Source organism: Protopterus annectens, chromosome 9.part0 (genome assembly GCF_019279795.1).
Source record: "Protopterus annectens isolate FY-2018-M chromosome 9.part0, PAN1.0, whole genome shotgun sequence".
Lineage (NCBI taxonomy): Eukaryota > Metazoa > Chordata > Ceratodontiformes > Protopteridae > Protopterus > Protopterus annectens.
The window spans coordinates 629,115,146-629,187,234 of record NC_056743.1 but is presented as its reverse complement, the minus strand read 5'-3'; the positions used below and the strand labels follow the sequence as shown (position 1 = coordinate 629,187,234).

General features: G+C 44.0%; 1 pseudogene; it reads left to right on the top strand.

The window, feature by feature from the left end:
• The first annotated feature begins 46,742 nt into the window (after nt 1-46,742).
• LOC122811383 lies at nt 46,743-48,659 on the top strand (annotated as a pseudogene).
• The last annotated feature ends 23,430 nt before the right edge of the window (nt 48,660-72,089 follow it).

Below are 72,089 nucleotides of genomic sequence, written 5' to 3'. Positions count from 1 at the left end.
CCTGGAAGAACAGGCATTCACCTGAGATTTTTCCTTTTGGGAAGTTACTCTAAATAAGATTTGGTCTGTCATCATTTATTTTTACATCCTTCTTTCACTTAATTGGCAAACTCGATCTGAGGTAATCTTCTCTAAGCATTATGAGAAAGGGATGTGCTCGAATGATTTAGAGTTCTCGAGCTATAGAAATGGCCAAGTCGGTTCCGAAGTATCAGAACTGAACTCACCAGTCTCACCAGTTGATGATAGATGAAGACAGACAACTCGGAACATTATGGTAAGACATAACTTCTTTTTTATACCAACATCCTGGAACAGTTGGTCCAGTCTTTTACTAGGTGTACAAACATCCTTAACCTTGTACTCATGAAAACGTGAGGCCGATGTTCCTAACTCAGTGTAGTATTTTCGCTTGTCAGATCTGACCATAAGGCAATATTACTTAAAATAAAACTTAAATCCGAGGATCCAGTGAAACCAAAACAATTTAGCGACTATTCCAAGGCTAACCACTCTCTACTAAGCAACAACTTAGCTAAATTCCAAGCACCCCGCAAACCCAGTAAACACCATAGCATACACTGAGCCTCATTACCAAATCTCTGCACAGCCATTTTGATAGCTGTCCAGAGTGAGCTGTGCCAGTTCGTATTAAGAATAAGACAAACTTAAAAGACAATCCACCTTGGTGGAATCACAACATCAATTGATTATACAACAAAATAAAAAAAATCTTGGCCAAGCTTAGGAAGAACAAAGCTATACATACTAAAAGCCACCTGGCCAATTTAAACAAGCATCTAAGAGGGTCAATTAATACTTCAAAGGCTGAATTTGAAGGAAGAAAATAGTTTCTCAGGCCAAGGACAACCACAAAGCTTTCTACAGCTATGTCCGTAACCTCAGAGGAAATGCACAACAATGCTCAGAACATATTGTAAATGGCATCGCTCACACTGAACCAGTGGCCATTGTCAATATTTTGGCTGACAGGTTCAGCTCAAATTTCTCCCCTACCTCCCCCTCAATAGTCCAAAGGAAATACTACATAACAGAATTCCCCGAAATATTACTAGAGAACATGTCATCAGTGCACTTTCCAAGGCCTAAAACACTGCAGTGATGGCCCCGATAACATCCTGGGATGTTTAATAAATAACACGAAATGTGACTTCTCTGGTCAACTTGAATCACCTTTCAAATGGAGACTTCAGTCAAGTTTTGTGCCCAAGGAATGGAAGGTGGCTACAGTCATTCCCATGCAAAAAGTAACTACAGGCCCATAAGTCTTACCAGTCTGATGTGTAAGGCCATGAAAAGAATCATCATGGATATGATAAATGAGGACGTAAGTAAACTGCAAACTCTGAACCTCTCACAGATCGACAATGTTAAAGGAAGGTCATGCCTATTAAATCTGGTCGAGTTTTTTGAGAGACTTACCAAAACATTAGCTGAAGGTAAGACTGTGGACACAGCTTACCTGGACCTGGCCAAGGCTTTTGATACAATACCCCTCTCAGGCATTATAGACAAACTTACTAATTTAGGTGTAAACCCTTTTTATCACCCACTGGATAGCCAGCTGGCTCACTGATAGGACTCAGGAGGTCAGAATAGGTGAGGTCACCTCTACCAAGAGGTCACTCACTATTGGAGTCCCCCAGGGCTCAGTACTGGGCCTGCTCCTTTTTGGCATCTATATCTCAGAAATGGAAGCAAATGCTGAAGGTTTATGGCTGTCTACGTTTGCAGATGATTGCAAGCTGAGGGTTATCATCAGCTCCCCTGCAGACACTAGCATTCTTCAAGAAGGTCTATCTTTGACTAACAAATGCTGCCAAAGCCATGGTCTTGAACTCAATGCTATGAAATGCATAATCATACCCTTTGGAAAGTCAACCATCGCGGCTAATTACCATGCTGATAATACACCCCTAAGAGTTGGGTCAGTGGTCAGAGATCTGGGTACCCACATAGACGTAGCCTTACCATTGACCAGTGTGGCCACAGTGGTGAGGAAATCCTTTTATGTTGCACAACTTATAAGTGAGGGCATGGCAAGTAAGTTCAAAGAGATCATTATCCCACTGTTCTCTGCTCTTATCATACCAGTCCTCGAGTGCATTGCTGATGTTCCACTCACCAGGCTAAACAAGGAGAAAGTTACTGTCAGCAGCCTGTGGGGTGCCAGGATCCACCACATAACGCACGCACTCAGGTCACTCCACAACAAGTACAAATATGGTGCGAATGACCTTTGATGTACCTCCCTGGACTACATGAAAAGAGCATGGAGGAGCTCTTCGATCTTGTAGCCCAGGCAGGTATGACCCTAGCCCTGAGTAGCATCCTGCCATCACCCAGAATGATACCATAGTACAAGGACAAAGTGATTGACTTCAACAATTGGCTAAGCTTCTGGTGTCATTCTAAGGGGATCCATTATCTGTCTGCCTGGAATGACATGATCGACAGACCACAATGCTTTGCCAGAGATGGCCTGCACCTGTCACCCTTAGGATTCCGGATACTGGCTAAGGCTCTTGCCACCCCTGTAGTTCTTTTTTATGCAAGGTTCAAATGAGAAATTTACCACCATAACAGGTACAAGCAAGCAAAATCTGAGGATAATGCTACTCAGTGCTAGAAGTCTAAACCTCAAAATGCACTCACTCGAGACACTCCTTAAAATGAAGATCGACATCTGTGCAGTGACAGAGACCTGGTTCAAGTTGCCAGAGAGCACCCCTGCATTACCAGGCTATAATTCATACCACACCTTTCTACCACCTAACCTGGACCGAAACACTAAAGGCGGAGGCTTGTCCATATTCATTAAGGATATCCACACCTCCAGGCTAGTTGCTCAGCATAATGCATCCGAGATTATCCAAGTGCAACTAACTCTGGGCAAGACCGCAATCTAAATTGTAGCTTGCTACAGATCCCTCACCATGCCCCAGGATTCCCACTCCTAATTTCTTGATACACTGGAAAATATTAGGGTACAACCTAACACCCTAATAATGGGCGATTTCAACTACCCCACCATTAACTGGGAAAACTACTCATGTACCAACTCTTTTGCTCAACGTTTTCTGGAATTCATAAATTCCAACGCATTGGATCAACTTATCCACACCCCCACCAGGGGCAGCAATGTCCTAGACCTAGTCATTACCAACATGAGAGACCATTGTTCCACACTAGAGGTCAATTCCTCGTTGGTCAGATCCGACCACAAGCTAATCACCCTAGACATCCACATCCCGCCGCCACCCCCCATTAGGGGCTTTACTAAGCAGACTCCAAATCTGACTTCAGACCAGTGACAAGTGGAGTACCACAGGGTTCAGTCCTGGTAATCTCCTGTTTGGTATCTACTTCTTTGAAGTACAGGCTAACACAGAAGGTCTTTGGCTAATGAAGTTCACAGATGACTGCAAACTAGGAGCCATAACCAAAACTCCTAATGCTGTGGACATCCTACAAAAGAGCCTCACCGAGACAGATGCCTGGTGTCAAAGCCATGGCCTCAAGCTCAATGCCAAAAAGTGCATTGTCATCCCTTTTGTTAAAAACTCTGTACCCATGAACTACCACATAGGCGGTACTCTACTTAACACCGAAAGTGTGATAAGAGACCTTGGGACTCAGGTGGACAGTAGTCTCTCCTTTAATAATCACATCGCCACAGTAATCAGGAAATCCTTCTATGTGGCACACCTCATCACAAAAGGTTTCTCATCCAGGAACAAAGAGGTTATTGTTCCCCTGCACTCATCACTCATTAGACCTGTTATAGAGTATAATGCCCCTTTTGGTATGTACCTCACAAGACATCTGCAACAACTGGAAAGGCCACAGAAATACCTCCCAAAGAGGATTACCGGCCTCAAACAGATGCCCTACGCAGACCATCTAAAAAAACTCCAGCTTTACTCCATCGCATATCGCCTACTCAGAGGCAATCTCTGCCTAACATACAAAGCAATGTCAAACCCAGAGCTGTTGGACATGCTCCACTTAAAGAAATCCAAATCCCTCCGAGCTACACACCTTAGGGACCTAAACCTTGTTACCATAATAAACAGAACATGCTGGAGAGATAGATTCCTGTCCCAGAGACTTCCCATACTCTGTAACAAACTACCTATCTATTTCAAACAAAGTTCCTCATTAGCACTCTTCAAGAAAAATCTTGATGGTTGGATGGGAAATAGGAAATTCACCCCAGGGATCACTTCTGTGGCTCTGCTCGACAGGGGCACAGGAAAATAATTTTCTTGGGTGCTGAAAGCCAGGGTAACTTTTTGGCTAGGCTTATATAGGCCCTAGGGCCAATAGCCTAGTACCTACCTTTGACCCTAAATGCCTGGCCCTCAATGCCCTGTTTGGATATAGGACATTATTATTCTTTCGAGAAAACTTGACTAGGCTTAGAAAGGTCCCCCAGGACATTATCCTAGTAACAATCTATGACTCTATGTGGGTTTCTGTTTCTCTGAGATGATTTCCAGACTGTGCCAGTGTTTTCAGTGGGAAAATACTGAGGTTTCCCAGTCCCTCAGAAATACTATATATGGTTACAAATGGAATTTCTAGAACACTCACCCATTCCTCCAGGCATGTCAGGATTGGAGAATATGTGTGTCACTGCAATTCTCTTTATTGTTTGCATGCCTTTAAATGCAGATTTATTATATAAAATTCCTCATTCTTTGAAGTTTGTATGCACTCATCTCAAACCTTTAATTAATTCCAATCCTACACTTTCTGACAAGGATGGGAAAATAATTGATAAGTATGAGGAAAAGTATATTATTCTGTCAGGCTCATAAGTTATGTATTTTGGCTAATTGTGAAATTGTAGTGAATGTTTTGTCTACAAGCTTTTACCAAGCATTTTCTGAAAAAAAAGTGACAGGAAGGGTTAAATAACCCCCCTTGCAATTGCTTTGCTGATAACTGCATTGCCCATGGCTTCTATCAGATGGCACAGATTTAACTGATTGTACAGAATCTCTATGACTTGTAAAAACCTCACCTTGTAAGTAAAACCTTTTTTATAACTGGGTCTTATGTTAGATCTTTACGAGATATTAGTGTGAGCAGCCAATGAACTGTCAAAAACTGTCTCACCAGTGTTATTGAATTCACATTTATGACAGGTTACTGGTAGCTCACTCTTTATTAAGTTCACATGCACACACTCCACCATTTGTAAGACTTCTGTGTCAGAACTCTGAATCCCCAAGCTCCAGACAGAGATTTTTTCACACCAAGTCTGTCATATTTACATGGCTTAGAATTTTTCATTTTAACCAGAATGAATGAAAATGACACTCTTTCCTCCCTTTCTAGACACAAATGGGTATTAAAGAAGTGTATTCAACCTGACATCAATAACCTATTATCTGATGTTGTCATTTTCATTCATTCCTCACCTTATGAGTCTTGGATCTGGCTCAGCCATATTTACTTAGACTCTCGTGCTTCTCCCCTTACCCATAATGCTTCAGAGCCCTGTAATACCTCAGGTGTCGTTTGCAGCTTCAGACTTGGATCACACTTTTGGGGTGTTATTTCTACAGTTTTGTGAGTTGAATTAGAAAATTGCAATATTTCCTTTATCTTTCTGTACTACATTTCACCCTTTCTCCCATTTCCTTTTACTGGGTTTCTCTCGATTAGGATTTCAAGTCCTTTTTTTCCTACCTGCTCCTTTTTTATGAGTACTCTCTTTACTATAGTTGGCAAACTTCTTTCTCTTTCCTCCTAATTTTTTTTCTTACTATTACTGGTATGTTTGTCTTTTTGTCCTTCTAATTTAAAAAAAAATCTTTATATCTTTTTTAACTGTGCTGGATATGGCTAAAAAGCCAACAGGTTTTAAGAAGTGCAGTTCCTGTGGGCATAAAGATATCCAATTCAGATGCCCACAGGCTGTGTTTATATTGTTTAGGAGCAGCCTACCTTGAAACCCCTTGTCAGATTGATGAGGGTTTCAATTCTCGGGCCTTAAGTGATTGTCGCAAAAAAACTGGTATTAAAGGGATTGCTGCCTGCATTTGCTTTTTCCCCTACCGCTTCTGTCTCAGGGGTTAAAACCCCTATTAAGAAACAGAAATCCTCTTTGGAGTCCAGGGAGCATAGAAATGCTCTCCTGCCCAGTCTCCAAAACCTGCTCCAGCCTCGGATCCACTAGCTAAACTACCTAAAAGATCAGATCCAACATTTGGGACACTCAAATCTCCTCGGTCTCAGAGCATTTGTTTTTCAGCAGAACCTATTTTCCCATGGCTCCGATCACCTTTCTTAATAGAGACTCCAAAGAGAATGTCACATCCCCCCTTCCACGTCATCCTTGATCAGGTTCTCCCTGAGACTTTCTAAGGCAGATGAGGATAGGATGATGAAGAAATTCCTCAGAGTTCAGATTCAGATTGGGGTACTACCAGCTCTATCTCCCATCAGATCTTAAGGCTTCCAACCTGTATATCAGCCATTTTTATCTGTTTCTCCTCTCCAGCCAGCAATTTCAGAGCCTTTGGATCCAGGTATTCCAACAGTTGACAAGTAGGGTCTGAAGACAGCTAGGTCTTCAACTTCATCCCTGATTCATTCAGCACTGATCCCTGGAGGGCAGAAAGAGTCTTGGAGCCGAAGCTTTGGTGCTGGATCCGGGAGGATGGTTTCAACTCCAGGGTTTTCAGAGCAATCACTTCCCCTCGGTGCTTAAGAGCTGTATAGCTCTTGTCTGACTCCTAAAGCAACAGCTTCTCCTGCTTCTTCTGCCTTTGAGGTGGTGTCTCTTCAGATCTCTTCATATTCTACCACCCTACCACCTTCGTCTCCAAGTTCTAAGCCTCATCGACCTATTCCGCAGGAGCAGCCGGCCCATTTGAGCTACCAGGCAGTTCCTGTGCAGGAACCTCCCCATCTTCCAAAACCTCTCCAGAGCATCCCATTGAAGAGGTCCCCTGGAAGAGATATTGCAAAAAGAGGCGTATAGATTCCCCTCAGAAATCTTTAACCAAAGACACTTATTGAGTGAAGGGAAGGGGTCCCCAAACTCTCTGCCAGAAGATGTCCCCTTTGGAGACATTTTAGAGATCCTTAGACAGAAAGGTGGATGGTCTTCCAATACCTCTTCCCAGGAGGAGTCAGTGTCCTATAAGCCTTTGGGTCCAGCCCATCTGTGTCTTGGGTCCCCCCCCCACTGATGACCTTGTAAGTCTCATCAAGGGTGGAAGGAACCTGATACTGTGGAACTCATCCCTTGATGACCAGACAAATTTCTTGCCCTACCTGAAGGCAAGCCTCATTGGAGTATGGGAGTTTTTGTGGATGCCATGGTTGTGGCGGTTGCCACTAAGAAAGAACTGGCGGATCAGAGTTCTTTTGTCCATCCTCCTACCAGAGAGCCCATGGTGATGGACAGGTTTGGAAAGTGTGTTTATGCCTTAGTGACCTTTGCTTTATGGTCACTTAATTGTTTGGCACATTTCACCAGACTGAGACTAGATTAAAGAACTTTCCAAGTCTCTTCCTAGGTCCCTGTTGGCAGAGGAGCATAAACAGCTATCTTTGCAGCTGGCTAACCTTCAGTCTGTTTCAGTGCATCCATGAGGTTAATCATTCATGCAGTGGAAGGTTCCTCATGGATGGGGGTTCAGGCATAGCCATTGGGAGACATCCCTGGATGTGCTTATGCGACTTTGTGGAGCCCTTCAAGTCTTCTTTCATCAATGCTCCCTTTGATAAATCTTTCTTGTTTGACCCTATAGTAGACATATTTTTCCATAGAGATCAAGGTGTAAAGAACATGTCTGCCATGGGAATCCATTTTTCTTCCCCAAAGAGATCACTTCACAGGAATCAGCACAGTTGTAAAAAGATGTGGTTCTGAAAGTCACAAGGTCCCTTCCAGGATTCACGAGGGGAAACTTCCCATAGAGGTGGGAGGGATTTGTAATGGAAGATACAACTCTTGTGGTAGAAGAGGCCCACAGAACCAAGGATTTTGAGATACCTTTTCAGATAAATTCTTCCAGCACTACTGATGGATTGCCTGACTGCTCTTCTCTGGAAGCAGTTGTGGGGGTGCTTCATTCTGCACTCAGAAGACTGGGCATCAATAACAAGAGATACCTGGGTGCAAAAAGGTATATCCATAGGCTATTTCATTCCTTTTTTGCAAACCCCACCATCCAAGCAGAAAAGGCTCCCCAATGTTCTACCCAGTCAGTTAGCAGCATTAGAAATTCAAAAGCTGCTAGATAAAAGAGTCATCCAAGAGGCCCCACCAGACCAGAGAGGATTCAGAATTTACTCAAGATTCATTTTAGTGCCAAAGAAAACAGGGGACCTGAGGCCTGTTCTGGATCTCAGCAATCTAAATCAATTTGTGAAGAACTCTAAGTTCTGCATGGTCACGGTTGAGTCCATTATACCTTTTCTACACAAGGACTATCGGATGTGCTTTATTGATCTCCAGGATGTCTACTATCACATCAAAATCAACAGACGCTCCCAGAGATTCCTGCACTTCTGGCTGGGGGCTAGTCATTACCACTTCAGAGTCCTGTCTTTGGTCTCACCACAGCCCCCAGGGTGTCCACCAAATGCATGGCAGTGGTAGCAGCTCACCTGAGACTGCTTGGATTCAGAGTGTTTCCTTAACTAGATGACTGGCTCCTCACTGCCCCAACCAGGCATCTCCTCGAGAAGGCATGGAGCTACTTACTCAAATTATGCCAGTCTTTAGGAATCACAGTCACTTATGCCAAGTCCCATCTACAACCTGTTCAAGTCTTGGAGTTTATAGGAGCCTGCCTGGACACCACCAATCAATTGGCCTTCATTCTTTCAAACAGAGTACAGTCCATAAGATTGCAGGAGTGACAGTTTCTTTCACACCCTTCTCCTCAGCAAAACTAGTTCTTCAGGCTTCAGAATCAGTGGTGACGGCTATTACCTTGGTCCCAGTGGCTCATTTCCACATGCGTGTTCTTCAGTGGATTCTAGCTGTACACAGGTCAATTATTCTACAGCCTGTATCCTATCTTATAAAGCTTTCTCAGGTTTGCAAGGATTCCCTGTGTTGGTAGGTACAGTCTAACAAGGTTTGTCAGGGATGCCCTTTCCTGTTTCCACACCTAGTAACCACAGTGACCAAGGATGCCTCTCAGTTGGGGTGGGGGAGCATTTCTTGGGACGGACAGTCCAAGGTATGTGGACCCCAGAAGAGACCAATATGCATATCAGTGTCCTGGAGATGGGTGCGGTCCTCCTAGTGTTGCAGACTTTTCAGGACTCTCTTCCTCCAGGATGATTGATATCTAGACAACATATCAGTTTGGTACATCAACAAACAAGGAGGAACTCAATCCTATCCCCTTTGTCAAGAGGCAGTGAGATTGTGGCAGTAGATGACCTCCTCCAACCACTTTCTTATGGCAATGGAATATACCTGGAAAATCCAAGGTGCTAGAAGACAAACTCAGCAGGTCCATTCTGATGCCTAATGAGTGGCCTCTCAATCAGTCAGTGGTGGAGAGGATCTTCTCTCTATGGGGTCAACCCTGCTGCGATCTGTTTACCTCTCCCAAAACAAATGCAGCAGGTTCTTTGCCCTGATCCCCCCAGGGGGAGTCAATGAGAGATGCAGTAGACCATGTTTGGCCATCTGGTCTCCTTTACACTTATCTCCACCTTACCTCTAATCCCCAAATTTCTTCAAAAATCACTTCAGTTTAAGATCAAGGTTATCCTCATTGCCCCCTTTTGGCCTCATCAGGTGTGGTTTCTCTTCCTGTTCTACATCCACTCTGTATTCGGGACCCCAGTCCATATCTAATTTCTCATCCCTCGGGAATGACATATCCGGACATTGCAGGTCTCAAGTTGACCACATGTTTTCTTCAATTCCATTAATGGTTAGACAGCCCAGGCTTTTGTCCCTGGTTCATCAGATACTGCTATCTTCCCGAAAAGACTTCACTAGAAAAGTTTTCAAGAGTAAATGGAAAAGATTTTTCTTATTGGGCCTACCAGAGAGATTTAGATCTTTTTACAGCACCTATTCCTGCTGTCCTAGATTTCAGTGCTTCAGTTTTTCAAGGGACTAGTTACTCCACTATCAAAGTTCAGTTAGCTGCCATTTCTAATTATCATACTGGCAATAATGCTCCCCCCAGCTTCTAATCTAAACTGTGCAAATCATTCCTTAAATGTACTTTTCTGCTTAGACCTCCAGTTAAGACCATACTCCACCTTGGGATATTTACGCTGTTACTGCAAGGTTCAACACCAACTCCTTTCGATGCCTTGGCCAGGTCTGATGTCAGTTTTCTCTAGTAGTCATTACTTCAGAGCACACGTTTTTGAACTCCAAGCACTCTCTTCAAAATTCCCTTAATTGGTTTTCCACAAACATAGAGTCACTTTGCACACTAATCCATTCTTTCTGCCCAAAGTAGCCTCAGAGACAAACATCCATTAAATCAATTTACCTGTGTTCTTCCCTAATTTTTCTAACAAAATTGAATACATGCTTCACCTCTTAGATATACATAGACAGCTCTGCTTTTATCTCCATTGAACTAAGTCTTTTAGAAAAACTGATTAGCTGTTCATCTCCTTTGCCCCAATAGGTTGGGAAAACAAGTCTCCAAAGTTACTTTGACAAAGTGGTTAACAGATTGTTTGTTTACAGTCAGCAAGGTCTGTCTTTGCCCAGACCTGCTAAGACTCACTTCACTAGATCCATGGCTTGTTAGTCTGCTTTGTGGTCCACAACTTATATTGATGAAATTTGTGCTGCAGCCACTTAATCCAATGCTCATACCTTTATTGCTCATTACAAGCTGGATTTGATCTCCAGAGGCAGAGCTGCATTTGGTTCTGCAGTACTCTGGAATATCCTTCCATTAGGGCCACTCAAGGATCTCATAGCTGAGGACTGTATTCCATATGTTGAGGAATGAATGAAAATGACAACATTAGATATAGAAGTTATGTACTCACCATAACTATTCATCTGTGTTGTCCATTTTCATTCTTCCTCAATTTCCACCCCACTTCCCCTGACCTTTCATCCATAAGTGACCTAATAGTGATATTGCAACTACTGTTCCAATCTAAGCCCCTATCTTTCCCTTCTTTTTGGGCTATAGTGAATCCTTATGTTTATGGGGCAGCAAACTTGATCTGAGGTATTACAGGGCTCTGTGCCATTGTGGGTAAAGGGAGGAGTTCAAGAGTCATATCCAGGAGTCTAAGTAAATAGACCGAGCCAGATCTGAGACATTGTAGAAGAATGAAAACGGAGAACACAGATGCATAGTTATGGCGAGTACATAATTTTTATTTCTCAAATATCTGTTTTATTGAAAATGTTTTTTTTTAACTTTTAAACAGATCAAAAATACATTACAACATAAAAAATGAAATCATAAAGTATAACACAGAAACTATGTACAACACAAAAAAATGATGTATAAATTTTATGAAAAAAGGGTTGAGATCTCTACCTAATAAAAAAATCTGTGAATTTATAAAAGTTCATTTTCAACTAAAGTAATGATAGTGATGAACCATATATTGATCATATCATGGAGTTAATAAAGCTGTATCACCACTTTAATAATGCTGTTTTCTGATAAAAAATGTAATAAAAATCTTTTTGTAAAGTTCTATAGAATCTGATTTCAAAAATCTATAGGTAGACAACCTTAGGCCAGGTTTCAGGAAAAAAAAAATCACTGCCCACTACTTGGGGAAAATCGTATTGCTCAACAGAGTAATGGTAATAATTTGAAATTCAGAGGCATGATAATATCACACGGAGCAGCAGCTCATTATCATACTGAAAATTCACAAAAACTGCTGGACAGGTTTTCATGTCTCTGAATCAATCACTGTGCTATCAGGCCTAACCATGCTAGTGTTTCTCCTTCCATCCAACAGGCACCTTCAAACATGGACCCACATAATGTTACCCATGCACACTTACACAACTGCAGTCATGCCCTATAGATACACACACACACACACACACACACACACACACACACACACACACACACACACACACACACACACACACACACACACACACACACAGCTCTGCAGTACTTGCCTCCTGTGGTGCTAATATTCCCCAATCCTTAAACCAAATGAATGGTGTAGGCTGTCAAAAAAGGATTCACTTTTCCACTTCCCTGCCTAAACAGCGAGGCGGAACTTACCATTGAATAACTCTACCATGCTGTTCAGTTAAATAACATTAGCCACACCCTTAGTCTGCCACTTTTGTTTGCAGCTTCACCACCAAGACCACTGTCAGCACTACAGGCTAGTGTTTTCATACCACTGTGAAGGTATTCACCAAAGTCTGTGGATGAGATCACTTCTAGCAGTCTTACTCTGCTTTTACTGCTGATTATATATCTCCAGGGTTCCCTATTACATGATCAAAACCTTAGGTTATCGAACACCTAAAGGTCGAACACTAAATGTCGAAGTCTGAAAATTGCAAGCAGCCATTTCCACACAGGTTCACACACACCGTTAATCGGATTTTGTTCTTTGCTGTAGAATGATCTCGGAGTTGGTATATTTAGTTAGGGGGGTGTGGGGGTGAAGCCCCCCACCTCATTTCTGTTTAAAACTTTTTTTTTTTTTTTTATTTGGCCAATGGCATTGTTTCCCTATGTGGAAATATTCATTTTCGATGTTAAGGGTTTGATATTTAGTGATCGACCATTAGGTGTTCGATAACCTAAGGTTTCGATCATGTAATATAGACCCATCTCCAGCAGGAGCTTTATGGTCTAACACCTCTATTTTAAGAAACACTCAGTACCTTTCAGAAAAAAATCATGTACAATACTTTAAGAGAAGTTAAGGAAAGTATTAAATTCTAAACGTATCCCTCTCAAGTCCTCTGCACTTTCTTGATCCAGGAAGGATGAAGTACTTTTGCACAATAACTAGTATGTGCTTACATTACCTCATTTGAGACATCCAGTAACTAGGAACAGTTGGGTTAGTTAGAGCACTTGGTATGCCATCTCTGTAGCCTCATAATAATCTCATAAAACCACATATTTCAAATAAAGACAGGGAGCTCCTGTAGAAAGTTGGCTAAATCACAGACAGCTGAATCAAATAAAGACTGTCATTGCAGCCCATACATTTCAAGTGCCCATGATAGCACATCACCAGTGAAAAGGAGAAAGGCACCAGCAAATATAGATGAAACCAGAATATAAATCTCAATATACTTAATGCCAGCAATGTCACTTGCATACTAGTGAGTTTAGTAGACGTTATTAATATACTCTCAAGATCCCAAATGTCTGTCCCGATTCTCATCTACATTATATTTGTCAGTAGAGATCCTGTGTATTCACTTTCATGCAAATACATTTTATTCAGCTGCTTTTACTGTATTTGTGTCTCTTCCCACTTTATTACTTTATTTTGCTTTTGCTGCTTGTTCTTAAAAGTGTTTAATTGCATTTATTCTGCTGCATTTATTACAGCTTATTAGTAGCTTGATTAAATTGTAATTGTTATTCTCGACTGTTAGTTTTGGTTTAAGGACTTGGGCTGCATGCCAGATGTTAAGTTGTCAATCTCGCCTTCATTCTTGCTGGATGGGTTCGGAGCCGATCCTCGGCTCTGACTCGGCACTTGCTAAGCTCGAGAGCTAATTTTACCAGCTCGAGGCAACCCTATATCCCATGATGCAAGGCGGAGACTAACCAGATCTCGTTTGCCGCTTCGCTAATGAGGTGCCTTCTTTTACCAGCTCCAGGTAAGTGAATAGATTTGAGACTTTCGTCTACCCCCCTTTAAATTTATATATATATATTTGTTTTTTGTTAACCTTAACGCTTACTTTAACCCTATTCTCGTTAGTGTTCCCTTTTTTTCGAGTTATTTATCCCCTTTCCCTAGCTTAGGCCTTCCCCTCCCTAAATTTTTTCCTGTCAGGGATTGTTTGTGTATGACTGTGTGTTATCCCTGTTTATTTTAAATTGTTGGATTGGGTGTTTTTGTGTGTGTGTTAGTGTATTGTGTTTCCTCGACACAGTTATGTCGAAGGACACTAAAGTCTCAGGCTTCAAGAAGTGTGACTCGTGCTGTCAGAAGATGTCTCTGACAGACGGTCACACTTCTTCTGTTTATTGCCTGGGACCTTTGCACCTGCAGGACTCTTGTGCTATCTGTCATGCCTTCAGCCCAAGAGTCCTGCAGGAGCGAAGAAATAAGTTGATATTAAGGGGCTTATTAAAGCCCGAGAGCTCCCCGACTAAGTCGGTGTCGGGGAAAACCTCGAAACCTGTTAAGCCTTCGGCTGAGAGTTCCAAGCTGTCGGCTTCTGGTTCACCCTCACCAGGGTCGAGATCGGCTCTGGCCGGAGCCGATCCTTCCACCTTAGCAGTCTCCGTATCGGCTCCATCCGGCGCCGATACTGCCCAATCTAGACGTTCAGTGTCGGCTCCGGCTGGAGCCGACGTATCTTTGGCTCCGTTGGCTCCATCGATCTCAAAAAAGAGATCTCGATCCCCTTCAGTAGAGTCCATACGTTCGGCTCCAAGATCACCCCTGCTCTCGGAGCGGAGCCATCGGAGCCGTTCTTCTCGGTCGTCCAGGCTGTCTGATCACGACCTCGAGAGAGTGGTGAGTAGACTATTAAAGTCTTAGGCATTGGCCCAAATACTCCATAGCCCATCTCAACAGACGGTAGCTATTTCACATCCACCAAACATTCCTCCTTCGAGTCTCTTACAGAGCTCGGAGCCAGAGCTCCTCGGAACCGTCACCGTTGTAGCTTCGGAGCCGATACCACCCCTTTCGGCTCCATCGTCCTCTGCTCCGATTTCCTCCTTGAGGCCTTCATTGGAGGGATCCGGGCGTCTGGTCTCTCTTGTCGGCTCCGAGGGGGCGAGTGGCATCGGACCCTTGTCCGACCCCATTCTCCCTCTCGGAGCTTCGGCGTTGGTGAGCTCGGCCCCGACATCTGCCTCAGAGCCTTCCCTCTCGGTGAGGCCTGGGGTTCCTATCTCTTCGGAGCGGGAACTTTCTGGTCTCTCTGACGGGGGAGCCTTCGAGGTGATGAGGAGTGTACTAGCCCCTGGGCGTAGTCAACGGACAGTTCCATCAGCTCCTCCCACTACAGTGCCTGCTGACGTCTCTTCCCACTCTCTTGCTCCCAGACCCAGAGATCCAACACCTCAGGTTTCCCCATTGGGAATATCTTCCTCTTCCGAGGCTTCTCCTGATCTGTCAGGTGAACCCCCGCGTAAGAGGACATGTAAGAGGAAACATCTAGACTCCCCTGAGTCTACTACATCTGATACTGACCTGGATTAGTTGGAGGGATCTCCAAGGTCCTCCTCTGAGGATGTCTCATTCTCAGACATCCTTGAACTCCTTAAGCAGAGGGGGAACTGGCCCTCCCTTAATCCTTCCAAGGACGAGTCAGTATACCTGGAGCCGTTCGGATCTTGACCCTCCACCTCCTGGGTGTCTCCGCCTTTCGACCCTCTTATGGAGGTAGTGGCTCGGAAGGCATGGATGGCTCCGGATTCGGTGGAACCTATCCCTAGGAGGCCTTCAAAATTCATTACAGCCCCACCAGATAGACAATATTTAACAAAGGGTGTCCCAGTTGATGCCATGGTGGTGGCTGCTGCCACCAAGAAGGAACTAGCTGATCCTTCAGTACCTGTCCATCCTTCTAACAAGGACTCTAGGACTATGGACAGGTACGGCAAGCGGATTTTTTCGTCAGCGACTTTTGCCATGAGATCGCTGAACTACTTATGCCACTTCACCCGCCTTCAAAGAGATGTTCTTAAAGAGTTGGGAGAAATTTTACAGGATCCGTCAGCTGCTGGGTTTCAGGATAAGATTAGCTCAGAGCTAGGAATCCTTAACTCCATTGTTAACTCCTCCATGCGGCTCATTTTTTATGCAGCCGATGGAGCGAGTAGGGCCGCAGGCACAGGAGTGGCTTTAAGGCGTCAGTCCTGGATGCGGCTTTGTAATTTTGCAGACCCCTTCAAGGCGTCCTTCACAAACTCCCCCTTTGATGGTTCGACCTTGTTCGGACCTCAAGTGAAAGACACTTTGACTAGATGCGAACAAGATGGCAAGACTCTTTCTGCCGTAGGAGTCCGTTTCTCCACCCCTTCAAGACCTTACCCCAAAGGATAGAAGGGAGGGAAAATGTGGTTCCGCAAATCTCAAGGAGTCACGCCTGACGAAGTCAGTTTACCCCCAGAGGCAGAGGGGGTAACAATAATAGACGCCGCCCTAGGGGCAGAGGGGGTCCGCAAAATCAGGGTAGCAGAGAGCCTCTTTCTGACAAACCCTTCCAGCATCCCTGAGATGTTGCCCAATTGTCCGCCTTCGGAGGCAGTTGGGGGAAAATTATCACTGTACCCAATAGCTTGGCTTTCCCTTTCTCAAGACAAATGGGTACAGTCGATTATATCCGAGGGTTACAAAATTCCCTTTATTCAAACCCCAATTCAACAAAAGGGAACACTTCCAGATGTTCCACCCGGTCTAAGGGAACTAGCAGTACTAGAAATATCAAAACTGCTAGTAAAAAGAGCCATCCAGCCAGTCCCAGTGGACCAAATAGGATCCGGAATCTACTCAAGGTTCTTTTTAGTTCCAAAAAAGACAAGGGACTTGAGACCAATATTAGATCTGAGCAAACTAAACAAGTTTGTAAAGAAATCAAGATTCCTGATGGTCACGCTTCAGTCCATTCTGCCCTTTCTGGGCAAGGACAATTGGATGTGCTTGATAGATCTTCAGGATGCGTACTATCACATAAAAATTCACAGATGATCCAGAAGATTCCTCCGCTTTCGGCTGGGGACCAGTCACTTCCAATTCAGAGCCCTGCCCTTTGGACTCACTACAGCCCCCAGTGTGTTCACCAAATGTATGGCAGTGGTTACGGCTCACCTGAGACATCAAGGATTCCAGGTGTTTCCATATCTAGATGACTGGCTCCTCACTGCCACCACCAGGCATCAGCTTCTCCAAGCCAGAGATTACACCATTCACATTTGCAGAGGGCTAGGAATTTCTATAAATTTCGAAAAATCTGCCTTGTCGCCTTGTCAATCTATTACTTTTATAGGCGCAAGATTGGACACCGTACAACTTTCAGCAAAGTTAACAGACCAAAGGATCTTGGACATTCAAAGACACGTCCAGGTGATTCTTCTCAGCAACAAAATTCAGGCCAGATTTGCTCTGAAGGTATTGGGTCTTATGGCGGCCACCATAACACTTCTTCCCCTTGCCCGCTTTTACATGCGTCTTCTACAATGGATGCTATTCACCCAATGGTCTTTTCAACAACTTCCCATGCGTCACGAGATCATAGTAACTCCAACTTGCAAAAGGCATCTGACTTGGTGGATATCGTCCCCTCAAGTCCATCAAGGCAGACCTTTTGTTCCTCTTGCCCCGGTTGCCACGGTTACATCGGACGCCTCCCTGATCGGGTGGGGGGGGCATTATCAGGGCAGAATGGTCCATGGCACTTGGCAACCTTTCAAGTACCATCTGCACATAAATGTCCTGGAGATGAGAGCGGTGCTTTTAACGTTGCAAGCCCTCAACGACTCTCTTCCCCTGGGAACTATTGCAATCCAAATGGACAATATGTCCGTAGTGTGGTATATAAACAAACAGGGTGGAACCAAGTCCTATCCACTGTGTCGAGAGGCTCTCAGACTTTGGCAATGGGCAATCTCTTCTCACCGGTTTCTGATAGCAACGCACATCCCCGGGAAATCCAACATCATAGCGGACAGATTGAGCAGAGCTATTCTCATGCCTCACGAGTGGTCTCTCAAACAATCAGTGACGGAAGAGATTTTTCAGAAGTGGGGCCTTCCTTGCTGCGACCTTTTCGCTACACCTCAAAACAGCAAATGCCCAGACTTCTTCTCTCTCTTCCCCCTTCCAGGCCATCCCCCCAGAGACGCTCTAACCCAAGATTGGCCCCGGGGACTTCTTTATGCTTTTCCCCCTTTTCCACTGATACCTCAGCTAATTCAGAAAGCAACCACTTTAGAGCCAAGTTGATTCTCATTGCCCCTTATTGGCCTCGACAGATATGGTTTCCGTTCCTACATCATTATCTCTTGGTACAGCCATGGCATCTGGACCCGGTTCCAGATCTTCTGACCCACCAGTCAGGTCAACTGCACCAATCCATTCCTTCTCTCAACCTCACTGCTTGGTTGCTCCACTTCCATCCTTAGCCAGGCTTCCTATGATTTCTAATCCCGTCCGGGATATCATAGTAGCTTCCCTAAAATCTTCCACCAGAAAGATTTACACTAGTAAATGGCGATGTTTCTCTTTCTGGGCAAAAGCTAGGAACATAGACCCCTATACTGCTCCAATTCATTCGGTATTGGACTTCTAGCTGAGATTTTTCATTCAGGATCCTCTTCTTCCACAGTGAAAGTTCAACTGGCAGCCATTTCAAATTTTCATATAGGCCTTTTGGACCACAACATTATGTCACATAAACTTTGCAAGGCATTCCTTCGAGGTATCTTTTTACTGAAACCTCCGATTAGAGACCCCCCACCACAGTGGGATCTAAATTTAATTTTAACATCCTTGATTCTTCCCCCTTTCGAACCTGCAGCTTGTTCTTTGAAACTGCTTTCTTGGAAGATACTTTTTCTAGTCGCCATTACTTCTGCCAGGAGAGTATCTGAGCTTCATGCTCTCTGCATTCGTCCTCCCTGTTTAACATTCCACAAAGATAGGGTATCTCTAAGGACTAATCCGTCTTTCTTACCAAAAGTGGCATCGCAGACGAATCTAAATCAATCCATTGATCTTCCAGTGTGTTTTTCCCGAATTATTCTGATAGAGCAGAACATAAGTTACATTGTCTTGATGTTCACTGCCAGCTCAGATATTATCTGGGCAAAACTAAAATTTTTAGGAAATCTGATCAGCTGTTTCTATCCTATGCAGAGAACAGGAAAGGCCTTCCAGTTTCCAAGGTAACTTTATCTAGATGGATGTCTTCTGGGATCACTTACATTTATCAGCTCAGAGGCAAAGAGTTGATTTCTAAGCCAAAAGCCCATTCTACCAGAGCTCTAGCTACAGCTACAGCTTTTCAAGCTAGACTTCCAATAGACACTATTTGTGCAGCAGCCACATGGGCCTCTCCTCATACCTTTGTTTCACATTACAAATTAGACTTGGCCTCCAGAGACAGAGTGAATTTTGGTTCCACCGTTCTCAAGAGTCTGTTCCATTGAGCCACCCAGGATAGAGGTGCTAGGGACGCGGTCCCATCCAGCAAGAATGAAGGCGAGATTGACAACTTAACATTTAGAAGTTATGTACCTACCATAACGTTCTATGTTAGTTGTCTTCTCTCACCTTCTTTCTTGCATCCTGCCCTCCATCCCCCTAGCCTGGTCAGACCGGGAAGATTATGCATCTTCTATTAAGAGGTTATTCCCTTTTTCTAGCTGTTCAACTTCTAGTGTCACACGATTAGGTTGATCCTTTCTAGAGGGTTATGATGTTATTTAGTATTGTTATTTTTCTTCCTCCTCTTCAGTTGGAAGAAAATATTACTATTTCTTTAGCTACCAAACGAGATCTGGGTAGTCTCCGCCTTGTATCATGGGATATAGGGTTGCCTCGAGCTGGTAAAATTAGCTCTCGAGCTTAGCAAGTGCCGAGTCAGAGCCGAGGATCGGCTCCGAACCCATCCAGCAAGAAAGAAGGCAAGAGAAGACAACTAACATGGTACGTTATGGTAGGTACATAACTTCTAATTATTTTACATTAAGAAGGTTTGTCTACATTCTTGTGGGAAGAGAGGGTAATATCTGCCCTTCTAAGTTGGGAATTGCTGGTTGAAGGCTTATTGCCTCTGTTATTCTGAAAGTGTCTAAGTTCTGGTTTAAGCACTTGGGCTCCAAACCAGTTATTTTTCATTAGGAAGGTTTGTGGTGTAGACTCTTGTGGCAGGAGAATGTGGTCTACACCCTCCTAAGCTGGGAATTGCTAGTGAAGGGTTATTGTGCCTTTTATTCTATGTGACTTGGCTCTGGTTTAAGCTGTTGGGTTCTAGACCAGTTATTTCACACTTGGAAAGTTTTTGATTTTCACTCTTGTGGGAGTATTCTTCTGAATTGCCACTTTATTTAAACATAATCAGAATAGCTGATAACCAACACACGGCAGCATATAAAACACAATATTTATTAAAAGTTGGTAAGCGCTTTCTCGACCGTAAAGGTCGTTTCATCAGACAATTATAAAACACATACAAAAAACATCTCAGTTTATAATCCACTAATTAAAATAATTAAATTCACCTGTACAGTCTTATAAAAATTTAAAGAGAAAGTGTAGATAATGCTTACATATCATTACTCTGATGCACATTCAACAACCCCACCCTCCATAGGAACTGAAGACAAACAATACATCATCACGTTAAAGCAGCCCTTAAAAGATGTAAACACACTTGCACTCCATGATATACCTTGCAACACTGTACATCGTACTAACATTCTAATAATTTCATAAGTCCCCTCAACTTCAGTGCTGGTTTAATGGGTAGCATCCCATTCAAACCATAAGCCCTGTCTGCCCTAAGTTTCAAAATCCAACATACCTCACTCTCCTCAGTTCTAGTCTCAATGTCACCTAACCTAGTCCCTGCATTGACCACCTCAATAACTAAAAAGGAAAATACGTGTGCATTACCCTTCTCTAAAACATGTTTAGCTAATGCACTGGAGGAATTACTTGTTCACATGTAATATATATGCTCCCTAATACACTCTCATAGCCTTCTATTCATCTTTCCCACATAGAAAGACGGACACCATTTACACTGCACTAGATGCATTAAAATTTTCTTATCACAATTTGCTCTAACATTAAATATGTACCTCTTCTGTGTGTCTGGATGTATAAAGGTCCCTTCAGTACTGGTATATTCACAATAACCACAACCATTACATGGGTATGTCCCTAATTCCCCACTGCAATCTAAATTCTTAGTTTCAGGGTAGCACAACATCCTTTTTAATGACTTGCGATTCTTAAAACAGAACCATGGGGCATCCCCAACCACCTTCTTAATCTTCTCATCCAGCATCAAGAGGGGCCAATGTGTCCTAAATAACTTAGTCACTTTCTCTACATCACTTGTATAAAAATGGGAAAATTCATACCATTATTTCCACCCTCCTTCTCAATAACAGATGGCTCAACCCTAGGAACAAAGTAAGGTTTAGCTCTACTATCTCTCAAAGCATCCACATGTCGCAACACCCCATCCACTTCTTCCAAGGAGTATCCCCTCTCCACAAAGGAAACCTGTAAATTATCCATACCTTTCTTGTAATTCCCATCTGAAACATTCAGCCTCGAGACTGTCATCCCTTGGCCTTTAATAACATTCTTAAAACCACGTTTTGGATGCATACTCCTTCTATGAAGTTAAGTATTCCTGTGACACTCTTTTCTATAAAGCCCTGTAGTGAATGATAAATCAGGGTGCCTCTTAATGAGCACATCAAGAAACTCAATTTCTGCATATGAATATTTGGATGAAAATCTCAGAAAATGTGTAGCCCCTTGCAGGAACTGAACAAATTCCTCCAACCTCCCTAGAGTGCCCTCCCATAGCAGGAAGACGTCGACAAACCGTCGATAAAACCTAACACCCTTTTGGTATAGATCAAATTTAAACACAATATCTAACTCCCACTGGGCTAGCACTACGGGTAGTTTTATATCTCATAACGTGCTTTATTTAAACTGGTTTTGTTTTTGCTGTTGTGACTGCGATTTTCTTTACTTTGAATTTCTAGTACTTCTGCATATTATAGCATAGGCTAGATTCAGGCTTGCTGAATCTAGACTCAATATAGACTGTTTGGTATCATTTGAACATTAAAATCAGCTGAAAAATAAGTATTTTTAAAGCCTGCATTGCACGTTTTACCTTCGTTAGGTCATGTGTCCATTGTCCAACGTGCATTACATCGAAAGGACAACAGCAAAAACCCGCAACACTGACTCACAGAGGTTCGAATGACTATAATGCAAATGCACTCTGCCATTCAAACACATGGACAAATGTCGAAAATGGTTTTCCATCAAAACATTTTCGACATTTGTCCTCAGAAGTGTTCCGTAATTTGCTCTGTTGAGTTGCACAAATGCAAGATCGCACATACCTTTCTCGACAAAATGAAGGTAAACCACATTGCTCTTTGAGAACAGTATTCTACTGAATTGCTGCTTTATTTAAACTGTTTTTTGCTGTTGTGACTGTGATTTTAAGCACTTTGAATTTCTAATACTTCTGCTTTTTATAGCATAGGCTAGATTTAGACTTGCTGAATCTAGACTGTTTGGTATCACTTGAGAACTAAAACCAGCTCTTCATGGAGATACTGAAAGATCTGAGACATCTGTTGCTTCCAACTAACTATACGTGCTTGTTTTTGCTCTTATATTGCACTTTTAATTTATATTTGCATTCTGCTGTCTGTTTGAATTGTCTGAACTGTATTTTGCTACATTTTACTGTATACTGTACTAGTTCAGCTGTAGCATTGCCCAGTTCCAGGTTTGCTGTTTCTGAGTCTGTTTTGTAACTTCTGAGTATCAAATTCAAACCATCTTTGTTGGAGAAGGCCCTTCTGCACCCTTGTGGAAGGAGAGTGCTGTCTGGGTCCCATCTAATCGAAGGTGATTGGACTAGAGCTCAGAGAGAGCATTGTTATTGGCTAGTTTAAGTTAAAAGGGTTATTTCTTGTTTAATTTAAGCCCTGCGTTTATGCTTGTTTGTGTGTAGTGCACCTTAGTCCACTGCTGCGTAGTGGCGGTTACCATTGGTGGTTATAGATGCAAACGTTTTGCTTGTTAAATTTTCCCTTAGCACTTTGTTTATGGTCCTCCATAGGTTTTTCGTGGCCCTGCTCTACTGTCAGGTGAACATTAAGCCTAGCCTCAGAGGTACCAGCACACCTCTCACCCACTAGCCATTCCTAAGTGCGACCTCTTTGTCTGACAATATAAATTTGCCTAATACTACGGACGGACAATTTCCCACAGTTTCTCCAGCCAGCTTAGTTGACATGGGCATCCAGAGGCAGTGTAGCAACTGCCTCATATTCACAGACAACCCTCTACTCCTAGTCCACACAAACTCAACATGTGAGAGATGCAACTATATTAAGAATCTTGAATCCATGCTGTCTCACACACCAGTTAGTACATATGAGAATGAACGGGTTGTCAGCATGCACACCTCACCTCCTACTCCACCCAAACCCACATCACACATACCTACATATGCGGTGGTCCTCACCAGAAACATACCTAAACACCAGAGACCTCCAAAACACAAACACAAGCAAGCTACACATAATACTTCTTCTGCAGAACACAATACACATAATAGCTCATGCACCAGTGTCTCATCTATCAAGCCCTTAAAGCCATGTTAGTCATAGGTAGGTGATTCCATCGTGAGACACACAGATGTCCCTCTTACCAGACTGGAAAAGGAAAAGGTCATGGTCAGCTGTCTGTCAGGTGCCAGGATCCACCATATCACACATGCACTCAAGTCTCTCAACAACAGGTACTGTTATGACTTTGTCATAGTCCATGTTGGTGTGAACGACTTGAGACATACCTCTCTGGACTATATGAAGAGAGACATGACTGAGCTCTCAGACTGTGTCTCAGTCAGGTGTGTCCCTAGCCTTAAGCAGCATTTTACTTTTACCTAGGATGATGCCTCAATACAAACAGAAAATGACTGACTTCAATAACTGACTTAGTTTTTGGTGTCATTCTAAAGGGATCCAGTATCTGTCAGCCTGGGATGACATGATCAACAGAGCTTGATGCTTTGCCAGCGATGGTCTTCATTTGTCAGCCCTGGTATTTTGGCTACTGGTTAAAGCTGTTGCCACCCCCATAGTGCCTTTTTTAGGCAGTGTCTCAAGGACAAAATTTCTAATGTAAAAACTCCATCTAAAAACAACCTCAAGATTATGCTGTTAAATGCTAGGAATCTTAACATGAAACTGGACTCACTGGAAGCAGTCCTCACCTTGGAAGACGCAAGCATTTGTATAGTCAAGGAGACCTGGTTCAAGGCTGTGGAGAGCACCCCAGCCATACAGGGTTACATCTCCTTCCACACGTTCAGAGCACAAACTGAAGGCATGAAGACTAAAGGAGGAGGTGTATCAATATGCATTAAAGATAAATACACCTCCAGATTGGTTAAACAGTATGATTCCCTGGAAATACTTCAAGTGCAATTAACTGTTGGTAGGACATCTATACAAGTCATTGCCAGCTACAGGACCCCTTCCATAAATCAAGACACCCACTCTGCCTATTTGGATCTATTTGAATCTGTCAAGATACATCCAAACACCATGGTTTTGGAAGACCTTAACTACCCATCCATTGACTGGGTAAATTACTCGTGCTCAAACTCACTTGCACAGAGGTTTTTCAACTTCGTTAACTCCAATGCCCTGGGCCAGCTGGTTGACACCCCACAAGGGGTGCCAACATCCTGGATCTGGTGCGTACTAATATGGGGGACCACTATAAGGTGTTTCCTGTTGAGATCTGACCACAAATCTGTCTCATTCGAAGTAACTATCACACCTGACCCCCCCCCCCAGCAGCAACTAAACTAAAAAACTTCTCCAAAACAGATTATAACCTCTTACAGGATGGTATAAATAGCTTCACTGCACCTCCCCCCCTCAGATGGAACTGGCAACTATGCCGAGTTCTACACCAATGCTTTATACAAACACCTGTGTAACTGTATTGACTCAGCCGTACCTGATAGGACCAAACCAAGCTCATCAAGGAAGAGCAAACCTGCCTGTTGGACAACTGCAATTAACAGGCTTTACAATAAGAGGAAGAAATTGCTATCTAAGAGTAAGAGGGAGTGAGCTTTAAATTGGAAACTCTCCCTCCTCAGCTAAACAAGCAAATAAGGCTTCTTGTGAAGTCCTCCAAAGCAAACTATGAATCCAAATTAGCTTCCTCAACTAAGGATATCTATAAGGCATTCTTTAGTTACATCCGTAACCTAAAAGGAAAGACCCAGATCTGTGCTGAATTGGTAGTTGATACCACATATACTGAGCCTGTGGACATAGCTAACCAGATAGCTGGCAGATTCTGTGAAAACTTCACTCCCCTGTCCCTGCCACACGTACCTCATGACATCCCTACCACCTGTCCCCTACTTTCTATCTCTAAAGATCAGGTCATAAACGCCCTCTCTAAGGCCAAAAACACGGCGTCTATGGGACCTGATAATATCCCAGGCTGCATCCTACATGGGCTCCTACCAGAATTAGAAACACTATTGGGTACTCTTTTCACTCATAGTCTTTGAAACAGTGACCAAGGCCCTGGATGAGGGGAAATCTGTGCATACAGCTTACCTAGAATTAGCCAAGGCTTTTGACACTATCCCTTACTCGGACATCATTGACAAACTCACCCAGCCGGGTATCAAACATTTATGTTCATTAATACAACAGATTTGTGAAAAACATTATATAGACCAAGAAACTTTGATCTGTTTGGAAAAATAAGCATCTGAGGAAGTGAGAAAAAGTATAAACAACAAAACCTAGAGATTTTTGAAAAGTATAGAAAAGAAATCTGGTCATGGGAAAGAAAGAGAGATTTGATATGGTGCAATATTTATACAAAGTCGAAAGCCAAATTAATACAAAAAAATGCAGCCCAAAAGATATTTGAAGAGAAATACAGGCAAAGGCATCCAGATATGGAAATTTTCACAATAAAAAAATAATATCACAAAGTGGGAATGTAGAAAAGAAGATTAGTAAAGTATCAGTTAAAAAAATAGAAGCTGCAGTTATGGTTTGCCTGTGAAGTGAATGATTTGGTGTAGAAGGTCTAAAGCAGGTTGCATTACAGCATGATGGAATGAGCCCCCAAAGTAAGGAGAAACAAAAAGATCAGGAGACATCTGAAGAAGTAAATATGGACATGGGAAAGAAAAAGAGATTTAATATGGTAATATTCATGCAAAGGAGAAAGCAAAATTAAGCAACACAAAAAGAGCAACACTAAAGATATCCGAAGAGAAATACAGGCAAAGGAATCTGGACATCGAAAACTTTACAATACAAAAAATATAAAGACAAAGAGGAAAAGTAGATTAGTAATGGTGAAGTTAAAGAAATAGAAACTGAGGTTATGCAGTGCCTGCGAAGTGAAGAATTTAGTGTAGAAAATTTAACTCAGAAAGCACCATAGCAGGCTAGAGCAATATACATCCAAATTAAGGAGAAGCCAGTGGAATGTGAAGCAACTGGGAAGTTCCCATATGAAGATATTTTTGGAGCTTTCCACAGGAAGCCAGTATAAACGTTCACTTGAAGCTGGATGGCAAGGAAAGGAACAGGAAACTGTGGCAACTCTGGTGCAGTCAATGCTGATGAGTGATAGGCCAGTGAGTTCCCATACGACAGAGCAATGGATGACACAGGATGAAATTGAAGAGAATGTGCCACAGGAACATGCTATGAAACTCTATAGAATGCCTGCAGGAAATGGAGAACAAAAAATGTGCCCTCATTTTAGAAGAAAATGAGCTAAGAGAAGAGTTGCTTGTTTTAATAGAGATAGATAGATAGATATATTAAAATCAATGAAAGAAATAGACTGCAAAAGGTCAATAAACCCCAAAAAGTCAAAAGTTTGATAAAACAAATTAACACAGTAATTAGGACTGTCCATAGAGATCCATGCGATATAACAAAAGTAAATAGGATATATTACTGTGCAGCTAAATTAAAAACAGATAAAATTCTACCACAAGAACACAGAGTAGTAAGAGAAAGGAAGGTGGAAATCGAATACCCTCATGCAAGTATCGAATAGAGAAAACTATAAAGCAGTTAAGACAAGAAGTGTCACTGTTGGAAGAGTGTAGAAGAGGGAACAGATAAAAAAAATACACAGAAAGATAGATGTGATAAAAGCAATGTGCAGTATTATAACAGATCAGGATCTATGTTGCACTATTGCAAATAATAAACTAAAAATAAAGCACTGTCAGAAAAACTTAGAAGATACACAGATAATTATAAAGGAAAAGTACAAAATAAGCAATTTACTGATGATCCTAAAAAGTTCTATAGAGAACTGGGAAACAAGGCAAAAGGTATTGAAAGACCACCCAAAAAAAAAAAGAAATAGGTACATTTTGGAGAAATATCTATGAAGATCCTGTGAAACATACAAAGATGCTAAGTGGATAGAAAAAGTAAAAGAAAGAATATCAAGACATTCAAGCGTACAGGATATGAAATGGGATAAAGTAACGGGCAGAGAGATTGAGATAAACTTAAGAAAAGCCTCCAAATGGAAATGCCCAGGCCCAGATGCAGTACCTAACTTCTCGCTAAAAGTATTAACATCTTTGCACAAAGATTTAGCCATGAGTAAGAACTACTTATATGATCACCCGAACAGACATCATCCTGGTTAGCAACTTGAAAAACAATGCTTCTACTTAAGAGTGAACCTGCAAGTTGTCCAGAAATTATAGGACAATAACTTGCCTTCTGACGACATATAAACTATACACTGGAACTGATGCCGACAGAGTTTATAGTCATTAAGAAGAAAATTCAATCATGGCAATAGAAAAAATGGTAATAAAAGAAAGTCATATGGAGCAAAGGATCATCTGTTGCTTAGTAAAGTCATAATGGAGAACTGTAAGAAAGGGAAGAATCTAGGTATGGCATGGACTGACTACAAAAAAGCATTTGACCGTATTCCACATTCATGGTTAAGAGTTCTTAAAATTGTGTAAAATACACCCTGCAGCGATCAACAGTAACCAGGAAACAGTGGCAGACCACTTTGCAATTAAGTCATGATAAAGGACAAATTATTAATCCAGGGATAAAAATTTAAAGGGGGATATTCCAGGTTGACTGTCTGTCACCACTGCTAATCTGTCTTGCCCTTAACCCATTAAGCTGTCTGCTTAACAGATTAGGCCTTGGCTAAAATTTGGCTCCTAGAAAACAACAGTGCAAAGACCTCTCATCTTCTCTTTGTCGATGATTTAAAACTGTATAGCTCATCAGATGAGGAACTGAAAGCACAACTGCAAGTAGTCAAAACTTTTTTCAGATGATATAAGAATGCCATTTGGTCTTGATAAATGTGAAAAATCAACCTTTAAAGCAGGAAAACTGCAGCACCAAGAAAACATCAGTTCAGGACAAAAATGTGATATAAAAGAACTTGAGCAAGAGGGAGTGTATACATATTTGGGAATTGATGAAGGATCAACAATAAAACATGAACAAATGTGAATAAAACTTAATAAGGAATATTTTAGAAGACTTAAATTAATCCTGAAAACACTGTTGACATCAAGGAACAAAATTCAAGCTATAAACCAATATGCCTTAACTAGAGTTTTGGAGTGATTGACTGGCCCCAAAACATGTTGGATAGATTAGACAGGAAAACAAGAAGGATGTTTCATGCTCACCAAATATAAAAATCAGTGCATACCAAGATTATACATTCCCCATTCCAAAGGAGGTATGGGTCTCCTTGAAACTGATTACGTGTACAGATCTGCAGTCATGGGACTGCACATATATATGATGATCTCATAAGACCCAAATGTAGTGAAACTTTTGAAACATGAGGAGAATAAATCTAAGCTGACTTCCCTTCTTAGTCTAGCAGAAGCATATCGGTGTCAAGCAGGAAAGGAAATCAAACCAGAAGTAGATAAAAATCAGGCAACAACTGAATGTGCCAAAAAACAGAAAGAATATAAGGTGAAGTATCAGATAAGAAGGCGAGAAATGTGGAAAATGCATAAATATAGTTGCATGTATAGAAAACTCCTGGAAGAACCTTATGTTGATCAGGATTGAATGCAGGAATGGTTAAGGAGAGGCGATTTCAATCCAAAAGAAGAAAGGTTAATATTAGTGGCCCAAGATAGTGGGCTATGTACACATTGGTTTACAAAGTCCATTGAACATGTGAGAGAAACAGACAAATGTAGGTTTTGTAAAACAGAACTGGAAACAGTTGCACACCTTGTGGCTGGTTGTGACATACTAATGGTAAAAGGATTGTATACTGAAAGGCATAATAATGTGGCAAGACTCTTGCACTGATGATTATGCAAATATTATAATATTGAAGTAGCTGAAAAACACTGGAAACATGAGCCACAAAGCATCATAGAAAATGATGGTCTATGTCACATGAGATCATCCATTACCACCAATTCAAAAGATAGATGAGAGAAAAACAGATATAGTGGTCCATGAGAAGAAGTCAAAAGTAGCGCTGATCATTGAAATCGCTACATCCAGTGATTATGGTGTCTTGCGTACAGAGAGAAACAAAGTAATAAAATATAAAGATTTGCAGGCAGAAACGAGAGCAATGTGGAAGAACGATACCCAGACAGTTCCAATAGTAGTAGGAGCAACAAGTCTTATAAAAAAGAATCTACAGTTGTATTTAGATATGTTACCAATACATGTAACTCTGTACGAATTGCAGAAGGAGTCAATATTGGGTACATTGTGGGTGCTGTGAAGAGCAATTTTGGCTGACATCAAAGACTGAAACAATACTAATTTCATGAACTTTAATTGTACTTTGACTTAGGAATGGGGTCCATTCCCGTCATGGTATTAGAAACCCAGAAGATTTGGAGAAATGAAAAAAGCTAGATATCAACCCTCATATTGTTAGATGGGTTGCTAACTGGCTCTCTGCTAGAACCCATATAGTCAAAATAAGGGAATCCACCTCCAACAGCAGACCTGTAACCGGTGGTGTTCCACAGGGATCACTCCTGGGATCTCTACTGTTTGGAGTCTATTTCTGCGAGGCATAAGCAAAAACTAAAGGCCTGTGGCTGACAAAGTTACTGATGACCGTAAACTGGGAGTGGTCATAGGATCCTCAAACAATGTCAACATCCTACAAGAGGGTCTTACACAAATAAATGATTGGTGTCAAAGTCATGGCCTTAATCTCAATCCAAAAAAATGAGTTATCACATTAATAGCAACACCCTAAGTATGCACTCATTGGTGAGAGACCTGGGCACACAGGTTGACAGCAACCCTAACCTTGATCACTATGTCTTCACAGAAGTAAGAAGGGCATTCTATATTGCTCATCTCATAAGTAATGGCATTGCCTCCAGAAAAAAAGAAGTTATAACCTCCCTGTACTCTTCAGACCAATACTTGAGTACAACGTCTTTTTTGGTATGTATCTTTCCAAGGGCCTGCAGCAATTGGAGAGACCACAAAGGTTCCTCTCAAGGAAAATTCAAGATCTTCAGCATCTGTCCTATGTGGGTCATCTGAAATCACTGTCAGTTTATTCTGTCAGACTACTCAGAGGCGATCACTGCCTTGCATATAAGGCAATCTCTGACCCTGCTTTATTGGAAATGCTGCATATCCACAAGTCAAATGGTACATGGGTTACTCACTCTAAGGACCTTAACCTGGTATGCTACATTAATAGAAACCTGCTGGAGGGACAAATTTGTCTCCCAGAGGTTACCACACCTTTGACTCCCACTTCATGTCAAACAGAGTACCTCATTAGCCCTCTTCAAACGTAGTCTGGACGATTGGACGGGTAACCGTAAATTCATCTGGGGGGGGGGTTCCACCTGTGTCCCTCTTGGACATGTGTAATAGGTGCTGATCATGAAAATAAGGGTAGAAATTTGCTAGGCTTGTAAGGGTCCTAGGGCCATTAGCCTAGTAACTTCCTGTGATCCTATGATCTTATGAATTTAGCCTCAAAGTCTAGGCTGTACAGGGCTGTCGCACCAATAAATCATTATATATATTTTAATAATTTTTTTTAATACTTTTATAATTCCAGGGTGGTAGAAATGCATATATTGCCCTTCTTACAGGTATGTTGGCAGCAACTTCAGTCATCCATCACATAAGCTACAATGTTTTACATTTGCAATCGTGATGAAACTGCCAGTATAAGGGAGCAAACAGAACACTGTTCAGTACATATCACCACCTGCAGTAAAGCAGTGTGAAAAGATTTATGAGAACAAGACACAACAATATGAAAATACACATACAAAATGGATGGTTAATAGAACAGACAAAAGTTATTCTTAAGGAAGAGGGGAAAATATGTTTTAAATACACTGCATATTTTTTTCCTATATACTCTTTGCCTGCTGACCATTATGAGTTAGTCTGTTGTTTACTCATTTATTCAGCTGGTCTAGCACAGTCATATGCATCCATCATCACTCTGTAAGGGCCTCCTCCTCCCCCATCCAAAGGGGCTTAACCTCATGATGTACACCTGGATAGCTGGGTGATAAGGAAAGAGCATCTTAGATGATGTCTGTTGTCTAGGTAACCTTGAAAGTTGATTTGATCCCTCCACCTGTATCTGGCCTCTGACCACCCTCTTCTTAATGGTTTTAAGGTTTGACTTCACCCCATATCAATGCCATCTTCATTTAAAGATGGATCTAAGTTTTTCCCAGGCCAAAGAACTATATGGCAACTCTGGCAATACACGTTTGCACTCTAGTGAGGGGAGGAATTTTTTAGAATCCCACTCCCCCTTGGTGGCTGACATGTGGCACTCACATCTGTGTTAGGCTTCACAAAGCTTTCTCACACTCATGCCCCAAAAAGGTTGCCACAAAATGTTTGCCAGGAACCAAACACATCCCCCAGTCCAAAATGTTTAATACTGAACATCTTCTTCTTCAAAGCATGTCACCAGTGCAGTAAACTGGACCACCCCCTCCCCATGATGGGTAAGCTGATGTTACTGGCTCTTTCTTGTTGGCTCCTCCAGCACCTGGATAGCTAGCCAACATGGATTACCTGTGTCATAGTCAAGGCTTCATCCTCCATGCCATGGAATCAAATACAAACCACAATGCATCCAACAGTTAGAAAAATAGGTAAAGTAGGTTGACCAAATTGTGCTTCACTGCTAAGCTTTCATTTATATATCACAGCTGTGATTATCTATAATAACAGCTGTACCAAATGCAAGCAAGAAACAGAGTTAAAGAACTGCAACAACAAATAAGCCTAAAGACCTCTTTGATTGTGTTTCATATTTACTGTTTTGCATTTAAGCAATGTATTAGATTATGCTCAGGTCTTTGATCACAACCAAAATACTGAAATGTCAATTTTATCTCCTAGATGTTATGCAACTACTGTAACGTTCTAAGAGTGATGCAAAAACACTGGTGTGGACCAGTGGTCTCCATGATCGCCTAGAGATGTACAGAAAAGGCATTATAAATAGAGAGCAGTAAACACTCCTTACTAAGAAGTTAGCTTACATTACAGACTATGATACACAAAGATTACAAATAACTCAATGTTTATTCACAAGGTATAGATTCATTTATTTATTAAATAGACATATGCATCATGTCATTGTGTACAGCAATCAAATAATGGTTTGCAAAAATAGTACATGCCATTATCCTAAATTGGCAATAACTGAGATCATTGAACCACACCAGTATTGCTGCATAGCTCTCAGAACATGATAGCAGTTATGTAACATCTAGGAGCAGCTACACATATTGCCGTGGATGAAAATAAGCATGAACAACATTTTACCAATCACACTACACATTTGTTTGGAAGAAATGGCCACAGCCATGTATTTATTATGCCAAATTAAGTATCAAATCAGTGCCATCAATGCCAATCAAATCAATGCCAGCCAAGAATATTCAGATGTGCGCAAAGGGTAGAACTCGGAAGAAAGTCAAATCCAATCAACCAGGCAATAACATACTATCCTAGTCCCTGTAAATGCTCAACCAACACCAGTGGCTGAAGGGATCTACAACCAAATATCGACAGTCCCTTGTCACCATTCAGCGAGATACCAGTGGCTGAAGGGGATCTGCCACTTACAGGACCTTAGGCTGTGGCCCCCAGCCTGTCCTCTGCAGCATAGGGTGGTCCACCCAGAGAAGGGCCAAGATATCTGAGCCTGTACCCCTCCCCTGGCCAAGCACACTGCTTTGCAAATTTAGTTTTCTAAGTCTGCCCTTCCACCCTTCTTGGCTGCAGTACCTACCTATGCCTTGCTGGGGAACTCATAAAACAGAAAACCCCATGGGAAAAACAGGAAGTCCTTTCACGACCCCTACCACGGTCACCCTTATGGGTTGGCAAGCACCTACCTGCTGTTAACATTGAGTACCACTTTTCACCTTGTGCTGTCTACACCTGTTCCTGGTTTTACGAGAAAAGGTGGGTGTTCTGCTCTGCTGTTGAAAACAGATCTTGCCTGGCTACTTTTGGCTTTTTAAACCCTTTCTCTACCTGTCCATCTACCTTTATACAACCCCCTCCCCTTCTTGATCCTTTCTGCCATCATGGCCCCCACCCCCCTCTCCTGTATGCTATTTTCACCTTGGCAATATAGCTGTGCCTACAATTCCTTGACGCACTCCCAATCTTGGCCACAGTTTTCAATTTCTTTGCTTGATAACAGGAGCAAAGCAGGGGTGTTGCCAAAAAATTCCATTTTGTACTCACAAATTCATTTTACTGCTGTCTGATCCACCTGGCACATCTTTCAAAATGTTGCACCCCCAGCAGTATCCTTTTCAGTGGTTCCCCTTAAAACTACTATTGTTTTAAGATTAGTAATTCTCTTTGTAAGTAACAGACATACCTGTTCTTAGAAGCATTACTTTAGGTAGCTGTAGACTTGATATAGTTTGAAAAAATTACAATGTTTCTGAGTGATGCAAGAAAAAATGTACTCTGTAAGAGTACAGAGTATGCCTGGCTATACCCTTGGGACAAAGCTAAAAATAATGCTCAGAAACCCCATTATTTTTAATTATACCTCTCAAGTGACATCATTTTGAGGCATATTCCTCATTTTGCCTCTTAAAAAGTCCATGTTCCTCTCTGTTCCACATTTGAAGGGCATGTTATGCATTTAACATTAAGAATTTTTCCAATTAATAACAGACAGTGAAGAGATATGTGCAGCAGTAATGAAAACCTTTTTACTTTTATCATTTTTAGTGACAGCAACAGTCTCAAGTGTTAACAGAGAACACTGGACTTGGCATAAGCATGTCATTTGGTATTCTGGATTTGCATTTACGCAGGGTCACTGCTCTTCATTACCACCACTAAGTCCAGTAAATCACACAACCATATTTTGTCATCTATATTATTATTAATTAAATTAGTTAACTGAATAACTGGCATTCTTTCTTGAACCTTTACGGCCATAACCTGTGCCGCAACAGCAAAGGACAAATACACCATAAAAATATAGTATACCAGTCAACCGTGTTTTGGGACACCCACAGGAAAACTCGAGATCTGAAGTAGTTAACTTCATTTTATCTGCAACCTGTGGGTATACAGATCCATATCGGATCCAAGCCAGCAACTTTTTTCTAGCATCTGCTCCAAGCTCCAAGCTCCTCCCCTTACCCATAATGCCCTACCATCTCCTATCTTCCTTCAGATCTTGTTTGCCACACCAGTAGTGTGCATCATGGTCTCCTTTGCTCTGAGCTAAAAAGGGATAGCAAACTTTTGATTATATCTAAGTGTGCTTGTCTAGGTTTACTCTTCCTCCCCTTCTGTAGTAACGCGTTGGTTGTTAGTGTAAAAAAAAAAAAAAAAAAGTTTTTTGTATTAGAATAGTAGTCAGGCCTGCCCTTCCCCTATCTGTGTGTCTGTGTTTTTTTGTTGGGAAGGTAGTAACTTTACCTTTGAGTGCAGGACGATGGCTGACCAGCCAAAGCCTGTGTTCAAAAAATTTACAGAGTGTGGCCATAAGCTTTCCCCTGCTGATGGTCACACTCTGTGTGTGATATGTTTAGGAGTGGCGCATTTATCCACCCAGTGTGCTATCTGTTCAGGCTTTAACCCTAGGGCCCTTAGGGATCGTAAGGCCAAACTAGTTACCAAAGGTCTTCTCCCCGTTGCCATGCTGGATTCTGCCTCAGCCTCGGTCGCTAGTGCACCTCCCCAGACAGGGACTCAACCTCTCTCTTCGTCTGGCGATGGGTCCTCTAAGGACAGATCTTCAGTCAGCGAGTCTGACAAAGATAAAAAAAAGAGAGAGAAGGAAAAGGAAAGACGCAGAGAAGACAGGGAGAAAAAGAAAGACAGGCATTGCAAGAGATCCCCAGACAGGAAGCTCTTTCTCAGCCCTCCATCCAAGACCATGAGGCCTGTTTCTCCTCAGCTCTGGTCACTGCGTTTCTCACTGGAGCCGTTGGAACATTCAGACCCGAGGCCCTCCACCCCTCTGTGCAGACCAGCCAGATCCAAGTCGGTGGCCTCTTCGAGGTCAACTCAGTGTCTATCGGACATGGATATGGACAGGATAAAGCTGAGATTTCTTCAGACCCAAATTCAGTTGGGAGTCTTGCCAGGTCCCTCTCCCTCTGGAGGGGTGACCTCCATGCCTCTTTTCTGCCCCATCTCTCCTTCCCCGATCCGTGCTTCAGCTTCGAGGCTCTTGGATCCGAGGTTCTTCAGAGCTGGTAACTCGGCGCCAACGGTTCCTTCAACCTCGATTCTGCCTGTTACCTTGAGTTCCTCAGATCTGACTTGTTCGGATCCGAGTGACTCTCGGAGCTGCGGACAGGGAGTCGGACCTGGAGGGATGGATTTTTCAGCTCCGACTCTTTCGGACCCGACCCGTTCCCTCGGACCTCAGGCTACCCTGTCTTCCGCTCCAGTCCCCGCTTCGGATCCGGGGAGGACTTCTCCCTCAGCCTTCGAAGTGGTGGAGAGGGTTCTCTCCCAGGGATTGAGACCCCAGCCCATTCCCTCGGATACCACCCAGGCCCCCCTGGATTTGGCAATGACTCCCTTCATCCTGTCTTAGGGACAGCCTGTGCCAGAGGACCCCCAGGTCATTTTCCCCAAGGAAACCCCTGCGGCTCACGGATCCCCTTCTGAAAGTCCCACTGAAGAGGGCCACCACAAGCACAAGTGCAAAAGGAGGCACTTGGACTCCCCCGAGTCCCTCACCACTGATACTGACTTAGATGAAGGAGAAGGTTCCCCCAGGTCACCACCCGAAGACATCTTCAGAGAAATTATTGAAATCCTCCGCCAGAGGGGAGGTTGGTCAGCCCCAAAACCTTCTGGGGATGAGTCAGTGTTCCTGGAGGCCTTTGGCATGGGCCCATCTACTTCCTGGGTGTCCCCATCAGCAGACTCCTTGGTGAACCTTATCACCACAAGGGCATGGAAGGAGCCCGACACCGTAGAGCCCATCCCCAAATGTCCTGACAAGGTTTTATCTCCTCCTTCTGATAGACAACCCTGGTTGAAAGGAGCCCCAGTTGATGCTATGTTGGTCGCAGCAGCCACAAAGAAGGAAATAGCACAGGAGAGTTCCTTAGTCCACCCTCCAGACAAGTAGTCCAGGTCGGTGGATAGGTTTGGGAAGCGCGTATACTCTTCAGTGACTTTTTCTGTCCATGCGCTGAATTATTTGGCACATGTGATTCGACTTCAGCGAGACTTTCTTTGGAATTCGCTGAGTCGCCCCCAGAGTCTTTATCGCCACAGGACAGGCAGCTAAATGTCTACTCTGAAGTAAGTCTCAAATACATCTATGCAGCTACTTTCCCATGCCACTGAAGGAGCAGCTAGAGCGGCTGGGACAGGCATAGCCATGAGGCGTCATGCCTGGCTCAGATTGTGTCAGTTCACGGACCCTTTCAAGGCATCATTTATCAACGCTTCCTACGACGGCTCTTCCCTCTTTGGGAAGACAGTACATGACATACTTGTCCAGAGCGAAAAAGACGGGAAGACTTTGTCTGCCGTCGGAGTCCGCTTCTCTAACCCTCAGTGGTCCTTCTCTAGGAATCAAAGAGGGCAGAAGAAGATGTGGTTCCAAAAATCTCAGTTTTCCCAGGATTCTAAGGACAGCTATTCCCCTAGAGGCAGAAGGGGACAGGATCGTCGCCGACCCAGAGGTAGAGGGGGTCCCAGGAAATTCAGGTCTAGGGAACCCTTTTCTGATAGACCCGGTCAGCAGCCCTGAGGGGTTGCCCGACTGTCCTACTCTGGAGGCAGTCGGGGGACGATTGTCCTTACACCCACCAGCATGGGAGTCCATTACGACAGATCGCTGGGTTCTTCAGATAATATCCAGAGGTTACTCTATTCCTTTCATTGCCCCTCCAAACATTACAAAACACCTCCCGGATGCTCCACCCACTCACAGGGAGACCGCAGCTCTAGAGGTTTCAAAGCTGCTTTTCAAATGAGCCATCGAAAAGGTCCCCCCCCCCAATCAGTCCGGATTAGGTGTCTACTCAAGGTTTTTTTTGGTGCCAAAAAAGACGGGGGACCTCAGGTCCATTCTAGACCTGTCAACATTAAACCTGTTGGTAGCAAAACAGAAATTTTGGATGGTCACCCTACAGTCCATTCTACCTTATCTCCGAGAGTGCGACTGGATGTGCTCGTTAGACCTTCAGGATGCTTACTACCACATCAAAATACACAGAAGCTCCAGGAGGTTTCTGCGCTTCCGGTTGGGAGCCAGTCACTTTCAGTTCGGGGCCCTACCCTTTGGTCTCACCACAGCCCCCAGGGTGTTCACCAAGGTAATGGCAGTTGTAGCGGCCCACCTGAGGCTTCAGGGTATTCAGGTGTTTCCTTACCTGGATGACTGGCTCTTCGCTGCGCACAACAAGCATCACTTGTGTCTGGCCCAAGATTATTTCATTCGATTAGCAGACCTACTGGGAATTACAGTCAATGTTCACAAATCCCATTTGCAACCAGTACAAATTCTAGACTTCATTGGGGCACGGTTAGACACTTTGCAGATGAAGGTATTCCTAACCCCAGACAGGATTCTAAATCTCAGGGACCACATAGCTCAGATAGCGAACTCCCAGCCTTCAGAGGCGAGCGAGGTTCTCCAGGCACTGGGCTCCATGGCTGCCACCATATCTATTCTCCCGTATGCATGCCTTCACATGCGGGTTCTTCAATGGACTCTGGCTGTCCAGTGGTCTTGGCTAGACCTACCCATGGAATTTCCTATCAATATCAGTCACGTCTGCAGGACATCTCTTCTTTGGTGGTTAACTTCACCGGAGATATCAAAAGGATGCCCATTTGCATCACCCTCAGTCCAAACCACAGTGACCACGGACGCCTCCCAACTCGGGTGGGGGGGACACTGTTTGGGAAGGACAGTCCAAGGCATGTGGTCCCAGACAGAGACCAAATTGCACATAAATGTTGTAGAGATGAGGGAAGTGCTTTTAGCATTGGAAGCCTTTCACACAGTCCTCCCTCTCAGATTTATTGCAATTCAGTCAGACAACATGTCGGTCGTCTGGTATATCAACAAGCAGGGGGGAACCAGATCCTACCCTCTATGTCACGAGGCCATGAGAGTGTGGGAATGGGTGATTTCCACTGGTCGGTGTCTAATAGCAATGCACATCCCGGGGCACTGCAACATTTTAGCAGACAGATTGAGCTGGGCCATTCTGATGCCTTATGAGTGGTCTCTGAAACAGTCAGTAGTGGAGGAGATTTTCCTGGCATGGGGTCAGCCTTGCTGCGATCTCTTCGCATCTCCTTCCAACGTGAAGTGCAGTGAGTTCTTTGCTCTGATTCCCTCACCAGGGGAAGTCCCCAGAGATGCTCTAGTCCATGTTTGACCCCCCGGGTTTCTGTATGCTTATCCACCTTTACCTCTCATTCCGAAGTTTCTTCAGAAAGCTTGCCAACTACGGTGCAAAGTGATCCTCATTGTCCCATTCTGGCCTTGTCAGGTTTGGTTCCCATTCCTTTGGTCTCATCTGTTAGCTCCCCCATGGGTTCTGGATCCCTGCCTGGATCTAATTTCCCATCCATCGGGGACACATCCACCCGATCTGGGCAGCCTCAAGCTAACAGCTTGGTTGCTCCAGTTCTGTTAATCACCAGGACTCCCGGTCTTTCATCCTAGGTAAAATCTATTCTAGTGGCCTCTCTTAAAAACTCCACTAGGAAACTATATTGCAGTAACTGGAAGTGCTTTTTCATTTGGGCTTCACAGAGAGAAATAGATCCCTTTACAGCTCCTGTTCCAGCGGTGTTGGACTTCCTGTCTGGTGTCTTTCAGCAAGGAGCTAGTTTCTCCACAGTGAAAGTACAATTGGCAGCCATTTCCAGTTTTCACATTGGTGAAGACAACATGGCCTTAGCCTCCTCTAGGCTGTGTAAGGTTTTTCTTAAAGGTACATTTCTGCTACGGCCCCCTGTCAAGGATTCTGTACCTCCTTGGGACCTTACTTTTGTTTTACAGGCATTGGTAGCCCCTTCTTTTGAACCTGCACCTTCGGTGGACTTAAAATGTTTGTCCTGGAAGACAGCTTTCCTAGTCACCATCACATCGGCTAGGAGAGTTTCTGAGCTTCAAGCTCTGTCTGCTATGCCTCCGTATTTGGTCTTCCATAAGGATAGGGTTTCCTTTTGTACTAACCCTTCCTTCTTACCTAAAGTGGCATCTGAAGCAAACATAAACCAGTCCATTAATCTGCCCATTTTCTTTCCCAACTTTCAAAATAAAGGTGAATACAAACTCCATTTGTTAGATATTCATAGACAACTTCATTTTTATCTTCATAGAACGAAGTCTTTCCGCAAGACTGACCAATTGTTTTTTCTTTTTCCCAAGCATTTATGGGGAAAGCTATTTCTAAAATTTCTTTAGCCAGATGGATCACTCTTTGCATTTCACATGTTTACAAAGCAAAAGGTTTATCTCCCCCTGGTATAGTTAAGGCTCTGCCAGGTCCATGGCGACTTCTGCTACTTTTTGGTCCAGGGTACCTTTGGACGATATTTGCGCAGCAGCAACATGGGCCAATTCACATATCTTCATTTCCCATTACAAATTGGATCTGATTTCGAGGGGTAGAGCATCCTTTGGCTCTGTGGTGCTCAGGAATATCCCTCCATAAGAGCCTCCCAGGATCGGAGTAGCTGGAGACTCTGTCCCAGAGGTTGCAGATAAAATGAAGTTAACTACTTCAGATAAAGAAGTTATGTACTCACCATAACGTTCCATCTGAGTAGTTATACTTCATTTTTCTGCAAATTCCCTCCCTCCATCCCCCGGACCTTATCCTGTTTTCAGGTTGGTTATTGGGTTGTGTTGTGTATATATATATATATATATATATATATATATATATATATATATGAATATGTACATATATATTGTTAGCAAACTCGATCTGAGGGAAGATAGGAGATGGTAGGGCATTATGGGTAAGGGGAGGAGCTCGGAGCTTGGAGCAGATGCTAGAAAAAAGTTGCCAGCTCGGATCCGATACGGATCCGTATACCCACAGGTTGCAGAAAAATGAAGTATAACTACTCAGATGGAACGTTATGGTGAGTACATAACTTCTTTTTTTCACACCTGCTAATGAGTTTTTTGACAACATCCTCTGGTATGTACGCTTTGTCGATGATGTTTTCATGTTGTGGAAAAGTAGCACTATTGAACTAGATTGTTTTGTCACTTTTTTACATAATACTACCAGTTTCCTCAAGTTCACCTATCAACATTCATACAATCATATAGAATTCTTAGATGTCTCTCTTAATAAATCTGACTTACAGAAGGTTAATAGTAGTATTTACAAGAAGCCAACTAGAAAAAATACTCTCCTACACAAAAGGAGCATGCATCCAAAACATGTTACTAAAAATGTGGTTAAAGGTCAAATTTATAGAACTTTAAGGTTGCACAATAATGATATGGAAGCTAGCAATGCCCTTACAGAACTAAAATCAGAATTTTTAGAAAGAGGCTATTCTGAATCAGAAGTGGACTGTTTATTAAGGAAGCATGGACACAGAGATCCACTAGGCGCAAACCATTTTTTAATTTTTCCTAGTGATGAATTGCTTCCATCTACATCATCTGGTAACACTTCAGAAAACTTTAGAGTTGTTTTGCAATATTCTAATGATATTGCAATATTCTAATGATATTGATAACTATTGCAATATTATCAAGAAAAATTGGAAGGTTTTATTGAAAAGTTTGGTGAAACACCCCCAATTTCTTTTAAAAATAATAAATAATTAAAACAACATCTGTACCATAAATCACCGCATCCACATGCACCTAAGTCCACGAGGATAGGCACTTTCTCATGCAGAAATTGTTCTGCTTGTAAGTTCATTTGTAGTCAAGCATTGTATATACATTCTTCATGTCACTTCAAAATCTCTTTACATCACTATGCAGATTGCAGAACTGAGAATGTTGTTTATTTTGCCTTCTGCCAAAAATGTCATGCTTATTATGTTGGAAAAACAAATAGAACCTTCAAAGACAGAGTTTTAGAACATAACAGAGACATTAGAAACAAGAAGGAAACGAATGCATTGGCAGTACATGTTATGAATACTGACTCGACACATAGTAAGTTTTTAATTTTACAAGTTCTCATTTGTTCCAATAGAGGGGGTGATATAGAGAATCAAACAGAGGCTGCTGAGCAAAAGTGGATACTCTTGTTAAATGCAGAAAAACATCCTGGGTTGAACAATATGTTTTCTTTAAAACCCTTTTTGAAAGCACGCCCTCTTAAATACAAGTAGTTATATACTACTTTATAATCAGTTTTTGTGTTTAACATATCATTTGTTTTTAAGATGTCCTTTATAAAAGTTTCTGAGATTCCTCTCTATTTTAGCTTAGTTAATTGGTTAATGATTTTAAGCTGTGATGGTAAGCTACTATTTAAATGAATGTTTTTAGCAAGTACAATTGTCTGAAGAAGCGACCTGTGAGTCGTGAAAGCGCTTACCTTTGCTTTTTTGTTGTTTTATTAAAGTTTCTGCTCTGTAAGTCTACATGCAGTTTATACTTTTACCTTTGTACATTTTTTGCTGCACTTGACTGTACTCTGAACTCGTTTTTTTTATTCTTATTCTCTTTTATAATCGGAGAAAGAGGCATGGCAGAAACTGTTGAAATGGAATCTACTTTAACTTCCAGTATTGGAACTACAGGAACTACAGGTTGTGAACGGCAAAATCATATTTTAAATATTGCAGATAATCCATTACTCAACTTAAATTCTTTTGATGAAGTTGTCAATAGTGTTGCCGATATTTCATTATCTCGAGAATTTCTACAGACTTACAAAGAACTTGAAAACAAACTCTTTAAGTATAAATGGTTGCAGTGGCAACACCTGCACTTACAAACTTCTCTACAACATAAAGTGATCCCCAGGGGTCTACGAGTACTAAATATGCCTAGCTATGGCAACGAGTATCCTGAACTACTTCGCAGATGGCAGGAACTGAACTTACAGTTTAGTGTGCAATATATCAACTTACTTATAAATTTATTCTTTCCTATGGAAAATGATCTTAGAGATGAAATTCTTACATGTCAAGATATAATTTTTAAATGATTCATTCCTAGTGTTACAGGTGACAAATTGGATGTTTTGCAAGACAATATTGTCTCATATGAAAAGCGCCTGCAGCTTACAAAAGTTAAAAAGCTGCAGAGAGATCACAAGGACTTTCAGAACCAGCATGTGTTTTGGCCCAGAGATTTCAACATCAGACAACCATCAAATTCCATCAATAAACAAGAAAATCAATCACACAGGCTGTATCATGATACTAATGCAATTCCAACACCCCATCTTCAGAACGAACGGAAATTGCTATGGATCAACAATACAAAAGTGCACTCAGTAATGGCAGTACTAATAATGAACGCTGCTTAGCGACTACTACTGTTATGGAGCAAGCATCCTCTTTATTGAATAGTAGCGCTCCTAACGACTCTAACAAAACAACTACATCTTCTAAAGTAAGTAATTGTAATTTAAATATTACAAGATCATCTGTTCCAAATGAAGCCACTAAAGGTAGTAGTGCTTCGGTTAGAGCGAAGGATAACAGCTTTACCAGCGTTTTTTTTACTAGAAAGCCCTCTACCCATGAAAAATCGGTCGAGGAGCAGCACAAGAAAGGGAAGCTCACAACGGCCTGTGAGTATAGACAGAAATCAACCAATGGTGAAAAGAAGACGCCAGTAGATACAAGTGCCATTTTTAACATTTCATCTATTGAACTTACTACTGAGCAATTAACATTATTGAACAATGGCTTATCTTTTATTCCTTCTAAGAGAGCAGACCATGCAGAGATGCTCAAAGACCTGAGAATTTTAGGGAGAAATTTAACACTTAAAACTATTTTTGCTGGAGATAGAAATAGTAATATTCATCCTTATAAAAAACCTAGTACTTTCAGCCCTAATTTTGATGCAGTAGTTCAATCTTTTATAAATGTGTGTGAATATGAATTTAGACAGCTTTTTAGGGCAGGAACACATTGTAATTTCTATAATATGTGTAGTGATGACATCACAGCTTTGAATGAACTTAAAGATCTACAGTCAATTGTTATTAAACCTGCTGACAAAGGTGGGGGAATAGTGATTTTAGATAAAGTTCTTTACATTAATCAAATGCTGTTGCTGTTAAATGATTCAAGTACTTAACATATAACGAGATTTACTGCAAATGGCTTTTTGGAAAAAGTCTCTTTTCTAGTGTTCGATCTTTTGATGACCAAACTTATAAATGAAGAATTATTTGAATTCTTTAACGTAGCTCATCCTCTTATTCCATCTATATATGGGCTGCCAAAATACGCAAAAACAAAACAATCCCACCTATGAGACCCATTGTGGCTGGCACGGGCTGGTGCATGGAACCACTTTCCATCTTTTTAAAGAATAATTTACATCCAGTCCTAGATACCTGTCACACTATTTTAAAAGATACTAAGTCTTTCTTAGAGAGACTGTGTAACTGACTCTTAACTATCGACTGTGAATTTATTTTTGTTACATTAGACGTTGATTCACTTTTTACTTGTATTCCCAATGATGAGGGTATAGAGATGATTAGAGATTTTCTCATAACCAATAAGTGTTTTTCTAGTAATAAAGTCATACTACTTTGTGCTCTGTTAGAAATAGTTCTCGAAAATAATGCTTTTGTTTTGAAAATGATATTTTCCTTCAAAAGACTGGCGTGGCTATGGGCACAGCCTGTGCCAATAGCTACGCCAATCTTGTTCTAGCACATTGGGAGCATACAGCCATTTTCACACCTGCTAATGAGTTTTTTGATAACATCCTCTGGTATTACGCTTTGTCGATGATGCTTTTATGTTGTGGAAAGGTAGCACTATTGAAGTAGATTGTTTTATCACTTTTTTACATAATACTACCAGTTTCCTCAAGTTCACGTATCAACATTCATACAATCATATAGAATTCTTAGATGTCTCTGTTGATAAATCTGACTTACAGAAGGTTAATAGTAGTATTTACAAGAAGCCAACTAGAAAAAATACTCTTCAAATTTATAGAACTTTAAGGTAGCACAATAATGATATGGAAGCTAGCAATGCCCTTAACTAAATCAGAACTAAAATCAGAATTTTTAGAAAGAGGCTATTCTGAATCAGAAGTGGACCTGTTTATTAAGGAAGCATGGACACAGAGATCCACTAGGTGCAAACCATTTTTTAATTTTTCTAGTGATGAATTGCTTCCATCTACATCATCTGGTAACACTTCAGGAAACTTTAGAGTTGTTTTGCAATATTCTAATGATATTGGTAACTATTGCAATATTATCAAGAAAAATTGGAATATTTTACATGACATTCCAGGTTTTATTGAAAAGTTTGGTGAAACACCCTCATTTTCTTTTAAAAATAATAAATCATTAAAACAACATCTGTGCCATAAATCAGCGCATCCACATGCACCTAAGTCCACGAGGATAGGCACTTTCCCCATGCAAAAATTGTTCTGCTTGTAAGTTCATTTGTAGTCAAGCATTGTATATACATCCTTCATGTCACTTCAAAATCTCTTTACATCACTATGCAGATTGCAGAACTGAGAATGTTGTTTATTTTTCCTTCTCCAAAAATGTCATGCTTATTATGTTGGAAAAACGAATAGAACCTTCAAAGACAGAGTTTTAGAACATAACAGAGACATTAGAAACAAGAAGGAAACGAATGCATTGACAGTACATGTTATGAATACTGACTCGACACATAGTTGTAAGTTTTTAATTTTACAAGTTCTCATTTGTTCCAATAGAGGGGGTGATATAGAGAATCAAACAGAGGCTGCTGAGCAAAAGTGGATCCTCTTGTTAAATGCAGAAAAACATCCTGGGTTGAACAATATGTTTTCTTTAAAACCCTTTTTGAAAGCATGCCCTCTTAAATACAAGTAGTTATATACTACTTTATAATCAGTTTTTGTGTTTAACATATCATTTGTTTTTAAGATGTCCTTTATAAAAGTTTCTGAGATTCCTCTCCTTTTTAGTATCTTATTAAATTATTAGCTTAGTTAATTGGTTAATGATTTTAAGCTGTGATGGTAAGCTACTATTTAAATGAATGTTTTTAGCAAGTACAATTGTCTGAAGAAGCGACCTGTGTGTAGTGAATGTGCTTACCTTTGCTTTTTTGTTGTTTTATTAAAGTTTCTGCTCTGTAAGTCTATGTGCAGTTTATACTTCTACCTTTGTACATTTTTTTGCTGCACTTGACTGTACTATGGACTCGTTCTTTTGATTCTTAAAAGTCATACAAGTATTGGGATAATGTGAAAAGCATGCAATGAGTATAATTCATGGCAGAACCCATGGGTTTGGAAGCTGTAAGTAGACAGTTACCAACTGATGATACAGCACCAGCTTTTACAATTACTTCCTAGGTGATCTTATCAACACATAGTTGGGCTTTCTTAGGTCAAGATGCATCTCCCTTTACCCTAGTAAATTCAAAAGAGTAAAACAAATGTAAACGCATGTCATTCTTAAGCAACATCATCTGTAAAAGAAAAGTCTAGAAACCATCTTAAATTATACTGCTAAGTAGTAAGTGAACTTTCACAAACATTCGAGTAAGTAACTTATATCATATACTAATAAGGACAGGTGTTTTGTGTAAAATATGTAACTAGAAAGTAAATCTGAGCCACAATTTCCTGAACCTAATGTTGTCATGGCTAAAATGAACTTTGATTGGTCAGCTGAATCTGAATCTTTGGGAAAGTTTAGGATAATATTGAGTGCAAATAGCGTAACTCATTTCTGATTGGGTCATTTTTATCTGACGAGCAGAGTTTTGGCATTTCCTATATATTAGAGTATGCCTATTGGTCATGACTTAAACTACCTTCAGTAAATAAATCGGGTACCCAAGCAATTTGCAGCAGTTAATGTAGCAAAATAGTTGTGTGGTTTTCGATTATTGTTTTCACTTAGTTGGCTAGCCACATGAATTGTATATTTTGTTCACAGTGTATCTGCAGTGTTAGTGTCGACTGGTGGCTGGCTTTGATTTTTTTCTATTCTTGTATTATTTATTAGCAAATTCTCAGTCTGCTTTTTCATTATTTTTATGTAGTCCACTATGTGAGATTAGTTAAAGTTACATCTTAATAAAATGTCATCCAAGAGTCTTGGATTTGGAATCGACCTTGGAACCACCTCTTCATGGATGGGGGTCTTTCAGCATGGTAAAGTAGAAATCATCACTAACAATCAGGGTAACAAAACCACTCCAAGTTATGTGGCTTTCATAGACACTGAGTGGCTAATTGGAGATGCTGCCAATAACTAGGTGGGTACGAATCTCAGCAACACGGTTTTTGATGCTGAAAGACTGAGTGGCAAGAAATATGATGGCTCAGTGATCCAATCTGACACGAAGCACTGGCCATTCAAGGTAATCAGTGACAGAGAAAAGCCGAAAATGCAAGTTGAGTAGAAGGAAGACGTTAAAACTTTTTACCCAGAAGAGATCTCCTCAATGGCGTTGCCCGAGATGAGGGAAACTGCTGAAGCATATTAGAGCCACAGTGCATCCTGTGCTGTTATCACAGTACCTGCATATTTTTAATGATTCTCAATGACAGGCTACCAAAGATGCTGGGATTATTGCTGGCTTGAATCTCTTGAAAATTATAAACAAACCCACTGCATCTGCAATTGCTTACAGACTGGATAAGAAAGGAAGTGGTGAGTACAAAGTCTTAATCTTTCAGCTGGGTAGTGGAACATTTGATGTCTCTATTCTCACTATTGAAGATGGCATATTTGAAGTCAAAGCTACAACAGGAGGCATTCATTTGGGTGGGGAAGACTTTGACCTCCACATGGTGAGTCATTTTATTGAGGAGTTCAAGAGGAAGCATAAGAAAAGACTCTTCTCAGAAGACTAAGGACCGCTTGTGAGAGAACCATGAGAACCCTGTCTTGCAGCACTCAGGCCAGTATTGAAATTGACACTTTGTTTGAAAATATTGACTTTTATACATCTATTGCTAGAGCTTATTTTGAGGAACTGAATGCAGGCCTCTTTAGAGAAACCTAGATCCTGTAAAGAAGTCCCTGAGAGATGCCAGGATGAATAAGCCACAGATACATATTGTCCTTGTGGGAGGGTCTATTCATATTCCAAAGATTCAAAAACTGCTGTAGGACTTTTTTAACGGCAGAGAACTGAACGAAAGCATTAATCCCAATGGAGCAGTAGGCTATGGAGCAGCTGTCCAGGCAGCAATCTTGATGGGTGACAAATCTGAAAATGTACAAGATTAACTCCTTCTAGATGCCATTCCACTGTCCTTGGGTATTGAGACTGCTGGAGGGGTTATGACAGTCCTTATCAAACACAACACAACCATTCCAACTGAACAGACTCAGACCTTTACTACTTATTCTGACAATCAGCCAGGTGTACCGATTCAGGTGTTTGAAGTTGAATGAGCCATGACCAAAGACAACAGTCTGCTTGGAAAGTTTGAACTGGATGGAATCCCACCTGCCTCTTGTGGTATGCTACAGATTGAGGTAACCTTTGACACTGATGCCAATGAGATCTTGAATGTCTCTTCTGTGGACAAGAGCACTGGCAAAGAGAACAAAATCACCATCACCAATGACAAGGGCAGGCTAAGCAAAAAAGAAATAGAAAAAAATGGTACAAGATGCAGAGCGGTACAAAGCAGAGGATGATGTCTAGTGGGAGAAGATTGCAGCTAAAAATTCTTTTGAGTTGTTTGCTTTTAACATAAAAAACACTGTTGAGGATGAGAATATGAAAGGAAAGATCAGCGAGGAAGACAAAAATAAGATCTTAGACAAGTGCAACAGGGCTGTCTCCTGGTTAGAGAACAACCAGCTGGCTGAGAATGAAGAGTATGAACACCAGCTGAAAGACTTGAAGAAAGTTTGCAGACCTATCATCGGTAAACTGTACCATGGAGGGATGCTTACAGGTATGCCAGGAGAATGCCGAACACAGGCTGGCAATGCCAGTTCAAACACAGGACCCACCATTGAAGAGGTGGATTGAATGTGAACACGTATATAAAATGGACATATAAAAATGGACTTGATACTTACTGCTGTGAATTATTGAAATAAATCAGCATTGTATTTACTGGTAAGAGTCTTTTTCATAGATAGGTAATGATGGTAATATTAAATCTGAAGTAGTTAACTTCATTTGGTCTGCAACCTGTGGAACCTGTGGGTATCGGATCCGTCCTTGGATCCGAGCGGGCAGCTTTACCTAGCTAAAAGATCCGAGCTCCTAGCTCCTCCCCCTACCCATAACCCCCTTCTACACATCCCTCATCCCCAGATCTAGTTTGCCGCGGCTTGTAGCAGCTTCTAGAGATGAGCTCTTAGGTGTGGGTGAGATATTTCCAGTTTGATAAAAAACTTTTAAAATCATTTTTTCCTAATTTTCTTTGGTGTGTGTGCTTTGTTTAGCCCCCTTTATCGACTAATATATTTAGCGTATTTTTTTTGTGGTAAATTTTGTTTCATTCCCTCCCCTTAGTGTGTGAGTGTGTGGTGTGATGGCTGAAGGGCCTAAAGCCATTTTTTCTAAATGCACTGTGTGTGGTCATAAGCTGTCCCCAGCCGATGGCCACACTCAGTGCGTTATTTGCCTGGGGGTGGCTCATTTATCCACCAGCTGCCAGGTTTGTGTGGCTTTCAACCCCCGGGCTATCAGGGATAGGAGGAACAAGCTAATCCTGGCGGGATTGTTGCCCCCAGATTCTTCTTCCTCCTCTCCCTCTAAGGCATCGGTCGCGGCTGTGGCTTCAGTGCCTTCCAATCCCCCTCCCTTGTTGGGGACTCAAACTCCCTCTGCTTCTCAGGGGCAGGGGGACTCTTCTTCCTCTTCTAAGGAAAAAAGGAGAGAGAAGGACCGGCACAATCATAAAAGGCGGGCTGAGTCTCATCCCTCAGTCCTGCCAGCAAAGGTAGCTAGTCCCGCTAAGAGGGCCTCTGGTTCTCCTCATTCTCGGCTCCGTTCTCCTTGCTTTTCCCGGAGCTGGAAGAGGAGTACCGGTCTCCCTCGAGGTCCTCGAGGCGGCCCTCCAGGCCCGCCTCTACGACCTCCTCCAGATCCACCAGAAGCTTGACCGATGCTGATTTGGTCCGGATGTTGCGTTGTTTCCTGCAGGCTCAAATGCAGATAGGGGTGCTCCAGCATCCCCCCCTCTGGGGGGGGGGACTCGGACCCTTTCTTTACCCCGATTGCTCCTTCTCCGACTCGATTTAGGGTTTTGGAGTCTTCGGATCCATGCCATTTCAGACCCGGGGAACCATCGGCGCCGACAGTCTTGATTACTTCAACACCATCTATGCCCTCAAGCGTGTCGGATCCTAGCTCTCGGGGCCGAGAGCCAAGCGTCGGATCCGTGGGGGGAACTCAGTCTTCGGTGCCGTTTAGGTCAGAGCACACTTCCCTCTCGGGTCCGACCGCTTCGGCTCTGACGCTGATCCTTGCATCGGAGCCGAGGGGGCTGCTCTCGGAACCAGGGGAGAGCGGTTCGCCCTCGGCATTTGATGTAGTGGAGAGGGTGCTGTCGAGGACTTACAGGTCCCCGGTCCGGGCTGCGGATCTATCCATCACCCCTGCGCATTTGGGCCTGTCCTCCATCATCCGGCCACAGGGACAGCCTGCATCGGCGCTCCAGTTGGTTCCCTTAGAGGAACAAGATCCCGTGGGTGAGCCCTCCTCGGATAGCCCCACCGAGGAGGTTACTCACAAACGGAAGTGCAAAAGGAGGCACCTGGACTCCCCTGAGTCCCTCATGGAGGACACAGACTTGGAGGAAGGGGAAGGTTCCCCACGGTCACCCCCTGAGGATGTCTCCTTTGGAGACATCATGGAGATGTTACGAATCAGAGGAGCGTGGTCTGCCCAAAAACCTTCCTCGGACGAGTCTGTGTTCCTGGAGGCGTTTGATGCATGCCCGTCTACTTCTTGGGTGTCCCCCCCCCCGGCTGACCCCCTGGTGGATTTAATTACCACCAGGGCTTGGAAGGAGCCGGACACCATGGAGCCAATCCCCAGAAGGCCAGACAAAATACTTAGTCCCCCCGTCTGATAGGCTGGCATGGTCTAAAGGTTCTCCAGTGGATGCCATGGTGGTGGCGGCTGCCACCAAGAAGGAACTAGCGCAGGAGAGTTCCTTGGTCCACCCTCCAGATAAGGAATCTCGGACATTGGACCGCATTGGAAAGCGAATGTTTGCTTCAGCTACCTTCTCTGTAAGGGTGCTGAACTATATGGCACACGTCATCAGACTCCAACGAGACTTGATTAAGGAATACGCTGGAGCCTCCCTGGAGTCCATGGCGGCCGTGGACAAACGCACCTTTTTGGCTCGCATGGCCACTCTGAAATCTATTACTAACACATCTATGCGGCTACTCTCCCATGCCATGGAGGGAGCGGCTAGAGCCAGCGGAGCAGGCATCGCTCTGCGGCACCATGCCTGGCTCCGCCTTTGCAATTTTGTGGAACCCTTCAAGGCGTCCTTCGCGAACACACCCTTTGACGGTTCTATGCTCTTTGGCAAGACCGTCCATGACACACTGGTCCAAAGCGAGAAAGACAGGAAGACGCTGTCGGGATCCGCTTCTCTAACCCCCAACGGTCCTTCTCGAAGAACCAGAGGGGACAAAAGAAGATGTGGTTCCGGAAATCACAGCAGTCCCGTCCCGCTTCGGACCCCTCATCCTTCAGAGGCAGAGGAGGACAAGTTGGACGCCGGCCCAGAGGCAGAGGGGTGCTGAGGAATCTCGGATCTTGAGAACCTTTCTCAGAGAGGCCCGCGCAACAGCCCTGAGGGCTTACCAAACTGTCCCTCTCTGGAGGCAGTCGGGGGCATCTGTCGGAGCACCTCCAAACTTGGGAGTCCATTACTACGAATTGGTGGGTGCTCCGAATTATATCCAGAGGTTATTCCATTCCCTTCTGAGTCTTCCCCCTCCCCGATGTCCCACCCGATCAAAGGGAGGCAGCAGCTTCAGAAATTTCGAAGCTATTAGAAAAAAGAGCCATCCAGCACATCCCCCCAGGCCAGTCCGGATTGGGAAATTACTCCAGGTTCTTTTTAGTGCCAAAAAAGACGGGGGACCTGAGGCCTATCCTGGACCTCTCATCTCTAAACCTGTTCATCCCCAAAGAGAAATTCCGGATGGTAACTCTGCAATCTATTCTCCCCTTCCTACGGGAGAATGACTGGATGTGCTCCATAGACCTCAAGGATGCATACTACCACATTCTAATGGACAGACGATCCAGGAGGTTCCTCCGCTTTCGGCTGGGAGCCAGTCACTATCAGTTCAGGGCTCTTCCGTTCGGCCTCACCTCAGCCCCCAGGGTGTTCACCAAGGTCATGGCAGTGGTCGCAGCCCACCTGAGACTTCAGGGCATTCGGGTCTTTCCATACCTGGACGACTGGCTCCTCACCGCCTCCACCAGGCATCAGCTCTGCTCTGCCAGGGATTATACCCTGGCTCTTACTCAGCATCTGGGTATTACTGTAAACCTTCAAAAATCGTTCCTTCATCCGGTGCAGGTTCTGGAATTTATAGGGGCCAAGATAGATACACGCACCTCCAAGGCCTTTCTAACAACAGACAGGTTGCGCAGTTTGTCTCTTCATGTTTTGCAATTCTCCAATCCCCAGCCCCACCTGCAGAATTAGTCCTGAGAGCTCTGGGCTCCATGGCGGCAGCCATCGGTCTATCGCCCTTTGTGCGATTGCGCATGAGAATTCTTCAGTGGACTCTTCAGGTCCAATGGTCACTTTTACTGCACCCCTTGAACACCCCGATTCCCTTGAGCAGGGTTTGCAAGGACTCCCTTCTCTGGTGGCTTCACTCTCAGGAGCTGCGAGAGAGGGGAGACCGTTTGTCATGCCGCAGCCCCAAGCCACGTTGATCACGGATGCTCCTCGCCTCGGGTGGGGGGGGCACGCTATGGGCAGAACCGTCCAAGGCACGTGTACTCCCTCAGAGACCGTTCTGCTTATTAATGTTCTGGAGATGAGGGCGGTGCTTCTGGCGTTGCAAGCTCTACAAGACCTTCTTCCTCCGGGAACTGTTGCAATTCAGACAGACAACATGGCTGTAGTCTGGTACAGCAACAAACAGGGAGGAACCAGATCTTATCCCCTTTGCCGAGAGGCTATGAGAGTTTGGGAATGGGTGATCTCCACCAACCGCTTTCTGGTAGCAATGCACATTCCTGGCCGGACCAACATCCTTGCGGACAAGCTAAGTCGCTTGATCCTCACACCGTATGAGTGGTCTCTAAACCTGTTAGTAGCAAAATAAATCTTCCTCAAATGGGGTCTACCTTGCTGCGATCTTTTTGCTTCTCCGTCAAACACAAAGTGCAGCAAATTTTTCCACTCTAATTCCCCCAATAAGGGAGAGCCCCAGAGATGCTCTGGTTCATGCTTGGCCCCCCGGTCTCCTTTATGCTTATCCCCCACTTCCGCTCATGACGAAGTTCCTGCAGAAAGCCCATCAGTTGGGGAGCAAGATTATCCTCATAGCCCCATTCTGGCCTCGCCAGATCTGGTTTCCTTACCTGCGGTCTCACAGTGTAGTTCATCCTTGGATCTTAGATCCCATTCCGGATCTAATTTCTCATCCTGCGGGATTACAACCCCCAAACCTAGGTGACCTCAAGCTCACGGCTTGGTTGATCCAGTTCCGCTGATAGCAAGGACTCCCGGTATCTCGTCACCAGTGAAAGCTATTCTGGTAGCAGCACACAAACCTTCTACCAGAAAAATCTACAGTAGTAAATGGAAACGTTTTTCCATCTGGGCCAAAGGCAGGGGCTTAGACCCCTTTACTGTCCCTATTCTGATGATTCTTGATTTTCTGTCCCATATCTTTCATCATGGAGCCAGTGCATCTACGGTTAAAGTACAGTTGGCAGCCATCTCTCATTTTCATGTTGGGGATGATGTAGGATCACTGGCTTCTACCAGGATTTGCAAAACTTTTTTAAAAGGCACCTTTCTGTTAAAACCGCCAGTTAAGTCTGCAGTCCCACCATGGGACTTAACATTGGTCCTACAGGCTTTGACGGGCCCTCCTTTCGAACCAGCTGCTTCTGCTCAGTTGAAATTTTTATCTTGGAAAACAGCCTTCCTGATTGCAATAACTTCAGCCAGGAGAGTGTCTGAGCTTCAAGCCCTCTGTATGAAACCCCCTTACCTAATATTTCATAAGGACAGAGTTTCTCTCAGGACTAATCCTTCCTTCCTCCCTAAAGTTGCCTCTGAGTCGAATATTAATCAGTCTATTAATCTGCCAGTGTTTTTCCCCAATTTCCAGAACAAAGGGGAATACACATTACACAAATTGGATGTACATAGACAACTGTGTTTTTATTTGCACAGGACAGCGACCAACCGCAAATCTGATCAGTTGTTTGTGTCCTTTGCCAAGTCTTCTCTAGGTAAACCTATTACCAAAGTTACTTTAGCCAACTGGATTTCACAATGCATCATTCAGGCCTATTTAGCTTCAAACAAACTGGTACCTGTGGGAATCCATGCTCATTCAACCAGATACATAGCTACCTCTGCAGCATTCTGGTCTAGCGTCCCTATAGACGACATATGTTCAGCAGCTACTTGGTCCTCCTCTCATACATTCATTTCCCATTATAAATTGGATATGATATCCAGGAGTAGGGCTTCCTTTGGCTCTGCGGTGCTCCGGAATATTCTTCCTTGAGGGCAGCCCAAGGTTTCTAGGTAGCTGGGGACTCTGTCCCAGAGGTTGCAGACCAAATGAAGTTAACTACTTCAGATAAAGAAGTTATGTACTCACCATAACATTCCATCTGAGTAGGTAACTTCATTTGTCTGCAACCGACCCCCCCTCCATTCCCCCTAACCAGTTTCGTGCTTCTTAACCATGGGACAGGATTTCTCATGCTGTTAGGCAGTAGGTTACTGGCCTCTTTCGAGGGTCTTGTGAAGTTTTTATAGGCAAACTCGATCTGAGGATGGGGGATGTGTAGCAGAGGATTATGGGTAGGGGAGAAGCTAGGAGCTTGGATCTTTTGGCTAGGTAAAGCTGCCGGCTCGGATCCGAGGACGGATCCGATACCCACAGGTTCCACAGGTTGCAGACAAATGAAGTTACCTACTCAGATGGAACGTTATGGTGAGTACATAACTTCTTTGTTGCCGTTTACATTTTTTTTCATTATTTGAAAGAATGGTCAAATAATTCTGTGGTGGTGCAGCGGTAGTGTTGTTGCCTCACAGCAAGAGGCTCTCCCGTTCGATTCTCGGCTTGGGTTGGCAGTGCCTTCTGTGTGGAGTCTGCATGTTCTCCCCGCGGTCTAGTGAGAGTTTGAAAGACATGCATTGAATGGACGTGCCTTTGTTGAAGGTTGGGCGTCGGGCTGGCAACTCGACACTATAAAAACCAGTTGCCAATCATTAGCAGACCGGAGTGCCGCTGTGGTGACCCCTAACACAACATTTGAAAGAATGGTCAAGTTTCATTGCTCTGCAGAACACTTCTCTTAAAAAGAGAAAAAACAATGTTTGCAAAGTGTATTTTTTTTAACTGAAGTAAATAAACCACCTTACATAGTAGGTGCATTCTAATGGCTGCCTTACATATCACATGTCTGACACATCAAAACATTGTATGCTTTATCAAATCATGCAACAGTTACAAAGCATTACTTGATTATTGTTAAATTATTTTGAAATATTATGAAACAACTATTTTGTATGCATTTTTTTCTAATAACATTAAGTGAATTGACATATTCTCTTATTAATGTGCCCTGAAGTTGCATTTTAGCTATATTGCTTGGTGTATGTGCAGTTTACTTTTAAGGCAGCCATTAGAGTGCATCTACAATGTAAGGTGGTTTATTTACTTCATTTAAGTTATCCTGTTTTCAACATTTTTCTTTCAATGTATTTGTAAAAGAATCCAGAGTGAAGGTTGGATTGTGCCTGTGTGTATGCTTTAGTGCTTCTGAAAATAAGTACGTAATACATTGTGTTGTTATGCTTATAAAATACTGAGCACATAATGGAGTAAGTATCAAGATGCACCAGCTGTTCTTTACAGAGTAAACAGATAAAAGATACACATCAGCAATTTTAATGCAGTGTACAATCCAGTCATGGACTTTATCTCTCTCAAGTTCAGTAAGATAGAACTAAAGTAGTCTGCCTTTATCTTTTTCCTTTTTCAGTATGTTCACAACTGTCTTCATGTAGAATAGCTGACACTTTCAAAATAAAAAAAAAACAATGCATGCACTGCAATTTCACTATAGCATATAAAACTGTTCAGGGTTACATTTAGTGAATTTCAATGTAACTGTAGTCTAGTAGGGCAAAAGGAATTGGCCTGCCATCATTGGTGGCTGGTGACTTCAAATTAAATTGCTGCTGCAGGAGACAGCTGAATGGGTGGGACCAACTAGAAAAGGGTGGGGCCAGCCAGAAAGGGGTGGGGCTATGTTACAGTGGGATCAACCCTGACCATGCTTGGATTAAAATAATAATAGATTTGTGTTAGTTTAATTTTTGCTGCACATAGACAGCAGTCAGAGCCTATATGCTTACCCTCCCATAAACATTAGTCTTGCAATGCTAGAATTACAACAGTAAAAGGAAGGGCCAGTCATTTCATTCCATTCTCGCACTGACATAGCTCCCATCCCAATTACCTACCCAAAGTACCTGGTTTGAAACTAGAAAGATAAAAAATGAAAAAAAAAGACAGTTACATTACTGTATTGGTCTCACATAAACAGTATCCAAAGGTCAGCACTTGTACTCACTCCATCTCATTACACTCAAATGCACAGCCATCTTGCAAAGGCAGAATTATAATAGTAAATAGTAGGATCACTCATTTTACTTACAAACAGCCTCCTGCCATAACAGTTACCTACCTAAAGTAGGTGGTTTGGCATTGCCAGCATTAGTAATAATGTTTTCATTAATATATTGAATTGATGCATGCAAATAGTCAAGAGTTTGCATTCTGTCTTGTTTCACCCAAATACACATTAGTCCTGCAAAGCCAGAATTATTATACCAAAGATGCATTGCCAAACATTTCATCCAAAAACAGCCATCATATCAGTTGCTGACCTAAAATGTTTGCTTTGACCCTGCCAGGATTAAAATGAAAATAGCAGTGATTATATAAATTTACTCTGTTGCACAGAAACAGTAGATGTGATGTCCTTTTCATTTTTCCTGACTGATGGTCCCAGATCTGACATCGGATCTGACTCATCCGCTTTTTCCAGACTGTGTCTCCGAGTCATTCTCCTCCCTCTTCCCATAATACCTTCTCTAACTCCCCAGATCTCATTTGCCGTGCTTCACGTACAGACATGGTTCCAGAGTTTCAGGACTTTTAGTGGTTTGAGATGTCTTTTATAAAGAATTTTCAAATAATTTCTTCCCTAAATAATATGGTTATATATTTATACTGTATTTAGTCATTTTCTATTTTTCCTCCCCTTCCTATCATTAGATCTCAAGGGCTTTAGGGACAGTTAGTTCTCTTCTTTCTTTCCTGCCATTGTCACTTCCTTTCCTGTCAGAAAAACCCTTCTTTTATATTAAACGAATGAAATGAATAAAACCAAGAAAAGCAGAACTAGAGAACCAAAATGGTAAAAAACAAAGTTCCACAAATGAAATAACCCAGTCCATCCACCACGGCAGATAAAACTTTAAATGTTAAGTTGTCAATCTCGCCTTCATTCTTGCTGGATGTGTTCGGAGCCGATCCTCGGCTCCGACTCGGCACTTGCTTTAGCTCGAGAACTCCTTTTACCAGCTCGAGGCAACCCTATATCCCATGATGCAAGGCGGAACTACCTTAGATCTCGTTTGCGGCTTAGCGAAAGAGGTCTCCTTTGCCAGCTGAGGTAAGTTTTTTCTTGGTAAAATAAGAAAAAGTGTAGTTAGGGGTTTATTTTTTCCCTTTAGTGTTAGTTTAGTCTGTACTTAGTTACAGCCCACCCTATTCCCTTCCTTTCAAACTTTTTATAAAAAATTTCAGTTTAAAGTTTTTAGTCAGGCCTAGTTCCCCAAGTTATTCCCTTCCTGTGTGTCTGTGTAAGGGATTAATTGGTGTGTTTGTTGGGACTGTTTGTGTTTCTCCTTTCTAGGATGTCAAAAGAAGGCAAGGTCTCAGGCTTCAAGAAGTGTGACCAGTGCTGTCAGAAAATGTCTCTGACAGACGGTCACACTTGTTGTGTTTATTGCCTGGGGCCTTTGCACCTGCAGGACTCCTGTGCGTTGTGTCATGCTTTTAGCCAGAGAGTCCTGCAGGAAAGGAGGAACAAATTAATCCTCCGAGGTTTACTTAAACCTGAAGGTTCTCCTCCTAAGTCAGGGTCAGGAAAACCTCTTAAGCCACCGAAGGTTCAGGCTACTGTGTCCAAGCCTCCTCCGGTGGCTCGCCCGTCGAGCCGATATCGGCTCCGGCTGGAGTCGATACTTCTTCTGTTCGAGTAGTGGGTTCGGTGCCGGCCGGCTCCGATACCCTGACTACTGTGGCCTTGTCGGCTCCGGCTGGAGCCGACGCTGTATCCAGCTTCGGAGCTGAGAAATCCTCGGCTCCATCTGGAGTTCTAGGGACTTCGGCTCCGATGGCTTCGACCCGTAAGAGATCTCGGTCCCCCTCTATTATGAGTATCCATTCGGCTCCGGGATCTCCTCTTTTGTCGGAGCGGAGCCATCGGAGCCGATCTTCGAGATCTTCCAGGCTGTCTGACCACGATTTGGAGAGGGTGGTAAGCAGGCTGTTGAAGTCTCAGGCACTGGCCCAAATGCTCCATAGCCCGTCTCAACAGACTTCGGCTATAGCCCCGATTCTTGAGATTCCTCCTCCGACTCCACACCAGAGTTCGGAGCCGGAGCTTCTTGGGACAGCGACTGTTTCGATGCCGGAGCCGATACATCCTTCGGCTCCGTCCTTCGGCTCCGATCTCCTCCTTGAGACCTTCCTTGGAGGGATCCGGTCGTCGGGTTTCCACTGTCGGCTCCGAGAGGGCTAGTGGCATCGGACCCTTGTCCAACCCCGCTGTCCCTCTCGGGCTTCGCTTTGGTAAGCTCGGCCGACATCGGCCTCGAGCCTTCTCTCTCCTTGGAGCCGACCATTCCTGTTTCTTCGAGCGGTGTGTTCCGGTCTCCCGGGGAGAGGAGCCTTTGAGGTGATGAGGAGTGTCCTGGCCTCTGAGCCTGGTCAACGGTCTATCCCTCTAGCTCCTCCCTCATCAGTGCCTGCGGATGCCTCTTGCCAGCCTCTTGCTCTCAGGCCCAGGGATCCATCGCCCCAGGTTTCCCCACTGGGAATTTCCTCCTCTTCCGAGGTTTCTCCTGACCCTGCAGGGGAACCCCTCGGAAGAGGACGTAAGAGGAAACACACAGACTCCCTGAGTCTACTACATCTGATACCGACTTAGATGAGTCGGAGGGTTCCCACGGTCCCCTCTGAGGATGTCTCCTTTTCAGACATCCTTGAGCTCCTCAAACAGAGGGGGAATTGGCCCTCCATTGACCCCTCCGAGGATGAGTCAGTATACCTGGAGGCTTTTGGATCCCGACCCTCCACCTCCTGGGTGTCTCTGCCTTTCTTCCCACTCCTGCACGTAGTGGCTCGGAAGGCGTGGCTCCAGATTCTGTGGAACCTGTCCCCAGGAGACCATCCAAGTTCATCACGGCCCCTTCGGATAAACAGTTCCTGTCCAAAGGTGTCTCTGTGGATGCTATGGTGGTAGCGGCGGCCACTAAGAAGGAACTGGCGGATCCTTCAGTACCTGTCCATCCTCCTAATAAGGACTCTAGGACCATGGACAGGTATGGAAAGCGGATGTTTTCTTCAGCGACCTTTGCTATGCGTTCGCTGAATTACCTTTGTCACTTCACCAGGCTTCAACGAGATATTCTCAAGGAACTGGGAGAAGTAGTCCAGGATCCTTCTGCTGCTGGGGCTCAGGAAAAGATTGCCTCACAGCTTGCTATCCTGAATTCCATATCTAACTCCTCCATGCGGCTCATATCTTATGTGGCCGATGGAGCGAGCAGGGCCGCAGGCACAGGTGTTGCTCTTAGACGCCAAGCCTGGATGCGGCTGTGTAATTTTATGGACCCTTTAAGGCGCCCTTCACCAACACCCCTTTGACGGTTCGGCTTTGTTCGACCTCAGGTGAAGGATACTTTGACCAGATGTGAGCAGGACGGTAAAACTCTTTCTGCCGTTGGAGTCCAGTTTTCCACTCCTTCTAGACCTTATCCCAAGGGTCAGAAGGGGAAGATGTGGTTCCGAAAAGCCCAAGGAGCGACACCGGACACACGTGGTCAGTTTACCCCCAGAGGCAGAGGGGGTAACAATAATAAACGCCACCCTAGAGGCAGGGGGGGGTCCTCAGAACCAGGGCAACAGGGAGTCTCTTCCTGAGAAGCCCTTTCAGCATCCCTGAGGTGTTGCCCGACTGTCCACCCTTGGAGGCAGTCGGGGGAAGAATTTCACTGTACCCAGTAGCCTGGCAATCCCTATCCCAAGAGAAGTGGGTACAGTCGATCATATCCGAGGGTTACAAAATCCCCTTCGAAAGGTTTCCCGTACCTCTACAATCCCTTCCAAACATCTCACCCGGTCAAAGGGATTTGGCAAGATAGGAGGTTTCAAAACTCCTGGAAAAAAGAGCCATCCAGACAGTGCCGGCAGACCAAGTAGGATCCAGCTTCTACTCAAGATTCTTTTTGGTCCCCAAAAGGACGGGAGATTGGAGACCGATACTAGACCTAAGCAGACTGAACAAGTCTGTCAAGAAGGCAAGATTCCGGATGGTCACGCTGCAATCCATTCTGCCCTTTCTGGGCAAGGACAACTGGATGTGCTCTATAGACCTTCAGGATGCGTACTATCACATAAAGATTCACAGACGCTCCAGAAGGTTTCTCCGCTTTCGGCTGGGAGCCAGTCATTACCAATTCAGAGCACTGCCCTTTGGCCTCACTTCAGCCCCCAGAGTGTTCACCAAATGCATGGCAGTGGTCACAGCTCACCTGAGACGCCGAGGATTCCAGGTGTTTCCTTATTTGTACGACTGGCTCCTCTCCGCCACCACCAAGCATCAGCTTCTTCGTCCAGAGACTACACCCTTCAGCTTTGCAAGAAACTGGGAATTTCGTAAATTTCAAAAATCCTCTCTGCTGCCTTGCCAATCTATCACCTTTATAGGCTTAGAGTTAAATACACAAAATGTTAGCCAGGCTAACAGATCAAAGGATTCTGGACATCCAGAAATTTGTTCAGCTTCTGTTACTAAGCAACAAGATCAAAGCCAGGTTTGTCTTGAAAGTTTTAGGCCTAATGGCTGCGGCCATTGTTCTTCTTCCACTGGCTCGCTTCCACATGCGTCTCCTGCAATGGATGTTATTCACGCAGTGGTCGTACCACAATCTGCCTATGAGACACGAGATCTTGGTAACACAGTCGTGCAGGGCTCATCTACGATGGTGGATATCTTCCCCTCTTCTTCATCAGGGCCGACCCTTTGTTCCCCCTCCTCCAGTTGCCACAGTCACCACGGATGCCTCCCTGATCGGGTGGGGGGGGCATTATCAGGGCAGGATGGTCCACGGGACGTGGCAACCCATAGAATACCATCTGCACATAAATGTCCTGGAGTGCTTTTAACGTTGCAAGCCCTCGACGACTTTCTTCCCACGGGGACTATTGCAGTACAGACGGACAATATGTCCGTGGTCTGGTACATCAACAAACAGGGCGGAACCAGGTCCTATCCCTTATGTCGAGAAGCTCTCAGACTTTGGCAATGGGCGATCTCTTCTCAGCGGTTTCTGATAGCAACGCACATCCCCGGCAGGTCCAACCTATTGGCGGACAGGCTAAGCAGATCTATTCTGATGCCTCACGAGTGGTCTCTCAATCAATCTGTAGTAGATCAGATTTTTCTGAAGTGGGGCACTCCTTGTTGCGATCTTTTCACTACCCCTCAAAACAGCAAGTGCCCAGATTACTTCACACTATTTCCCCTTCCAGGCCAACCCTTGAGAGACTCTCTAACCCAGGATTGGCCTCGGGGACTTCTTTATGCTTTTCCTCCCTTTCCATTGATTCCACAAGTCATTCAGAAAGCCACCGTTTTGAGAGCCAAATTGATCCTCATTGCTCCATATTGGCCTCGACAAATTTGGTTTCCGTCTCTACATCGTCATCTTCTGGTGCAGCCCTGGCATCTGGACCCAGTTCCGGATCTTTTGATCCACCAGTCGGGTCAGCAGCACTGGACCATTCATTCTCTCAACCTCACTGCTTGGTTGCTCCACTTCCTTCCCTAGCCAGGCTACCAATGATTTCTGACTCAGTCAGAGACATTTTAGTGTCTTCTTTAAAGTCGTCCACTAGAACTATTTATGCTAGCAAGTGGCGACGTTTTTCAATTTGGGCAAACGCCAGAAATATTGATCCTTTTACCGCTCCTGTACATTCTGTTTTGGATTTCCTGGCAGAGGTTTTTCATTCAGGATCCTCGTCATCTACAGTCAAAGTACAACTGGCTGCTATTTCCAAGTATCATGTTGGCTTGCATGACAATAACATCATGTCTCATAGGTTATGCAAGGCCTTTTTAAGAGGAGTTTTTCTCCTAAAACCGCCTGTGAAACATCCTCCTCCGCAATGGGATCTAAACTTAATGTTGGCATCCCTTATTCTACCTCCTTTCGAACCGTCTGCTATGTGTTCTTTAAAGTTATTGACGTGGAAAACTATATTTTTACTGGCTGTTACTTCTGCAAGAAGAGTTTCTGAGATTCAGGCCCTCTGTATTCGTTCACCTTATCTGGTTTTTCATAAGGATAGGGTTTCGCTAAGAACTAACCCTTCCTTTCTTCCCAAGGTTGTATCTCAAACCAATATTAACCAATCTATTGATCTACCAGTTTTCTTTCCTAACTATTCTGACAGAGCTGAACAAAAGCTGCACTTTTTGGATGTTCATCGTCAGCTCAGGTACTACTTGCATAGGACTAAACAAATTAGAAAATCAGACCAATTGTTTGTCTCCTATGCAGAAAACAGGTTAGGTCTTCCAGTTTCTAAAGTGACCTTATCTAGATGGCTGACTTCCACCATTTCCTATGTGTACTCTCTAAGGGGCAAACAACTATCTTCTAAGCCAAAAGCATATTCGACCAGGAGTCTATCCACTTCTGTAGCCTTTCAGGATAGACTTCCCATTGACACTATTTGTGCAGCAGCTACTTGGGCCATGCCTCATACCTTTGTGTCACATTACAAGTTGGATTTGGCCTCAGAGATAGGGCCAGTTTTGGTTCCACAGTTCTCAAGAGTCTGTTCCATTGAGCCACCCGGGATACAGGTGCTAGGGACGCGGTCCCATCCAGCAAGAATGAAGGCGAGATTGACAACTTAACATTTAGAAGTTATGTACCTACCATAACGTTCCATGTTAGTTGTCTTCTCTCGCTTCTTTCTTAAGTCCTCCCTCCTTCCCCCTGGCCTGGACAGATCTTGGAGAGTTCCTATTAGATTGCTTCCTCTGGAGCATTGTTATGAGGACTTCTTTTAGGAACCATGGTTCCTAATTATGTTAGGATAGTCTTTAGCAGGGTAAGTTAGCTGCCAAACGAGATCTGAGGTAGTTCCGCCTTGCATCATGGGATATAGGGTTGCCTTGAGCTGGTAAAAGGAGTTCTCGAGCTAAAGCAAGTGCCGAGTCGGAGCCGAGGATCGGCTCCGAACCCATCCAGCAAGAAAGAAGGCGAGAGAAGACAACTAACATGGAACGTTATGGTAGGTACATAACTTCTAATTAACAATAGAGGATAAGCGCTTTCGAGTTAAAAACTCTTTTCCAAATCCATTACAATAAAACATTCAATTACAATATAAAAGGTAAGACAACCAATAAGACAGAGCTAAAATTCACACCTTTAAAATCATCCAATCAACTTCTGTTTGTCCACTGAGCAAACAGAAGTTAATTGGATAGCAGATTTGCAAGCCAATCGGGCTCCGGGACTTAATAGCGTGCTGCCGCTTAAACCAGTATTAAAGGGACGTAGGCCCAGGAAATTAATATGATTGGATGATTTTAAGGGTGTAAATTTTACCTCTGTCTTATTGGTTGTCTTGTCTTTTATATTGTAATTGAATGCTTTACTTTAATGGATTTGAAAAAGAGCTTTTAACTTGAACGCGCTTATTCTCTATTGTTAATTAAAGTTTTATCTGCTGTGGTGGACCAATTGGGTTATTTCTTGTATATTAAAGTTATTCTCTAAAGTATGTTGTTGTTGTATTTTTTGTGGTGTTTCTTTTCATTAGGTTTAGTCTTTATGACCAATAAACCTACAGGATTCAAACAGTGCACTTCTTGTGGGCATAAGATCCCAAATTCAGATGTCCATAAGAAGTGCATTTGTTGCCTAGGACGAGGGCATTTGGACACTGGCTGACTGGTGTGTACAGCCTTTAACCATTGGGCTTTGGCTGACCGCTGAAACAAATTGATTTTGAAAGGCCTTTTACCTTCATCTTCTGCCTCTGAGGCTCAAACCCCACCCGGAGCATGCCACCACCAAAAGGTCCTTTTCTGCCTCTTCAAGGGACTCTTCAGAGCCAAGTCAACAAAGATCCAGGACCTCGGATCTGACTACACCAGATCTGAGTGGGACCAAAAAAGCATCAGATCCTAAAGAATCTTCAGATCCATCTGCTGTGGATTCTAGTACCAAAACTCTCTGTTTGGATTCTATTGCTTTGGCTCCAAGTGGATCAAAGGCCATCTCGGATCCTAGGGCCTCAGATAAGGAACTGGTCCTGTTTTCCAGTTCTTTTACTCTACAGATAGCTTCTTTGGCTCTGAAATCCTTGGATCTTATTATAAGGGCTTGCCTGCCAACCTTTCAAATGGAGCAGGTCTCTCCAGCCGTTCCAGTAAAAAAATTTGAGACACCAGCTAAATTAAAACATGCTTCCTTGGCATCCTCCTCCTGGTTTTCCCAAAGTCTCAGGCTAATTTGGACAGGATGATGCAGAAGTTCTTCAGGGCACAGATCCAGATGGGGCTTCTGCCATCTCCATCCCATCTAGGATCCATGAGTGCTCCATCTCCTACTTTGAGGACTCCTTTTCAGATCCCTCCTTCGGTTTTGGAAACACAAGACCCTGGTTTCCTGAGAGAGTTGAGTTCAGATCAGAAGAAGCTCCCTTCCTGGACTCCGGCTACTTCCCTGACCAGTCCTGCTGCCTTCTTTTTGCATCAGAGCAGGTCTTGGATCCAAGACATTGGCACTGACTCTGGAGGGTTACCTTCGGCTCCTACTTTTGTCGGATCCTTTGCTCCCCCACTGAGCTTTGGCCTTCGACAGTTTGGGTCCTGTTCTATCTGGAGGCCTCAGATTTGTGGCTGGCTCTGCTCTCTCTTCTTCGGTAACTTCGGCTCCGAAGGGGATGGAGAGGGTTTCCTCAGGTCCTACAGCCTTTCAGGTTGCAGAAAGGGCTTTCTCCAGGATTAGAGAAGTGCTTCCTCACCTCCAGGGTCTGCCCCACCCTCCATCAGATCTGAGCACTGAGTCCATCGTGCCTGCCATAGGTCAGCCTGCCCCAAGGAGCCTCCAGACCACTTCCACCAGGGAGTCCTCTCTTCTTCCGGTACCTCTCCAGAACACAACACAGAGGAAGTCTTTTGGAAGAAGAAGTGTAAAAGGAGGCACATAGACCCCCCCCTATGGAGTCTTTCACAGAGAACACCAACTTTGATGAGGGAGAAGGATCCCCCCAATCACCACCTGACAATGTTGCCTTTGAAAATATCCTGTAACTCCTTAGGCAGAAAGGTGGCTGGTCCTCCCAAACTCCTTCTTCTAAGGAATCGGTGTTCCTGGAGGCTTTCGGGGTGGGCCCATCCACATCCTGGGTGTCTCCCCCAGTCGATGCCCTAATAGATTTAGTCTCCTGCCGGACCTGGAAGGAACAGATACAGTTGAGCCTGTCCTCAAACAATCTGGTAAGATTCTCAGTCTACCTTCCGATCATCCACATTGGAGCAAAGGTATTCTGGTAAATACTATTGTTGTTGCAGCAGCCACAAAGAAGGAGATGGCTAAACAAAGCTCCACTGTCCATCCACCATATAAGGAGTCTCCAGCGATGAACAGACATAGCTGACTTTGCTCTGAGGTTGTAAAACTATTTGGCACACTTCACCTGTTTGCCATTTGCCAAGAGATCTGGTCAAGGAGCTAACCAACTGTTTTGCAGAGACCATGTTGGAGGAGGATTTGAAGAAGGGATGTTAAGTTGTCAATCTCGCCTTCATTCTTGCTTGATGGGTTCGGAGCCGATCCCTCGGCTCCGACTCGGCACTTGCTTTAGCTCGAGAACTCCTTTTACCAGCTCGAGGCAGCCCCATATCCCATGATGCAAGGCAGGAAGTACCCAGATCTCGCTTTGCGCTTCTTTGGGAGGTCTTCTCTTTACCAGCTCCTGGTAAGTAGTTCACATTTGTGATATTTAAGCCCCTTCTTTTAGTTAAAACTAATTTTTTGATAGTTTAATTTTATTTTTAACCTTTTTCTGACAGAAATCCCTGTCTCTTTTAATTTTTTTAGTCAGTCAATTTTCCCTATCACATCCCCCCCCTGTTAGGGTGTGTGTGTTGGTGTTTTTACTAAATACCTCTTGGTATTAGTTTAATTTATTTTGACTGGTGTGTGTTGTGTTTAGGCAACATGTCTAAGGAGAGGGTTTCAGGTTTTAAGAAGTGTGACTCGTGCTGTCAGAAGATGTCTCTGACAGACGGTCACACTTGCCTGTACTGTTTGGGCCCTCTTCACCTGCAGGACTCCTGTGCTATTTGTCACTCCTTCAGCCAGAGAGTCCTGCAGGAGAGACGCAATAAGTTGATTCTCAGGGGTCTTCTTGCCGGAGGGCTCTCCGCCAAGTCGGCTCCACAAAATCAACCAAAACTGCCAAGGCCCAGGCTTCTGTTTCTAAGCCTGCGGCCTCGGCCCGACTCATATAGAGTCGAGATCGCTCGCTGGAGCCGATTCTGGATCCACAGCTTCGCCGATGGCTATCGGTGCCGAATCTGCTTTGACCACTGTGGTGTCGGCTCCGATCGGCTCCGACACCCACGCGGCATCGGCATCGTGTCGGCCCGATCGGCTCCGACACCCATGTGGCACAGGCATCGTGTCGGCCCGATCGGCTCCGACACCGCTATTTTGGTAGCTGTATCGGCTCGCTGGAGCCGATACATCGAGATTCTGCCGGCTCCGAAATCGGTGCCGACAGGATCAGTAGTATCGGCCCGATGGCCCATTCCAGGAAGAGGTCGAGGTCTCCTTCCTTGGAGCCGATACTTCGGCTCGGCCGCCTCTTCTATCGGAACGGAGCCATCGGAGCCGATCTTCAAGGTCATCCAGGTTGTCAGATCATGACCTAGAGAGTGGTCAGTAGATTGCTCAAGTCACAGGTACTGGCCCAAATGCTACACAGTCCGTCTCAGCAGACGACTGTTGGTCCACACCCGTTACAGTTCCTCCTTCGACTCTACCCCAGAGTTTGGAGTTGGAGTCTTCGGCATGGTTACTGCTACGGCTGGAGGACGGATACCTCCTTCTGTCCCTTCAGCCCTACTCTTATCTCCTCTTCCTTAGAGGGATTCGTGGTCGGGCTTCCATGGTCTCCTCCGAGGGGTGAGTGGCATCGGACCCTTGTCCGAGCCCGCTCTTCCCTTGGAGCCTCGGCCTTGGTGAGCTCGGCTCCGACATCTGCCTCGGAGGCTTCCCTTCGGTGGCCCCTGGAGTTCCTAGCTCTTGAGCGGGTTCTCTCGGACCTGCCTGGGAGGGGAGCATTCGAGGTGATGAAGAGTGTACTGGCCACTGGTATCAGTCAGCAGTCTCTTCCGTAGCTCCTCCCTCTAATGACCTGTTGACATCTCTGCCACTTCTCTTGCTACAGGACCCAGGGATCCTCCGCCTCAGGTTTCCCCATTGGGAATTTCCCCTCTTCCGAGGATTCTCCTGATGTTTCGGGAGATCCTCCTAGGAAGAGGACTTGTAAGAGGAAGCATGTAGACTCCCTGAGTCTGTCACTTCGGATACTGACTTTGATGAGTCAGAGGGATCCCCTAGATCTCCCTCTGAGGATGTCTCCTTCTCAGACATCCTAGAACTTCTGAAACAGAGGGGAAACTGGCCCACCAACAATCCCTCTGAGGATGAGTCAGTATACCTAGAGGCGCTTGGATCTCGGCCCTCCACCTCGTGGGTGTCTCCGCCTCGACCCCTTATGCAGGTTATTGCACGAAAGGCGTGGACAGCTCCTGACTCTGTAGAGCCAGTCCCTAGGAGGCCTTCTAAATTTATCACTGCCCCTAGTGACAAACAATTCCTTACCAAGGGTGTCCCCGCTGATGCCATGGTGGTGGCTGCGGCCACCAAAAAGGAACTTGCAGATCCTTCCGTGCCCGTCCATCCTCCTAATAAGGACTCTAGGACCATGGATAGGTACGGCAAGCGGATGTTTTCCTCAGCGACCTTTGCTATGCTCGCTGAATTATCTTTGTCACTTCACCAGACTCCAGAGAGATATCCTGAAGGAGCTGGGAGAAGTAGTTCAGGATCCTACAGCTGCAGGGGCCCAAGAAAAGATTGCTTCGCAGCTAGGAACCCTCAATTCCATTGCTAACTCCTCCATGCGGCTGATATCTTATGCTGCGGATGGAGCGAGTAGAGCCGCAGGCACAGGTGTGGCTCTTAGACGCCAAGCCTGGATGCGGCTATGTGATTTTGCGGATCCCTTTAAGGCCCTTCACAAATTCTCCCTTTGATGGGTCAGCTTTGTTTGGCCCTCAGGTGAAGGAGACCTTGACCAGGTGTGAGCAGGACGGCAAGACTCTTTCTGCTGTTGGAGTCCGTTTTTCCACCCCTTCTAGGCCTTATCCCAAAGGACAGAAGGGTGGGAAGATGTGGTTCCGTAAATCCCAAGGAGTCACGCCGATTCACGTGGTCAGTTTACCCCTAGAGGCAGAGGGGTAACAACAACAGACGCCGCCTAGAGGCAGAGGGGTCCAAGAACCAGGGCAACAGGGAGTCTCTTCCTGAGAAGCCCTTTCAGCATCCCTGAGGTGTTGCCCGGCTGTCCCTCCTTGGAGGCAGTCGGGAAGATTATCACTGTACCCAGAAGCCTGGCATTCCCTCACCAAGACAGATGGGTACAGTCGATCATATCCAAGGGTTACATAATTCCTTTCGAGGAAAGTCCCTTCCCTCAAGTTCCCTTCCAGATGTACCACCCGGTCTAAGGGACATTGCAGAGTTAGAAATCGCAAAACTACTGCAAAAAGAGCCATTCAGCCAGTTACAATAGACCATTCAGAGCCGGAATCTACTCAAGGTTCTTTTGGTCCCCAAAAGACGGGAGACTGGAGACCAATATTGATCTCAGCAGACTCAACAAGTCTGTCAGGAAGACAAGATTCGAATGGTCACTCTTCAGTCAATTCTGCCCTTCTTACAGAAGGACAACTGGATGTGCTCAATAGATCTTCAGGATGCGTACTATCACATCAAAATTCACAGACGCCCAGGAGATTTCTCCGCCTGGGGTCCAGTCATTTCCAGTTCAGAGCCCTGCCCTTTGGTCTCACTACAGCCCCCAGAGTGTTCACCAAATGCATGGCAGTGGTCACGGCTCACCTGAGACGTCAAGGATTCCAGGTGTTTCCGTATCTCGACGACTGGCTCCTGTCAGCCACCACCAGGCATCAGCTTATACAAGCCAGGGATTACACAATAGACCTTTGTTCTCATTTGGGCATCTCAGTCAACTTCGAAAAGTCATCCTTATCGCCCTGCCAGTCTATTACCTTCATAGGCGCAAACTTAAACACTGTTCAGATGTCAGCTACCCTTACAGAACAAAGAGTTTCAGACATTCAGACTCATGTCAGGATCATTCTGGCAAGCAAGAAGGTACAGGCCAGAATGGTTCTAAAGGTATTAGGTCTCATGGCTGCGGCCATCACTCTTCTTCCCCTGGCTCGATTCTACATGCGCCTCCTTCAGTGGATGCTGTTCACACAGTGGTCATACCAGCAACTTCCCAATGCCACCAGATTCTGGTGACACAAACATGCAAAGAACACCTTGCTTGGTGGATCACATCCTCTCAGGTTCACCAAGGCAGGTGCTTTGTACCTCCGTCCCCGATAGCCACTGTCACCACGGATGCCTCCCTGATCGGGTGGGGGTCATTATCAGGGCAGGATGGTTCATGGGACGTGGCAACCGCTCGAGTACCATCTGCACATAAATGTCCTGGAGATGAGAGCAGTGCTTTTAACGTTGCAAGCCCTCAACGACTTTCTTCCCGTAGGGACAATTGCAGTCCTCACAGACAACATGTCTGTAGTTTGGTATATCAACAAACAGGGCGGAACCAAGTCCTACCCCTTGTGTCGAAGCGCTCAGACTATGGCAATGGGCGATCTCCTCTCATCGGTTTCTGGTAGCAACGCATATCCCTGGGAAAACCAACATTATAGCGGACAGATTGAGCAGAGCTATTCTCATGCCTCACGAGTGGTCTCTCAAGCAATCCATAGCGGAAGAGATTTTTCTGGAATGGGGTCGTCCATGTTGCGATCTTTTTGCTACTCCCCAAAACAGCAAATGTCCAGACTTCTTCAGCCTCTTCCCTCTATCAGGCCATCCCCCCAGAGACGCTCTGACCCAGGATTGGCCCCAGGGACTTCTTTATGCCTTCCCTCCATTTCCTCTGATCCCTCAGGTGATCCAGAAAGCTATCGTTTTGAGAGCCAAATTGATTCTCATTGCCCCTTACTGGCCTCGACAAGTTTGGTTCCCGTTCTTCCATCGTCACCTTTTGGTGCAGCCGTGGCATCTGGACCCAGTGCCAGATCTACTGATTCACCAATCCGGTCAGCTGCACCGGTCAATCCATTCTCTCAACCTCACAGCATGGTTGCTCCACTTCCTTCCTTAGCCAGGCTTCCTTTGATCTCTAACCCAGTTAGAGATATCATAGTAGCTTCACTAAAATCCTCTACCAGGAGGATTTACACAAGCAAATGGAAACGTTTCTCTTATTGGGCTAAGGCCCAAAATATTGATCCTTTTACTTCCCCTGTTCAGGCAGTTCTGGACTTCTTAGCAGAGATTTTTCATGCAGGCTCCTCTTCTTCAACAGTCAGAGTTCAGTTGGCTGCTATTTCTAATTTTCATGTCGGGATAGCAGATCATAATATTATGTCCCATAGGCTCTGCAGGGCCTTCTTGAAAGGAATTTTCCTACTAAAGCCTCCAATCAGGAATCCTCCTCCTCAGTGGGATCTAAATTTAGTGCTGACATCCTTGATTCTTCCCCCCTTCGAGCCAGCTGTTTCTTGTTCCCTGAAATATCTTTCTTGGAAAACTTTATTCCTAGTGGCTATTACATCTGCCAGGAGGGTGTCTGAACTTCATGCTCTTTCAGTTCGACCCCCCTATTTGATTTTTCACAAAGACAGAGTATCCTTGAGAACTAATCCATCCTTTTTACCTAAGGTCGCTTCAAAACAATCTGAATCAATCCATTGATCTCCCGTATTTTTCCTAACTATTCAGATAGAGCTGAACAAAAGCTACATTATCTTGACGCCCACCGTCAGCTCAGATATTATTTGGACAGAACAAAAATTTAGAAAATCTGATCAACTTTTTGTTTCCTATGCGGATAATAAAAAAGGCCTACCTGTTTCTAAAGTGACTTTGTCCAGATGGCTTTCTTCGGTCATCACTGAAATTTATACTCAGGGGAAAACAGCTGTGCTCAAAACCTAAAGCACATTCAACTAGGAGTTTAGCTACTTCTACAGCTTTTCAAGCTAGACTGCCTTTGGACACTATTTGTGCAGCGCCACTTGGGCCACCTCACACTTTTGTTTCCCATTACAAATTGGACTTGGCCTCCAGGGACAGAGCCAGTTTTGGCTCTACTGTCCTCAAGAGTTTGTTCCATTGAGCCACCCAGGATAGAGGTGCTAGGACGCTGTCCCATCAAGCAAGAATGAAGGCGAGATTGACAACTTAACATTAAGAAGTTATGTACCTACCATAACGCTCCATGTTAGTTGTCTTCTCGCCTTCTTTCTTGCACCCTCCCTCCTTCCCCTGGCCTGGACAGACCTTGTATAAGAAACTATTATGCTAAAGACCATTCAAACCTGGTCCTTTTTCCATCTGTAAGTTTCTTCTTCCTTTGGGAAGTATTTTATGCTTGGTGTTATTGCCCTTTTGTCAACAAACGAGATCTGGGTACTTCCTGCCTTGCATCATGGGATATGGGGCTGCCTCGAGCTGGTAAAAGGAGTTCTCGA